This window comes from Orbicella franksi, chromosome 3 (genome assembly GCF_964199315.1).
Source record: "Orbicella franksi chromosome 3, jaOrbFran1.1, whole genome shotgun sequence".
Taxonomy (NCBI): domain Eukaryota; kingdom Metazoa; phylum Cnidaria; class Anthozoa; order Scleractinia; family Merulinidae; genus Orbicella; species Orbicella franksi.
In genome coordinates this window covers 1,711,284-1,769,422 of record NC_138147.1, presented here as the reverse complement: position 1 = coordinate 1,769,422, position 58,139 = coordinate 1,711,284, and the positions used below count along the sequence as shown (strand labels likewise).

Below are 58,139 nucleotides of genomic sequence, written 5' to 3'. Positions count from 1 at the left end.
TCTTGCTATTGTGTATGCGAGTAATGTTTCAACAAATCCAGATAAATCATAGGTCCAGGAGGCAGCGATTGAGACTTCGAATGTGCCTTTTGGTCGATAATACAATACCGGGTCATATATGTCCTGTTAATGTAAAGTAATCCTGCTCTTCGCTAATATGATGTCTTCCCACGACACTAATCGCATCCCCATTGTCGCAACATTTTAAGTAGAAAATATGTATTAAAGAAATCAAAGAAATCCCGGCATACGGAGCTGAACTCTGTCATATCTATAACAATAATAATTAAAAATATTTTATGAGGACGTTCCCATCGCTTAAAAGTGGTTTTCAGGCAACTCTTCAAACCGAATCTATGCGCACTGATGTTGACACGTTTCCAGATCTCGCCGGTAAAACCAACAATAGCATTTGGCTTTTATACAGAGCAGTACTCTTGGAATTCATAACAGGAACCATCAACCGAATGGCGATTTTAATGGAAATGGATAAATTTCAATTTTTATATGTAAACTTGTCAATCTGTTTAATTTGTGAAAGCAAAAGAAAATTTGCAATTAAAGTGCGATGGTCTGGGTACGGGTTAACTGCCAGTGCTTCGCAATACATGTGATAGCGGTCTTTCCTTCATAAGCTGCTGCGTTCGATATTAAGGCAAGGAATATCAGGTAAACGATTATTCTTTTCATTCCTTTATTTCGTCTCATCCTAATTGACCATGTTGTATGCTCCCTGTGATCCGACCTTGAAAAACCACTAACGGCGAGTGAGGTTAGTAAATATTATACTCGGCTTGACTGAGAAGCTGTGGCTAAATGACCGGCAGCCGGTCAAGGTTTTAAAATCACTAAATGACCGGCAGTCTGATATTTTTCTCAAATTTTAAGGAATCGAAGGAACCCATCCAATTCAAATTATCGTATGTCGATTAAGAACTGCCAAGCCATACAGAAGAGCGGTATAGATCGCAAGTCTTACGCTTGGTTTACGCTCGGCTCGGAGAGCGAGACCATGGTTTGTCACACTTAGAATTTCTTTAGGTCGACTGCCGGTCACGGTTTCCAACTCACTAAATGACCGGTAGTCCGATACTTTTCTCAAATTTAAAGAATCAAAGGAACCTATCCCAACCCGAGCGATCCAGAAGAGCTGTATAGATCGCAAGTCTGATAAACATTTGGTTTTAATACGCTCGGCTCAGAGATCGCTCTCTCGGGTCCGCGTGAGCGCGGGCTCATTTCCCGAAAACGCGGCTAGTTATCGAACCTACTCAGAGATCGAGACCATGGTTTGTGACACTTAAATTTTTTTAGGTCGACTGCCGGTCACGGTTTTCAAATGACCGGCAGTCGGAGTTAAGGGAATCGAGCGAACCGATCATGTACAAGCTATCTTGCAATATGTCGACTGAGGAGTTTCAAGCGATCCAAATTTTTTTTTTTCTATATTACAAGTATGAGAATGGATGGGTTCCTTCGATTCCTTAAATATCGTGACCGGCAGTCGACCCAAAAAAATTTTAACTGTCGCAAACCATGGTCTCACTCTCCGAGCCGAGCATAAACCGAGCGTTAGACTGGCGATCTATACAGCTCTTTTGGATCGCTTGGCAGTTCTTAATCGACATATGATAGTTTTCTCTTGAGTGGAAAGTTTAATAGAGTGTTAGGGTTAGCAGTGGCATACGGCTTCCAATTATCCTTGTGTTCTATTTAAGGTAAACAAAGGGCCAGTGTTACGGTTTTTCCTGCATGGCCGCCGCATGGGCGCGTAGCCACAATAAAAACTCTAGGACCTGTAGGTTTCATTCAGTAGGGGTTAAGTAACTATACCGACTCCTTACTAAACGAACTGGCATACTGTATAACGTAGGTGGTCAGCAGCCAAGACATACAATATTGGATTGCTATCAGTAAAAGAAAGAAGAAAGAAAACCTCTGCAGGGACCAGGGCACTTTATAATGGCAGACGTTGAAGATCATATACCCTGTTCTTCACATTCCGCTTGCTGCATAACCAGACGAGTTCAAAAACACGACAGTGGCTGGGCATGGGTGGTCGTCATTTGTGGTAGTCTGTGTAACGCGTTCGTTCTCGGATGTTCCTACAGCTTTGGTGTTATATATCCCTCGCTTTTGGATGAATTTAAAAGAGGCAAAGCACAGACAGGTAAATTTTCCCCAGTAAAACAGCGGTATAGGATGATACACTGTGCCGGCATAATTTCTAGAACGATGATGGAGGTAGAGCATCGAGGATCACCCAGAGATAATAGTACCCTTTTGCCAGCTTAACCTGTGATCAGACGTTCTTTTGGACCCAGTGTGTAACGTGTGTTACTGATTTGTTTCTCTCGCCAGTTGGAGTGTTTTTCTCAATTAGACTGTTCACATCCCTTGATTAGTTTACAACTTGTTTAAGCCTGTCGTGATATCATGAAAATTACGTTCTTTTCGCAGGAGGGAGGGTGGTGGGGAACATTTTTGTTGCATAATGACGGGCATAGTAGTAACAGCTAACTATTTAACTACAGTCGAACCTTCCGTAAGCCACCACCCAACAAGTCAATCCCGGTCGCTTATGAGAGTTTAGATCGTATTGGGTCAACATTTTGCCTCATTAGCATATGGTTACTGCAACTTGCCACATGATTAAATGTTTCAATCATGCGAGAAGTCAATTTCGAGAAAAAATTCGGCACTTCCCATGGAGAAATGGCCGTCTCTTGCACTACCCAGGAATGCGATAATGTTGCAACAACTTATTATCCAATTTTCGCTCTATTATATATAATTATCTGTCAAGTGGTCGCTTACGGAAGGTTAAAAACAAAGGAACATTTCAAACTTTTAGCTCTAAAAGTGGTGGTGGTCACTTACGATAGGTGGTGATTTGACTTGGAAACTTTTTGTATTTTGGAAAACTGGTCGCTGCGAAGAGGAGGTCACCTACGAGAGGTGGTTACAACCGGAGGTTCGACTGTATTTATTTACTTATTTATTTATTTGTTTATTTTTTTTTTTGTTCATTTATTTATTTATTTATTTATTTATTTATTTATTTATTTATTACATTATATAGTAATTATATCATTTTTTCACTTGATTGTTTTCAGCGTGGATTGCCTCTCTCGGTATGTCCTTAACATTCTTTTTTGGTCCTTTGGCGGGAAAACTCTGCGATCGGTTCGGTCCCAGAGTTGTTTCAATCATGGGAGCCTTGGTATCTGTCGTGGGACTTGTGTCAACTTCTCAAGCCCAGAGCTTATACGTCATATACTTTACATATAGCATTTTATTTGCTTTTGGAGGATGTTGCACCTACACTGCTGTCTTTGTTATTGTACCAAAGTACTTCCTTAAACGACGTTCCTTAGCAACCGGAATGATAGCCTCGGGGCCAGGTGCTGGTACCTTTGTGATGAGCCCAATTTTGGCACTCTCCATAGAGGGGCTGGGCTGGAGAGGAGCGTTTATTGTAATGGCCGGTATTGTCGCTTTAATTTGTGTCCTTGGATGTACATTTGATCCGAACACCCCGAAGAACACTTTCGAAGAACATGTTCATATGAGCATATATGCCAAAGAAAGGAGAAGGAAATTGATAAAAAAAATGCTGAATACTTGTTAATAGTGTCTGCTACCACTATTGTTGTCTTAGGGAACTCCGTTCCACAAGTCCACCTGGTAAGTCAATTAAAGCCATTTAGTACAGTGTCATAACAATTTTTAGAGTATAGACAGGACCCTGCGCGCGCTCTGATTGGTCAAAAAGCCGTGTTTTATCAGAGTATAAAACAAAGAAAAGGCGTGTTTTATTGTTTTGCGCGTGTAAAATCTGTATCATAAAGCAAAATAATGAAGAAGCCTAAGTCGTGTATTGCACTGTGATAAAACACTCCGGACATTTCCCTCGTGTTCTCAAATGCCCGTCGTGTTTTATCACAGTCACAAACGGCTTAGGCTTCGTTATTGTTAAATACAGCCTTTTTTACAACTTCTCTGTGGAGAGTTTCTCCTTATGAAACTTCTTCGTACCTCTTATATGTGGTTAGAGTGTTAAACTGCGCACCATCAAAGCTAAACAGTAAGAGCGATATATTTTATAGCAAATCACAATGCAGCCCAACCTCGTCCCTAGCTAGGAGCCCCGTTAATATGGTCACCAATGGGCCATGAAAATTTGGCCGTATCAACGGGGTGGCCGTATTAACAGGGTAGGGTCAAATCTCATGACTGGTCTGAGTTGAGTGACGTCTTCATTGGTCTAGCTGGGGAGAAGTCAGTGTAACATATATATAGAGGAGGAGTTCAGACACGGACAAGAACTTGCACCAATCCTCCTCCATCTGTGCCTGTAGCCTATTCACGATTAGTTTTGGTTTAGCACTTTTTTGAGAAAAAAATAACAAACAGGGAAATAGGTTTTAGGATAATGTCTGGCCTGTACAGGCAACCAAGCCAACCCAAATTAGAGCAAAGACGATTACAGTGGAATCCTGTTAATCCGGTCACCAACGGACCACAACAATTTGGTCGTATTAACGGGGTGACCGTATCAAAATTAACAGATGGTAAACGCCATAGCGTGTACTATTGAGTTATGGATGCACGCGGGAGGTTGCTAAGCACGAAAGAAGCGGTAAGAGTCGCAAGAGACGATAGCCGAGTGCGACTCTAGCTTCTTGAGTGCTTAGCAAACCTCCCAAGTGCATCCATAACTCAATAGTACACGCTATGGCGTTTACCATTTGTTTTATAACATAACATTGAGACATTGAACAACAGAAGTCCTTTTATTGAGCTACATCACAAAAAAATGTTCGTGTAGTCTTACATGACAAGAGAAAACAAGCGCGCGAAAATTCATTCATGACAACCGACTGCACACCAGTAACTCGATAAAGTTTCATCTTCACACAGCTGTGAAGACAGTTTCGCATTTCTGGGAGAAGGACGTCGGCCATTACTTTGGAAACAATGTCTGTCAAAAGATTTGCTTTGTAAACATTAGCACACACGTCAGCAGCGTACACCCATGGGCAAATAGTAGACGCTAAATTAACCAATCAGAGCGCGCGCTTTGCTTTAGTTATGTTATAAGGGTTCTTTAACTATGAAAATGACTGACTGAGCTCAGTTTTGTTCGGACCAGAATAAAGTGGCCGTAGTAACGAGGTGACGGTATCAACGGGGTGGCCGTGCCATGTACTTGTAACCTTTAATCAGAAACTGCCCTTTACTGACCATAAGAATTTCTTTTCTAGGGACGCTACTGTGAGGAGAAAGGCATCAGTTTAAACTTAGTCTCGAAGCTTTATCTAGTACTTGGTCTGTGTTCAGTATTTGCCAGACTCTTGGCCGGTCGCCTGTGTGACTTCACATTCGTCAACCGTCGTTATTTCTACCACGTCTGTCTTTGTGTTACGGGTATTTCAACCTTGTTCTGTCCCTTGGCAACAACTTTTCCAAGTTTGCTGCTCTATTTCATCACGTTTGGTTTCTTCGACGGTGTCAATTCGGCCGTGGCCAATGTACCGGTGTTAAACGCTGTTCGTGAAGAACAGCGGGCTCGCGCGTTTGGAATGTGGCTCTTTTTTATGTCTCTATCCATGGCATCTGGACCACCACTTGCAGGTGAGTGAACCGATTTTTCCTGACCGGAGCACCGACCGATTTTTCCTGAACGAAATCGGTGTCGTAAGCGGAGTCGTAAGCTCGACGGAATCGGAGTCGGAAGAATCAGAATTTTTCCATACCTTTCGATTTCGTTTACAACTCCGTCGCTTATGATCCAGACAAGCGGTAGAACCATAAGCGGAGGAAACAACCAATCTCAAAGCCCGGAATCGAGCATTGTGATTGGTTTATTCTTCCAATTCTGCTTCCAGCTCCGACAATGCAGTTTTCACTAGATCATAAGCAACAGAATCATAAGCAGAATCGGTATTCTGTTTCTCACCTGTTTGATTTTCACAAGAGCCTCTCATTACGACTCCGTATCTAGTGAAAACCAGCCTGTAGGGTTATGCTATTGGTATAACGCGCAGATGATTTCTCGCGCGGTGAAAGAATCGAACTTTAAAACAAGACTTCGAGGAAAAACGGTAAATGATCGGCCGAATTGAATTACCTAGTCGCTGTCGGTGTAAACTTCATAAATTGGAATTTTCGTACCTTCTTGCCGCTTTACTCGTATTTGTCAGGAAATTACTGTGCTGTTTGTTTGGATTTTCGGCTCTTTGGATCTGTACGGGTCCGCAAATGATCCCAGGACCGCAAATGATCCCGGACCGCAGATGATCCCCAAATTGAACCGCAAATGATCCCGGACCGGAAATGATCCCCATATTGGACCGCAAATGATCCCGATCAAAAACTAAGGAGCGGCATGGATTTATATCAGAGGAAGGTGAGAACATGTACAAAAATTATGAACTAAAAAACATGTTTTATCATTTTTGCAAAAAAATATTCCACAGTTGCTGTTTTGTTCTTCGAACGGTACAGATCGTTTTCAATGTCACGCAATAAAAAAAAATAAAAAATAAATCGAAAACCAACCAATGGAAAAAGCTAAGAAATTGTGATGTACGCTATAGAAGATAACTGAATAAGATACTTCTCCAAGTTTTAGGCATGTACGTTTCCCCAAACTTCAGAATCGAAATTCGTCGTAAATGTTTCCCAGAAATTTACAGAGCCCAGTAAGAAAACGCCATGTTGGTATACATCCGTGGTACACCAATATGGCGGCCGGAATGTAGTGTAAACATCTGGAACTTACTTTGGCTTTCTAGGCGACTAATCATCAGTACTAAACAAACAAGCATTTACTTAAGCACTTTTCCTAATGCTCTAAAAAGGCTCAAAATCATGAGATAAGTATATATTTTTCAACAAACTCGATCGTAGCGTTTTGTCACGCAACCTCCATAACCCTGAAATTCAAAATGCTCCGGTTTCCAATCGAAGCACGCTAATTGTAGACAGATATAAATATACCACCTCTTACGCCTGATGAGGATAAAAACACGTCACGTGAATCGAAGACGATCTATTGAATTAGAAGTCTTAGAAAAACACATAGCAACTATTGTTATATACCTCGTTCTTCAAAGCACACCGGCACATGTAAATAAAGTGGCCGGGTATTCTGAAGTTGCTCCCATTCTCGAAATCCCGGCAGCGATAGTATCAAACATCTGTCAAACAGCTAACTTGTCAAAACGAAGCGCAAGCAGGGATGGTACATTTCGCTGACCCCTAGTCCATGGACTACCCCCGATGGACCTGGTCCGTGGACTACTTGAATGGACTACCCACGGACTACCCTAAATGGACCACCCTGAAATCTGTGGCAAACATAAATTTAACAAAGCTAGAACCCGAACAAAAGATGTGATCGATCGACAAACACAATTACGGAACATTTGCGATGGAACAGATTTAATCCCCAACTGGACCTTTGTCACAAAATATTACAACCGAAATAGAGGAAATGAGTTGCTTTTCTCGTTCCCTGTTATGGCGTAAAGAATTGGCTCACAAGTCAGAGATGAATGCGATTATATATGCCAAATTTCCACTTACCATCTAGCGTCCTTTTCATATTGTGATCGACCGTGAGCGACTCGTGAGCGACTACTGCGCCTACTAGCTACACTCATTTGGCCAGGGGGAAGAAATACAAGATGGTGGTATATGGGTGTATGGGGTTATGTGAATGTCGTGTCTTATCATGTAGGTATTAAACAAAAGGAAAACTCGCTCGAATCCAATATCTTGTTACAAAGGTCCAGATGTTAAGGTAGGAAACGTTTGAGGATTAAATCGCAACTGTTCTGATCTGATTTTGTTCGGGATCGTTAAATCTGTTAAATTGCAAGTGTTCCGTAGTGTGTTTGTCGATCAGTCACATCTTTTGTTCGGGTTCTAGCATCGTTAAATTTATGTCCCCAGGTCCATCGGGGTAGTCCATGGACTAGCCGGGTCAGCGAAAACAAAAGATGTGACTGATCGACAAACACACTACGGAACACTTGCAATTTAACAGATTTAACGATCCCGAACAAAATCAGATCAGAACAGTTGCGATTTAATCCTCAAACGTTTCCTACCTTAACATCTGGAACTTCATAACTATAGCTTGGAATTTTGGCTTCTTAGAATACTTAAGTAGTCATTTCCGAGGAATTAAAGCCAAAATACGACCAAGGAAAAATTACAAAATAAATTTGTTCAAATTTCCAGTGCTACACACTAGGTGTTTTACAGGGTGAGGAAGCGTTGTAGGCTTGTGGGTCTACTCAGGTGACAGCGTCTTCCTTAATAGTTGCTTCATGGTTAGATTTTAGTTTAAAACTTTAGACGAGTGGCGTTAATGGCTGATAAAATGTGATTTAACTATAACACTGACATATCAATGTTTAACAAAGGAGGATATGTAGCGTACGTTGCACTGATCATAATTTTACTGAGAATTGCAAAGAAATGCAAGCCAAGTCGTGTTTTGATGATTGAGTGGTGATATTCATAACATCGTAGTTAGCAACAAAATTTAGTCGAAAGTATGAAAAAAAAGCAAGTTGTAAACCCTTATAATTATGAGATGGCTTTAATAAAAACATCGGTATTCACGTACGCCAATTCCCTATCCACACCATCCCACCATCCATGCCATTCGGGATCAATTGCGGTCCCTATCGGGGATCATTTCCGGTCCGGGATCATTTGCGGTCCAATTTGGGGATCATTTGCGCCCGGGATCATTTGCGGTCCTGGGATCATTTGCGAACCCGTACAGATCAGTTTACCCACCCTTTTTCGTAACCCAGGCTTAAAGGTGTCCTCAGCTTGAAAAATTCCTTCTTATTGGATAAAACACAAACACCAAATGCACGTGAACATGAACTCCGAAAAATAAATATTAATATAATAAAAAAAAGACGCTTCCTCACTATTGTGGTTTTCAAATTGTTTCCAGGTTACATAGCGGACTCCACGGGCTCTTATGCGCCCGCGTTCTACGTGGCTGGAAGCTGCATACTGACTGGTGCAAGCCTGTTCTTTATGATATACTTTTTCCACAAACAGGCCGAAAAAGAAACAAAAGCGCAGAGCAGCCTCGTGGTGGTAGAAAAAGTAACTGTTGTTTGATGTGATGTAACATTTACGGTCAACTTGCCGTCGTGGGAAGAGTCTCGCCACCTACGAACTCGCCAAGGCGTCTACACACTGAAGAGCTCTCCCCAAACCCCCCTCAAATTTTCCCGGTCGTTGCAAATCCTTATAGATCTGTATAGTATAGTGCAGTTGCGTATCTTGTGCTTTCGTTGACATGCGGACACCGCTTACGTTCATGGCGCCTTGAAGATGTCACTACAAACCTTGCACCCAGTCTTCAAGCTTCTCGCTCAATGGTGGACCACGGGGTCGAGCACCGAGTAACGAGAAGTGAGCCAGCAAACTATGCGTCTTTCAAGTGCCTTTTACACTTATCAATGGTGAATCGGTCAGTGTAAACCGCAGACCGAGGGTAAAATGCAGACTGGGGTAAAATGCAGACTGCAGAATACAGACGTTTTGGTGTATATCGTGTTATTTCCATTATCGAGTGCTAACCGGAAACACGGTTAATCGGGCTAATCGCAGTGAAAGTCTGCACTCCAGTTAGCTTGGCTAGCCTGAATATCACTCTGGTTAGCCTAAATATCACTCTGTGAAGGTAAATGTGAGGGACTCATGAGATGTGGGCTGTGAAGGTATATGTTGGGAATTAATAAGATGAAAGCTGTGTAGGTATATGTGGGGATTAAGGACATGTAGGCTGTATAGGTATATGTGGGGAATTAATGAGATGTAGGCTGTGTAGGTATATGCAGAGGGATTAATGAGATGTGGGCTGTGTAGGTATACGTGGGGGATTAATGAGATGTAGGCTGTGTAGGTATATGTGGGGAATTAATGAGATGTGGGCTGTGTAGGTATATGTGGGAGATTAATGAGATGTAGGTTGTGTAGGTATACGTGGGGAATCAATGAGATGTAGGCTGTGTAGGTATATGTGGGGGATTAATGAGATGTAGGCTGTGTAGGTATATGCAGGGGATTAATGAGATGTGGGCTGTGTAGGTATATGTGGGGGATTAATGAGATGTAGGCTGTGTAGGTATATGTAGGGAATTAATGAGATGTAGGCTGTATAGGTATATGTGGGGGATTAATGAGATGTAGGCTGTGTAGGTATATGCAGGGGGATTAATGAGATGTGGGCTGTGTAGGTATATGTGGGGGATTAATGAGATGTAGGCTGTGTAGGTATATGTGGGGAATTAATGAGATGTGGGCTGTGTAGGTATATGTGGGGGATTAATGAGATGTGGGCTGTGTAGGTATATTAATGAGATGTAGGCTGTGTAGGTATATGCAGGGGGATTAATGAGATGTAGGCTGTGTAGGTATATGTGGGGGATTAATGAGATGTAGTCTGTGTAGGTATATGTGGGGAATTAATGAGATGTGGGCTGTGTAGGTATATGTGGGGGATTAATGAGATGTAGGCTGTGTAGGTATATGCAGGGGATTAATGAGATGTGGGCTGTGTAGGTATATGTGGGGGATTAATGAGATGTAGGCTGTGTAGGTATATGTAGGGAATTAATGAGATGTAGGCTGTATAGGTATATGTGGGGGATTAATGAGATGTAGGCTGTGTAGGTATATGCAGGGGGATTAATGAGATGTGGGCTGTGTAGGTATATGTGGGGGATTAATGAGATGTAGGCTGTGTAGGTATATGTGGGGAATTAATGAGATGTGGGCTGTGTAGGTATATGTGGGGGATTAATGAGATGTGGGCTGTGTAGGTATATTAATGAGATGTAGGCTGTGTAGGTATATGCAGGGGGATTAATGAGATGTAGGCTGTGTAGGTATATGTGGGGGATTAATGAGATGTAGTCTGTGTAGGTATATGTGGGGAATTAATGAGATGTGGGCTGTGTAGGTATATGTGGGGGATTAATGGAATGTAGGCTGGGTAGGTACATGTGGGGGATTAATGAGATGTGGGCTGTGTAGGTATATGTGAGGTATTAATGAGAAGTGGACCATGAAGATGTATGTAGGGGATAAATACGATGTAGGCTCTGAAGAGATGTGTACATGGCGGTGGAGTTAACTGGCCGCCCAACCATCCGGGTGGTGTCGCACTTATAAAGCGAAAGAACAAAAGGCTTCGCTGTGAGCCAATGAGAAAGCACTGAAGTCACAGCCAAACTGGACAAACGAGTTTCTGACACCGGCTGGATTTGATTATTCAAAATGGCGGACATACCTTAATTTAAGACTCTAATATGCTAAATTGCCAAACATTCTTTACATTCACGCTTATGTTCTGTAACGGCTATGTAATTTATACCATACATACAGTTCTATAATATACGCATTCTTGAGTTACAGTAGCCGGATTAAGGCTTGATTGTTGTCGTTCTTTTAAGGTTCTCTCTGTCATCTAATATTACACGTTGCAGCGAAAAGGTAGTTCAAATTCGTCGTCAACGTTTATCGTCCACGAATGCCTACGAGCGAAAACAACTTCCGGTGCCTTGCCGCCTGAAGCATCACAATTTTCGATGTTATTCCGCCAGATATCATTGTCTCCGCGGCATTTAGGTTTGAGGTCAATTAAGTAGCGAGATCCCCGAGAACTGGAAGCTATGGAAAGAGAAATACTGTAATAATTACCTGGTTTGGATCGGGAAAGCCCCGAGTACTCGGCATGTTCAAGGACGTCATCTTATTGATGACGATGGCCTTTAAGTGTTCAAAGCCTTAAGCTATACTGAAGAAGAAGATGCCAACGATTGCCGTGTAGTAATGGGAAAGATGAAAAGGTATTGCATCGGCGAAGTAACGTAAACGAGATTGTTTGAGCAGGAGGGAAAAACTTCCTACCGAAACGCTCGACAACTTAATCGCTGAGTTAAAAAGAACCTTGGCAAAGAGCCGCAATTTATGTGATTATTTACGGTTTTTACAAGATACTCTCATCTGCGTTCGATTGGTCTTGGGATAAAACATGAGCACATGCCACTTAGGATGACAGACCCCACGTTCAGAACAAGTTGCATCGACTTTCCAGCATCCGAGATGCAAATATAGGAATCTTAGCAATGACGACGGCGACGTCGAGGACAACCTCCTTGTAATATTGAATTTGTCGAGGATGTCATATGGCTCTAGAACCTCACTCAGGCTAAATATGTAATGACAGCTTGCAATTCTAAATGTAAGGAACTGTATTGAGTATTGTATTGCCAGCATAAGTAACCCGTATTGTAAGTAACGTAAGTAAGTATTGTAGAGCTGTGTTTTGTAAATTAAAATTATTAGAAAAAAAAAATGACAGACCCCCACGTTAAACAAGTGTATCGACCTTCCAGCATCCGAATTGCAGATATAGGGATCTTGAAAATGACGACGGCGACGCCGGGGACAACGCCAAAATTAAATTTGTCCAGGATGCCTATGGCTCTAAAACCTCGCTCTGGCTAAATATGTAATGACAGCGTTTAATTCTAAATGGAAATACGAAAAATTAGCAGTTCGACTCATCGTTTCTTGTTCGCAGTCATTTTGCGTTGCTGATTTGTAATGGAAGGACTATGAAATCAGTACAAAGGTTTACTGGACACCCTTGCACAGCCTTTGTTTTGCTCATCAAAACTTTTGTTTGGTGGTACTCATTGACGTCGTGGTTTGCTCCAGACTCCGTCCACACTACGCTGGAGGAATTTAAAAACGCATACGGTTAGGCCCACGGTCCAGAGTAATCCGTCACGAAAACGCTTTTAGAAAACGCTCTTGACTTCAAAACGGAGGAATTAGAAAACGCCGGTTTTGAGGTTTCGTGTGGACCTTTTCGAACACGATAGGATCAGGAGAACCACATGATTTCCCTGGCCGATATTTCCTCAAACAAAAATATAAAACGATCTCTGATTGTTGCGTTTTTAAATTGCTCCGGTGTAGTGTGGACGCTTCCTAGGTTCCTAATGAAGTCAATAATCAGACTGCGTGTTTCAATGAGTCCAAAAAGCAAAAAGTCGAAGGACTGAGGTCCCGCGCAAAGGAGAAATGCACCAAAAATAAACATCGTAAACAAAATAAATATTTAGGAGTGGAACTCTTTAAGGACCTCGATCAAGTTAAATATTTGTAATATGTTACTAGTATTGTCACGAAGCTAACCCGGCAGCTAAATAAAGTTTTACTTTACTTACTTTTACTGTCAGATTTATCAGAAGGAACCTGCATTGTTGCCCCGAACACATTTAAGAAAAACTCTTGTTATTTTTCAGTAATAGACCATCTGTGTGGGATTCACATACCCAAAAGGAAACTCATGACATCCAGATCTAAGGTGCACAACTACAAGCCGCTCGTTTTGTTAAACATTTTTATTATTCCCCTAAAACACAATCGGGAGCCTGTTCACAGGCTAAGTTGGCAGAGATCTTGTATACGAATTGAGAAGACGTCTACGCCACCCTTGCCATGCTTCAATATACAGGCAATATTTGTGTCAAACCTTTACACCTGCAAATCCTTTTCTGACCTTTTCTGTGCGGCAACGTTTTTATGTCTATGAAGGATATAACGTGGCTTTTGAATTCAGTTAGGTCTTTATGACGACCTTCATTAAGTGGCACACAAACGTTTCCCTTGTGTAGTCTCTCGTTACTTACACAACCGTCTTCTCGAGCGGTATAAAATGACACCAAACTCTAACGTGTGCTGTCGTTTCAGCCCTTTTGGACGAAATTCGTTCAGACCTTTTATACGAAAGCCGGATTCGGGATATGGTGTGTCATATTCTCTTGGTCTGCTGCACTGCCAAAAATGATCGGTCGACAAAATGGACAAAAATAACACTGAAGCTCATAGTCCTTGTGCAAAGTTTAACCATGTTCAATTGACTTATTCCTATAATTTGTATCACAATTGTTTGGACCTATAGTGCCATGAGATCCACGAAGATCAAAGATATCAGAGGTCAAGAAAAAGACGAAAAAGACCAGAAAATGGTGTCACGTCTGCCACGATTTGATGATCTTTTTTGTACGACTATATTTACTATTTACTATTTACTTTGAATGAATGCCATCCTTCCAGTTCAAAGAACGTTCACTTATCACGGAAATCTAATTGGTAAATCACGCATCACGTGTATGTAAAATAGCAAATCACGCATCACGTTATGTCCTGTTCCGCGTCACGCGGTTAATGTGGTCTCAATCACACATCACGCTGCTAATTTTAGGGCGATCACACGTCACCAAAACCCTCTGCCACCCTCCGGTTAGCCTGAATATCACTCTGGTTAGCTTGAATATCGCTCCGGTTAACCTGAATATCACTCAAGTTAGCCTAAATAACGCTCCGGTTAGCCTGTTTACTGTTAGCTCTCAAGGGTGGAAATGGTAACACGATTTAGTTGAAGTCTACAGTCTGCAGTCTGCATTTTATCCCCGGTCGACAGTCTTCGTTTTACACTGACCGAATGATGAATGCACTCCAGCATGCAAGTTGCAGGTGCAAGTTGCATAAATAAGCAACACTTCCCTGAGGATGTTTCACGTGAATAATGCACGTGGGATGCACGTGGCAATTCGTTTGCAATTTATTTTAGTACGAGACAAGTTCTACGGAAAAATGTTTCGTTCTGCGGGGCTCGGCTGGGGGTTTGAAACAAAATTAACAAATCGTCTGTTGGACGTTTGAACGATTTATTTTGTATTATTACCTACAGGTAGCAAAAGCGTACTCATAAATTATTGGGTAATGAACTTTAAAACTCCTAAAAAACCGGTTTTTTCGAACAGTTTTCTGTTCTTTTCATATCGTTTCCATACGATCTGGTAATAACTCGATCGCGAGGCGATTTCCTCCACCTTGGTGAGAAAGGAATTTTAGTCACACTACCAAACGAGACAAACGAACTCACTGCAGTTCCTTTCCAAATTTCTTACCATCACCACCTTGTTAATTTCATATGCAAGTTTCCCCGCCCCCCTCCCCCGCTCTCTCCTCCCCCCTCCCCCTCGTGGCATCTCGAGTAAATTACAGGAACCCACTGGGTGTGTAGCATACGTGACAATCGATGAACGCAAGCGATCTCGCGGGAAACAGCCTTTAAAGATAGTTCGCGTTGTAATGAGGTCACATATCGTCTGGTCTCCGACTCTGTAGTATGATGTAACTGACGCCTTGACGCGACACAGCGTTATACTTTGTTAAACTTTCTGCAAACCGCCTCATCTGCTAAACTGTCTGAAATCTCCTTTCTTCTTTTTGCTGAATATCTTGGCTTTCTGTTGTAATTTCGAGCTTTTATATCCTGCACCAAAGCCACCGCCACCGCCTCGTCTTTGAATTCGCTCTCCTTTGCTGCTGTGAACATCTGGGAGAATTCGTTAAGGTATAAAGAGACAAAGGTTGTTTACCATTTACACAAATATTCCAGAAATTTCGGTCAGTATAAATAGTACGTCGTTTAGCCCCCAGTCGATTAGCCCCTAGCCGTTTAGCCCCAAACCAGAAGTCGAAAACACAGTCTGTTTCCCGTTCTCTGAGCGTGAACGGGGACTTCTGGTTGGGGGCTAACCGGTTAGGGGCTAAACGACAGGTAATCAAACATTTAGCTGCAACACTAAATTCACCCAAAGAGAATCAAACGAAACATAAAGAACTCAGTAAGACGACTTTGCACGCTGATCAAAAGGATACTTAAATTAACTCGTGGTGGCACCAGGAATCCAAACGCAGGCGCGACTCTTCGAAGGTCCAAAGCGTTGACATTGAAGATGGTCTTGTGTTGATGTGAAGCGTATGCCTGTAGGTATGATCTGTACGCTTCCCGAGCTGATTTATGAAGGTAATAGTTCTTTTCTATGAGTTTCTCTAGCTGCAAGATACAACGAACCCATACAGTTGCAGCGGTTTTCAATTGAGTGTCGTAAAAGAAAACCACAGTAATCACCCTGGCCAATCACAATACACGCCGACAATCCAATGAACCAATCAAAACTCAAAGTAAATACGTGGAGCTGACGCGAAGCGCGGGAAAACGTGTGCGAGCCAATCACGATTGGTTTTACTTCTGATAGGATGAAAGAGTGGTGCGGGTTTTTTAAGCCAATCGTAAAGCGTAGTAATGCAAAACCAATTACTTTTTGACACTCAAGTAAAAACTGCTCCAACATGAAGAAAGGGGTTTTTTTTGAAAAATTTCGTCTTACTCTGGAAACCCAGGCGGGATATTGAGAGAACACTGCAAGAGTTAAGAGGCCCGTGAATCGCATTTTCTTCTCGCGTTAACCCAAATACGCTCTGTTGCGTAAAGTAAGCTCACCTGTGACTGGATGTTGTATATTTTTGATGCTGAAAAGTCGTATTCGTTGAGAGGAACCTTGAAGAAAAACACAATAAAATTACATAAAAACTTTGTCCTCGCGCTAAACAGTGAAGTGAAAATTCGTTGTAGTAGGTAGGTCTTCGGGTAAGGCTAGTTTGAAAAAGTTCTTACTGGATAAATGAATGAGAGTCTGCAGGTTTTGTGCGCAAACGTCTTCTGTTTTTGCTCCGAGAGCAGAAAAAAGGTAAATTTTCTCAGAATTGAAATCAAACTCGCGGTGTTTGTCATAAGGTTTGCACGCGCTGAATGAACGCGTAAGCTTTCAAGTTCCAGGGATTTGTAAGAAATAGTTAACTCTCGGTAAAATAAGTTTTCTAAACAATGGAATTTGGTTTTAGCTTGTTTTTGAGTTGGAGAGCAAGGGTTTGAAAGAAGAATGTCAGTGCATATGTCGCCTACATGTAGAGCACATACGTTAAACAGTGCGCACGAAAGTCATTTCAATCAACTTTGAAAAAATGATCTTGGAAACCCCTTTTAAAACGGTTACACTTCTTAAACTGACCTTCGCCTGCTTTAGATATCTCAAGAATGCAAGCTCCTCTGGTAACAGCAGTAGCAAGGCATGGCCACGACCATCGCTTCCACGTGCTGTTCTTCCTACACGGTGAATGTACTCCTGTCAGAGACAATGAAAAAGAAGCCATCAATCTGAGATGCTTCAAGTCGCGTGAGTTGTTATACGCGGCATTGTTTGGACTCTGCGATTTTGTGGCGGAAAATTTCAGGTGACACACTGTAACGTTATAAGTCAAAAGCAAAACATTAAGTCTAAGGCGAATCTACGGATGAACCCATGGGACTAGCATATATTCAATGAGATGGGACCTTTTAGAACAGGTCTTCCACCCCTTCTTTCCTTTTGTTTTTTGTTTTTTGTTTTTTGTTTTTTGTTTTTTGTGCGTGCGTGCGTGTGTGTGTGTGTGTGTGTGTGTGTGTGTGTGTGTGTGTGTGTGTCGGGAGGGGGGGGGGGTTAGTTCGGTGGAAGGCGGAGACTTAAGCATATACATGTACGTCTCTCCCAAGCTACATCAGCTAAAAATCCATCCATCCTTAAGTCAAGCAGCCCTTGTCAGGGAGATCCTCAACCATGTTTCATACAAAGCAAAAGATCACAGTGTACGTTGGTGTACACTCTTTTGCCATCATGGTCATTTCCTGGTCTTGATTGTGAGATATCAAGTCATGTTCAAAAAGAGTTCTAACACGCCTAATGTTCCATGATCTTAATCAACGATCTGTTCCTTTTACCTTGGGATCATCAGGAGGGTCAAACTGAACAATCCAATCCACTTCCGGTATATCCAGGCCCCGTGCTGCCACATCAGTGCACAGCAACGTTCCAGAACTGGCATTGCAAAACTCAAAAAAAGTCGATGTACGTTTCTGTTGCTTCTGCTTTCCCTAGAAGAAACAAATATGTTGGTCATTATACCACAGAGCATGGCGAGTGCACCATTACACGTGCATAAAGATGTGCATAAACTGAAGGAAGCCTTATTATATGTATAGTTCCGTGAGCAGGCAAGATGAACCAACTCCTGCACTGTGATTGGTTAATCAAGCGGGCAAGATGGTGCTATCTTGCCTGCTAGGGACTACCCACTGCGTCCAACAAGAAACATTTCCCCGAAAGTCATAAATTAAGTCCTTTATTGACTAAGCTTGTTTGGTTAACATGGTTCGATATCAGCTTTGTTCTTCACGCAGCTGCATCTAAATAATTCGTATAGCGCGAGTAACTTGTAAGAGCAAAATGCTGTTGTTATTCGCGTTTTTGGTTAACATTGATTTAAATGGCGGCCTTTTTTGACAGTTATCAAATTGTCATTAAAAGTGCGCCCCCCCCCCCCCAAAAAAAAACTTTTCAATGTAACACACACTGCACTGCAAAACTGCTGTGTGTTTGTTCTCCTGCCTTCAATGTGTTCCAAGGTGTTGGATGGGCCAACAGGATGGCAAAACATGTGAAACATACACTATACAATTGTCTTGCACTGCCGCATATGAACCTAGTAAATAGCCTATGGAGTCTCTCTGTAGCTCAGTGGTTACTGGCAGCACTCCACTGGCATCTGGGAGGTGGGGTTCTAATCCCGTTGGAGACTGCGATCTTTTCTTTGTCTCACAGCCCTGACATGGTGAACATCTTTCACAACGTTGCAATAATGTTGCATAGAGATGCTGTGTGTGTTTGGCTGGGCCTTTGAATCACTCAGAAGGATAATGTACTTACATGTATGTGAGCCACTGGGAGGTCGATGTAGTTGAGCAGTTCATAGTGATACTTCACAGAGTTGCAAGACGAGAAGAACACCATGACTTTCTTGTTTCTATTCTTCTTAAGGAAGGTGAACAACACAAGAAAACGCTTCTCAGAAGGAACCACAATGTACCCCTGTGTTGCGAAGAATATGGTTTGTTAAAAATATGACTTGGTTTAATTAAGAACAGATTACAGAAGATTGTGGATTAGACGTTAAGACTGTAATTTTTTGGAAAAAAACAGGCTACTGTCATCTGTCATTGCGTTACATGTACATGCCTGCCCACTCATCCATGAGTATTTTTTCCACAAGTGTGTACTTGTACTGCAGTTTGCTGCTCTTTTGGAATTTGTAATGTATTACAATACAGTCATGAAAATTTCTAATAATTGCTATGTTGTCTTGTTTTCTATAACACTGCAACAATTTTTGATACTTATGTTATTTTTAGTGCATCTTTGTCCTTAATTGTGACAATAATAACAGTCACTGTGATTTTTACACAGGTGTACATGTATGTACAAAACAGTAGCTAAGAGTGTCAAAAATAGAACTTAAGATAATTTATTGTTTTCTGCATCAAGTATGGCTGGTCTGAAATACATTGTAAAGCAAACTAGATGTTTTCGAACACAAATTTGAAAAACAATTGCTTTTCAGATATGTGGAGCCAATATGAACTATCATCAATTTCACCTTGTATAAAGCGATTCTCACACCTTAGAAGGAAATCATTCCTAAATGAATTGAATTCAACACTTATTAACCTGCTCAAGACCATCCACTGTTGAAGTCTCTCTGTGATCGTCTACACCAACATAAAGAGGAGATTTCTTGAGGGAAACACGTGCAAGGTCTTCAACATTCCGTGTTTGAGTGGCTGAAAACAAAACCGTCTGCCTGCGAACTAAAGAGTAACTGCAGTATTAAAGCGTTTAACTCCTAACAGTGACAAGCATCTAATTTCTCCTCACAGTACTGGTACATTATCAAGCAAATACATTTTGAGAATAAAGCTACATGTAGTCATCAAGCGTGTGCAGTATTTCACAAATTTTCTGATCAATAAACAGCAACAATTTAATAATAACAATATATGTGTTGCTTTCTGCTGGCTGAGGAATGAAAGAAGCCGAAAACATTATTCTCCCACACATCTGGGAGTGTGGGTGCTAGTGTGTGAGGGGTCAGGTCACATGGTTTGTCGTTGTTTGCCAGTTTTCTTGTTGCCGTTCGCCATTGCCTGACCTCCCACCCACCCACCCTTCTAGCTTGACAGCTTTTTGCTTCTCAAGGTCATTAAGTTCACTCTTTTAGTTCTTGTGATGCCCTTGTTGGGCCATGAGTTTTCATTTTCAGTAGTTATTAGAGTTTTTTGCAGCATGTAATCATAGAAGCATCTTTTCCTGCTGGTCACTTTCTTGTACTATTTTAACGTTTTGCAATATTAAAGGTCAGGCTGAGTGGTTTGGCTTGGCATGGCTCCCTGTTTTGTGTGAGAACTGATATTAATACAATTCTAAACTTTACCTGGAAGAAGTCTGATAATCTGCTTCATTTCCTCTTCAAATCCAATTTCCAAAATTCTGTCAGCTTCATCAATGATAAGACACTGGAGATTCTTGAAAATAAACCCTTGTGTATTCTGCAAAATACATGCAGACATTGGGGAAGAAACAGATAAAAAATTAACTTGTCCATGCTTTAACATGTAAAATTGTACAAAGTCATGTTGTTCACAATCCAGCTAAAGTACTGTCTATTAACTTCCTCCAAGTACAAATTTAAGTTCTCTCACTTTTCTGAAGCAATTACGCTGCATGCTTTAAACTGAACAAATAGTTTCCATGTTGCTGTGCATCTGTTTTGTGTTAGATCACAGAAGACGTCAAAATTTGATAAGAACAAAAAGTGGCACATGTGTGGTTAGGCGAGAGTGTCACTGATGTTCTTACCACATTTTGACATCTTCTGTGATCCGTTACTAAACAGATGCACAGCAACACGGAATCTATCTGTTTTTAATACTAAAAAAAAAAAACAAAAAACAATGTTAATGATGTCATCTATATGCCTGTCCCTCAATACATGTGGATCATAAGTAAGAACCAATCAAAATGTGAGAATAATTTGACCTATTATATAAAGGCATTTACATTCCTCAAATTTTAGACTCACTTGTAGGTGATCCAGTAGTCGTCCAGGCGTAGCTATCACTAAGTTGACTCCTTTCTGCAGACGTTCAGCCTCACCCTTTCTGTTGGCCCCTCCCATTACAATCCCAAATGTGTGACTATGGTACTTGAGCAAGTCTCTTGCCACACCATACGTCTGAAGGGATAACTCTCTTGTGGGAGAGATAATAATCACTCCAGTACCTAGGTATCAATATTAGGTAACGTACATCAGAGAAATCGCCAGTTACATGTAAGTTCCCACCTCTACAAAATCTTTACAAAATACATTAAAGGAGGGTTGGGCAATTTCTGTGGACTTGTCACCCCAAAACAGACAGACAAATTCTCCCATTTATTTACTCAGAAAGATACGCAGGGCAGAGAAAAACTTCCTAATAACCAGAAAAGAATACAATGTACATTCAGTGTTCAGTAATGCTGACTACATGTATGCCACACTGTTTTTGAGGCATAGTGGTTTTAATATTAATCAATATCGGTAAGCTACAAAAAGGTACTGCAAGATCTCCTTTGAAGTGCTCAGTGACATCCAGGGAAGTTGTAAGCTATGATTTGGAGAAGATGGTAACACAACATACATGTAGCACAAATTAAATTTTTCACGATGGTTTTCCCCATGTGGTGGGTGTTGTCCATTGGGTATAGTTGAACACCACTATCTGAAACGCTTAGGGCAAATGAAAAATAGTTTGAGATGTCACCAGGTCAATACTAAGTGACTGAAAAGTCTATCCAAGAGAAAATGATTTGAGTTTCAGACTGTGGAAAGTTCAAGATACTGACGAGTTTGAGATACATGTAGTAAGGTTGTCAAGGTTCTAATAAGTAACTGTTTCTTTTTTCAAATGTTAAGTTGCTAATCACTTTCAGTTGTAGTTGCTGGTCAAATAAATGTAACCATCTGCTATATGTAGCTCTTAATGACAGCCTTGTACATCACTATTAACCCATCATACAATACTTGCCATATAACAACTTTGTTGGAATCTTTTTTCTAGAACAGTATAGGTCTGCAATTTAAGTTAGATTTGAACTCAGAGAGATTTTTTTACTCCTGAAGAAATGAATTATTTGTGAAATAGATGTATGGGTAATTATAAAAAATACTTAAAGGTTAGTTGAGACATCTAAACACTTACCATTTCTTGGCTTAAAGCTAAGTTTGTAAAGCAGTTCCACAGCTGGGATAAGGAATGCTAGTGTTTTTCCACTACCTGTCCTCGCTGCCCCAAGCAAATCCCTGTTACGTGACAATGATAATAATTGCTGTTAAAAACCATTATAATTATTGCTGTTAAAAAGTTATCCTGAAAATCTAAAATTTCTCCTTTACCAGAATTTGAGCTTGACAAAAGTAATTGTTCAAAGAGAATTGTTTCACCAACAGAGCAAAATGTTCATCAAAATGTCAAGTTCTCAGTGCCATAAACTCAAGTATGCGAGTACACGGATACAAGTCAAAATCCTTCAGTTTCCTGTTTAAGTTCCAATAATATCACTGACAGTTGCTCATTAAAGCACTTCATGTATTATTATAGTATATCAAGGTTAGATGCTACTGAGTTAAGTTGCCAAAGAGTTCAAATAATCACAGGTCCACAAGGACAAGTTTGAAATAAACACCCTGACATTTATTTGCGTGACTGTGAAGGTGCAGACGTACCTTCCCTTAAGAAGCGGCACTATGCTTTTGTGTTGAATTTCCATCATATCGGTGAAGCCCATGTCAGCGATTGCATTAAGAGTCTTCTCACTCACAAATTCTTCAAGAGATTTAAACTCTGTGCTATCAGGAACTGCCACATCTACAGAGGAAGAAGTGCCCTAATTAAGCTGTGATTTTAATTTGTTTTTGATTTCAAATTTAAAGTTAAATTTTAATTTTCATTTGTTTTATACCTAGAGAATAACATTATAAATATCAGACCAGGGAAAATAGAAAGGAACCTAATGTAAAAATTTCAAGCCCAAAACAGACTTAATAAACATAAATAATCATAATTGAAAATAATGCATAACTGCAACATATATATCACAGACTAACACTGAGTTCCAGAACTCTGGGGAATTGACAGCTACAACATTAGCAGCTTTCAAAAATTGAAGGGGGCCTTTCTTATTCTTATACTCTCTGACAGAATTTACACTACACATAGGATAGCAACCATCCAGTACTGGATATCTCATTGACTGGAAGCACTGTAATAAGCTTCGTCAGTAAAATGTAGAAACTAAATCTACTTTGTGTAGTAATTACAACTTATAACATCCCGTCTGGGAAAATTGTTATGAAATAGCATGCAAGTTAAGTCATTGTTTGCCGGCAAATGACAAACTGAGCAAAAAGTGTAGAAGGGTTAACTGTAACTGTCAGATAAAGCACTGCATACAATACACCATCACTAACTTAGCACAGCTCTCAGGATCTCCTAACCCCTTCATATGGGCCTACTAAACAAGTTGGTCTGCTCTGAGGTCTCACTCCATTTCTATACACCTATTAAAATGTTGTTACAAGTGTTCATACAACTGCTTGGGAAATTTGACAGGATAGATTACTTCTCCCAGCCAATAAAACAGACAGATAAAACTTTTTCACATGATTACCCAAGAGTGATAAAATTATTTTTATTGTCTCATTTGGGTGCTAAATTAGACCTTCCTTTGCAATGAAGAGATTCGCAATAAGGATTAGAAGTTACCTTCTGGTAAGCTAACACTTTCATATGAACGTTTCTGTTGCTTTGCCACAGCAGGCTCCAAGCAGCCATCACCATCTGATAAAACAGGGGGTTCATTACCTAGAATTTGAAAAAACAAATTTCATGGAAAGTCACAGGTGGCCCAGACATTGAATATGATTAATATGTGACATTGTGCTGTTGGTGATTGTGTTATGATTTCAGCCATGGTGGTCTAAACCATCACAAAGAATAACTCAACTAAATGGCTTTAAACTACCTCCAGAAACACAAAGACATCAAAACAATGCAATACAAACATGAGGAAAGCTACTTTTACTTAGTACATACATGTAATTTTCTATGCAAATCATTTAGAGCAATTTTCAATTCATTCTCATACATTCTTATAAACGGCTGCAATCATAATGCAATCACCAACAGCATAATAGATGTCACGCATTAATTGTATTCAACGTCTAGGCCGCCTTTTGCAAAGTAAGCAACTACTACATGTGACATTTAATTTAGAGTAAGTAACAAACAACAACAAACAACAACCTTTCTTTGAGCTATTGTATTATTTGTATTTGTAAGCACTATTTAGTTTTTCGGTATGCAGGAAATATCTGGGAGGGAAAATGTTTATAAAGTGTTCTAAGCTTACTGGTTTGATAAATCTGAACTCAACACACGTTTGAAGCCGAAAAAGGCTAACAATATACATGACATGTACCCTGGTGATCTTGAACTTTCTCGTCTTCTGCTAAATTTACAACCCCGTGGCTTTTCTTTATCTCCTTACGTTTCTTTGCCTTCGAAGCTGTAAACGATACAATAAGCATTAATTTCAGCTTAAAAAGGCTTTGGCAACAGGGAATTTATGCACAAAACAGCTGAGATTTCAGTTCTAAACGGTGAAACACGAGTCTGAACAATTGCAATCAACATTAGAATGTACCAGTCGATGAGCTCGAACACGGGTTTCGTGTCAATGAACCTTACCTTTATCGATCGCCGAATCCCTGGGTAGTAGTTTTCGCTTTAAATTTTTCTTCTTTTTCTGTTTAATATGCTTATCCATACCCATAAAGAACGATAAATCTTCACATAAATTACCTAAGCAAAACTCAACACTCAAACGCACGTGAATGTTGCCTTAGCAGCCGGGCCTTCCGGTAGTGCTGCTGATCTCCAAGACTCGCAGGCTCGCAAGGGGGTCGCGGTCGCGGTTGGGGTTGAAGGGTTGGTTGGAGGATTTTCGGCTAAAGACAATGACATTTAGCTGATCCCCTTTTAAATGTTATTTTATTGAAGTGACTCCCCCTCATAACTAGTGATAAATTTCGTGATATCCGCCCCCAAGGTCTTCGCACACATACTCACCTTTCGACGCGTATAGTGCTTTTAACATTCATATGCAAGAAATAATTCTAACTATGATGCACTAACAGTATAATGAAGCCGCCATGGTGCAGTCTCTTGATCCACATCTTTTGCTGTAACCGTCCCAAGTGCTTGGAAACTGCACAGTTACTTTCTAGAGTGCCAAGTAGCAGGCTACAAAGCCCGTAAGGGCGTGTGATATTTACCGGGCACCCCCTCAGGGCTCTCAGTTATGACTGACGCCCCTACTCTTATCCTAAAAATCAAATGATCCCCCCCAAAAAATCCTCACACCCCCCCCCCACCCTCCCCCCGCCACAGGCAATAAATAATGGCTGGCCCTTTATAAAAAAATGTTCGGCTGTGAGTGACTACAACAAACTGAACGAGAAGGACTTCAAACGCGATACCGAAAGTGCTCCTTTTCATGTAGCTATGATTTTTGATGATCCGGACGACACGCTACGGATGTGGAACAAATTATTTCTACAAATTGCAAACGATCACGTGCCGATGAAACGGTCAGAGGAAACTATCGTCCTCTCTATTCTTAGCATACCAAGCAAGATTCTGGAATCATGTGTCAACGATACAATTATAGACCACGTGCTGAACTTTAATCGTCTGGCAACAGATAATCAGTGGGCATATCGAAAGGGCTACTCCACCGAGCTCCTCCTTGTCCACCTGACAGAAACTTGGAGAGATGCGATAGACTCAGATCTCGTGGTGGGTGCTGCATTTGTCGACTTTAAGAAAGCCTTTGACTGTGTAGATCATGACGTCCTATTAAACAAGCTTCAATGTCAATTTGGAATACGTGGCCTCTTAATAGATTGGCTGACGAGTTACCTTACATCTAGGCTGCAGTACACGGCCCTAAACGGGCAATGATCCAGATTCTGATCGGTGTCTTCCGGTGTCCCACAAGGAAGTGTCCTGGGTCCCACTCTATTTATTCTCTACACAAGCGATTTCGTGGCGTCAGTTCAGTCTGGGACCGTCCATATGTATGCTGATGATACGACCATCTACTACATAGGGAGGAGCGTAGACGAGGTCGCCGCTGCGCTAAATCAATCCCTAACCGAGTTGTATGCGTGGTGTGTGAGAAATAAGCTGACCCCGCACCCGAAAAAGTCCGAATACACGCTAATCCACAGAGGATCCTTTACAGGCCCCCACCCACCCATATACCTTGGAAATAACATTCTGGAACGGGTCACACAAAATCGACTCTTGAGTGTCGATATTGACGATAAATTGAACTGGTCAGCACATATTAAGGGACTAAAGAAGAGCTTCGTCAACAAATTGAGTCTCATAAAGAAGAGCAGATTTTTACCTAAGCAAGATCTCTTAAACCTATATTTCAAAGTTATAATCTCTGCAGTCACGTACGGTATATCCGTATGGGGAGGCACGAATCGCTCAGATGACTGCGACTCACTCGAAAGACTACACTCCAGAGCAGCAAGGCTTATTTTCAATTTTCCTAAAGACCTACCATCAGTTGAAGCCCTCACCAGGGCCAAATGGGACACTCTAAGAACCTATTATAAGAAATCCATTCTGAAATTAATTTATAAAATGTACTACAATGATTCAACACACTGTATGACTGCACATATTGCAAAATCACAGTCCTCCTATAATCTAAGAAACAGCCTTAAGCTGGAAATCCCTCATTTTAAATCAAATATCAAGAAATCCTCCGTATCTTACAGAGGTACAATTCTGTGGAATTTTCTACCGATTGGATGCCGAATGGCGAACAGTGTAAACAGCTTCTTTAAGACGATCAATAATCTTACTTTGGTCACGGACATTAGCTTTGCGAATATATACTGCAGAAGATGACTCGACTGCCCATTGGTATACGTTTATTAGTCACATAATTTTAATAATTAGGTAATTATTATTAGCTACAAATTTTTATGTAAACTAGATTACACCTTACATTGTAAATTTTTTTTTTTTGTTAATTCTTATTTTGTAATTATTCTTTATTGTTTATTTATACACGACCCCACAAGCTGCAAGCTTAATTACTTATCGTGTTTAATTAAATAAAGGTTACTTTCTTACTTACTTAGTGACCAGTCACTCTCACTTACAACTGACCTACAATTTGTTTTGTGCCCCAAAGACATCTTGATCAGCGAAAATAGCCGTTAAGTAAAACATTCCTTCTCTCTTCCTCAGTGTGCCCGCATTTTGGAGAGATGTCATAAATCTATAACATTAAATCTGTTTACTTTCTGAACGAAATTGTGTCGGGTTTCTTCCTCTTTACTCTTTACTTACTGAAAGCAATATGATATATGGGAGCCAATTTTACCAGTCCATTTCACATCATTGGATTTATTTTGAATCTCGCTTTTATTTTAAACATTAAATTTGGCGACCCCAGCTATTGTTTTAGAAGATATAGCGGTCTTTTCCAATAGGGGTATCGTACGTCTTGCAAAAATTCTTTTTGTCATAAGGTCATAATGTATACATGCATGTGACCGTGTCTATTTGATAAGAGACGCTTGTATTTTTGAGGTCATTAGTTACTCCCAGTATGCATCTGTGTTATGGTCTCTTGTACACTGTTACTCAAAAAGAAACTTACGAGTTATTACGAACGCAATGTACCGGAGGTGTATATAGAGAAAATGACAAACTATACTATATATTTGCATGATCCCTTTCGAGTAGTGATCAGTAGTTAACAGGCGGTTTCCGATTTTCTCTTTGCGTCAAAACAAGTGCTCGGGCAAAACTTTTCACATGAGAGATTAGTTTTAATTACACACGCACGTTCACTTTCTATCACACTCATTTTCTGAATGAAAAGTTTTGTACGAGAAATCGCTATAAAAAAGAGGCAAAAGGTAACTCGGAAATGGCCAGGTGTCATTTGCAACTTTCTTTTTAACCATAACCTTTTTACGGCGCTCTCTAGTAAGATAAGCCTTAAACCAAGGGGGGAAAAAATCCCTGTCCTTGAGCTCCTTAGGAAAGATTGCATTACGAGCTGATAGGACGTCTTCTTACGTCTACACTAGCCTACGAGCAGGCTCATCTTTGAGCGGCACACGCGCGAGCGGCCAAGAGCAAAGCGGTGAAGAGGCGCCAAGAAAGTCACTTTCTCGTCTCGCGGCTTCGCCACTCGATTTTACGCTCGCGGCTAAGCCGGGCACGCTTGTGCTCTAACGTGAGGCTGCACGCAGGCTACGTCTACACAGGAGGACACCCCTACCACACTCCTTTCGTCCTTCTTTTGGAATTCCTCTTGGAAGCCTTTAGCCGCGAGCCGGAGTGTGTTAGCAATATTGTTATAGCATTGTAAACATTTATTCCGCTAGTCTTCACAATTTTTGAGGGATTTTCACTCATTTGTCAGATGTTAAGCTGTCGAATATTACATCAGTGTCAAGAACGCCAGGCGAGGAATGCCTCTTGTTTCTCAAGTACCGACAGCCATGCAACTCTTCTCCCCAGGATAACGTCGGTTTCTTCGGCTCATTATCGTCCGAAGTTCGGTTATGGCCTGACTTCTCGTCACCCACTCGTTTTCCATCGTTGTTAGTCAACTTCTCATGTTTTGGAACTTTCTTAAATTCGCTCTTCCTCTGCCTATCTCCTGGCATATGTCCGATCGGAAGGGTCGAGCTTCGTTGACGCTGTCGTGTCGTCGTTTCCTTTTCATGGTTGCTCTCGCTGGCTCTTCGTACACGAGTCGGAAAGCCGTGTTCCGACAATGGTGGAAGAGGACTCCGACCAAATTTCGAACACCTCTGTTTTGAGATAGCCGTCGATTCTTCGATTATACTTGGTAACTGAAGAAAGCCCTGTTTCTTAGTGCTGTCTACAAGTGCAGCTTGTACCTTTTTCTCTGCATTTTGGTGCTCCTCTTCGGCCCCGACAACAGTACAGAGGGTGGTTTCCTTTGACCTATTTTCTTCATCGCTTTCAGATGACGATTCTTCGCTAGGATGTGTTAAATTGTAATGAATCGTTCTCCAGGTATATCTTTCAGTCAGGATTTTCGAAATGGTGGAATGATGTTCGATATCCAAGCGGCGGAGTTTCTCGTTGAGTTCAGCGTTTGATTTTTGTCTGACTACTTTGTAGGATTTCGAACTTTGTCGCGAAAGCCCTGGATCAGTTCCCGTGCGGTAATATCGAGACATTTCCCCCTTGAATGCTAATCAACACTTTTGTTGAACTATAGATGGTGCAGTGCTTGTAGAGAAGCGACGTAGTGTCCTCGTAAACATGGAATAAAAACTCCGACCCACAACTGCGTTGGTATTGTAAACAAAGAGCTTTGAAGATCAGATTTGACCAGATTTGGCTTCCAAACAAGTTAGATTTCCACGTTCGCAGGGTTTTTCATTGACTATCCAGTCAGCGCCTTTTCGAACAACGATAACTTTGTTTGCAAACATGTGTTGAGCTGCGTAATTCAAGAATGCTCTTCAAGATTGCGCCTCTAAACTTTTGACGCCTTGGACTGCTGAATCAAAACAGACCGCTTTTGACAGATGCGATTGTTTTTCCATCTGGACACATGTCTCGACTCGGCCACAAAAAGTGTTCTCGTTTTGGTTTAGAAAAAAAAGCCGCGAAGTAAAGTTTATACAGTGTTGAATATCCCCGAACTGTCGCTGGGTTTTTTAGCAGTTTGGAACAAATAATGTTTACGTGCTTAGAAACCTGATGACAGATGGTAGCCCAGTGAAACATGAACCTTGTGAAAACACTGAATCATGCTTTGCTTACTGTGGGAACCTTTTGGCCACACAGATGCATGAAGCAGCAGATTTCCCGAGATTTGTTTTGTTGCTCTTTGTGAATTGTCTTACCAATAGACAAAATAAAGAAAGCTACGGTATTATTGAAGGAATGCAATGATTAATTAAATCTAGGAATCACGAGGTTCGCAAGGAGAGTGTCGTAGTACATCTGTGGTTTGTGTACGTGGCTGATGAACACCACGAGTGATCCTGTCTGAGCGTTCAAGGGATTCACACATCCGGGTCTGATTTCTTTCTTTTCGCAAGTTAACCTGTGCATCTAATTCTGGCACACAGCCGTCGTTTCGGATGCACACATAATTGGGATTAAAGTTGTTATCAAAACAACAGCCAAAAGCAACATTTAAAAATAGATTATAGACGACGGGATTATAACGCGATGGCTGAGACCTGTCAGTTCAACAGTTCATCACGCGAAGCTCAGCTTTCGTGGTCTGTGCTCACGCACATGGGGTTTCCAGGCCATCAGTCTCTGAAGCCAAGTATAGAAGTATTCCTAACTGAAATTATTTTAAGGTCGCAAGATTTGAACGAAGAATGTAGATCTCGAAGGAAGAATTACATTGTAAAATAATCTCATAACTAACCTCTGCCCACCCAGCCACAAAACCCCATTCACGCAATGAATAACGGGCGCCGTCAAATGTGATCCGCGGTTCAGTGGTGTTGTTCAATTCACTATGTAGCTGGAGGGCTCACGTTAGAGGATCAGCATCGGACTGGCGGCTGTGCACCATTAAAAAAAAAGAGAGAGAGAACAAAAATCTACACCCCCTCGAAAAAAGAAAAAAAACACTCAGTTGCGTTGCTTGACAATTGCTGAAGAGGAATTGAACGAAGAAAACCGACACTCATTCATCCTCACGACTCGACCAGCCGTGCGGGAAAAGACCACAGACACACGAGGGTGCCGAACTTAGCCTTCGAACGAAGACGGATTTCCGCCTGATTCCAGGATCGCGACCGGACTCGATCGCGAGAACGGAAATCGATGAGCATCGCGTCAATCATTAGCCTGCGCAGCAAGTGTTCCTGTAGGAACGAGGCGCTTTATTTTGCATCCTGCCTGCGCGAAAATTGAGGTGGAGTAAAAAAATCGACGAGGCGGGAAGTAGTGGGGCGAGTTCCCCCGTCTGCCCCACAACTCCCGACGACTCCGTCGATGTTTGCTCTCGCAAAAGTCGGAGTCAAAAAGCAAAGTCTCTTTCTTCAATCTACATCTTTAATTGCTAAAAGAATACACACCTAAAACCGCTTTGATTATATAATACAGTCATAAAATGTGCGACAATAAATAGTGGCCCGTTAGAACGGTACTAAATGAAAATGAGCAAATGCGAAAAGCAATTTTTTAATGACATCTGTGGATGTCACTGCCAGTTAAAATAGGGAGAGGTGGGAAGCGACGAACATAGCATCTTGATTCTTGCCAAGCTGAATCTGACAGAAACACAGCTCCGTTATTAGGCCAATATCCAGCCATCGCGACAGGCTTGATCAGTAACTCATAAGGTCAGTAAGGTGTACATAACGGTTTCTAAAGTTTAACTTTCTTGGCATACTGATCAAAATCTTTCTTGTTTAGTTTGTAAGCCCAGTGTTGAAGAGTTTGTCGAACTACAGGTGACACGGCAAAGTTATCATAAGCACAACCACTTCGAACGATCTTTGAAATGAGGTTGTTTCTCCAGCGTCCCTTGTCTCCAGCACATTTCTTCCATCGATCCACTTGTCGTCTGTCATCTTCTGTCCGGCGACCAAGATAAAATCTGCAATACCTAAACATGAATAACAACACATCATAATTTAAACCTTTGACGCTCGCCCAATGATACTTTCCCTATGGTGACTTATTTCAGATGAGATGGAACTATCCTTGCAAAGCGCCTCCATACGCCCTTACAGGATTAGCCTCTAAGGAGACTCATCTTTGAGTCCCACTGACAAGTAGACAAGATTGAGTTAACCAGCAAAATGAGCTGGTGGAGAGAAGTCTGGTACAGAGGTGCCAAGAATGTGCTCCACAAACTATGCCCGGCATAACACTAAGCCAAACTAGCTGCCTACTTCACTTTTTAAACATAGAAAAAAAAAAAATGACAACTTACCATTGAAACCAGCCATAGGGGTCTTGCTTGTGAATCCAGCCAGATGACTCCCACATTTCCAAGCTCCCTCCACATTTCACTTTATATGTGTTGATCTCATTGTGATATGTAGACGAAGTCACCTGTGTCTTGATATTGAGTCCCTTGAACCAGTCAGAAGGAAATTCCTTGTATACTTCAACAGTGTATTTCTTCCCTGAAAAATAAAATGTTCAAACTGAAGATGCGAAGAAGCAAAGTTTTAAATCTCTAAAGCGCTATTGAACCACTGGGAAACAGTGCTATATAAGTGTCTTATTGTTATAATTTCGTTATTAAATTCCATTTGAGCTACAAGTATGCTAACAGTTCTGTTATTTAATAAACAGACAGTGCCTGCTAACTTACTAGATCTATGTACATGTACTTGTATCATGACAATTATTGAGAATTGGTGAACAGAAAACAAACAACTAACTGAAAAGTGACCCCCTCCCCTCTTCCAACTGGGTGTCAAAGAGTGGTGCTAGGACATCTTTTAACAACTGAGTAGTCTCCTATACAGTCATTTTTGGGCGATTTGGGGACAAACATTGTATGACAACCTCAAAACTAAAAGATGCCAGGAAATGAAGTTGCTTAAGTTTGTATCATACCAGTACAGTTACGTTGACCCTATCATGTGGATTTAACTGATTATTTAAAGTTAGTATGTAAGTTTTTGTCATAATTGGTAAATTAAACTGATGAGTAATCAATGACCAATCAGTAATATCAATGAGCAATTGATGATAGCAAGAGTAATTTATAGGCTGGCGATAATTCAGCGATTACTCATCCAACATCAGCAATAAAATATCAATGAGAAATCAACTGATTATCCTAATGAAGGTGAAAATCTTCTAAAGAACATTAGGGACCCCTGAGGATATCTCTAGCCAACTCAGTACTAGGATCCTATAAGAACCCAGAAGACCCTGAAGATATCTTTTATGATCCTGGTGAAGGTCCTGTTGAATCCTATTCAAGAACCTACATAGGGTCCTATCTAGGACCCTGCAAAGATCTTTAAAATCGCTGTGAAGATGCTGCACAAGATCAAGGAACCTTGAGGATCTTGCAGGAATCTTTCAAAGGGTCTTTGCAGGGTCTTGTGAGGAAAATGAGGTAATTGTAAAGAACAGCTCCCAAAACAACCTGTTGGCTGTCTGTCGGCTGTCTGTCGGCTTTCTGTCGGCTGTCTGTCGGCTGTCTGTCGGCTGTCTGTCGTCTGTCTGTCGGCTGTCTGTCAGCTGACTGTTGGCCAGCTGTTGGCCGTTTGTCAGCCAACAGACAGTCAACTATTGGCCGACAGGTTTTGGCCAAAACACAGACCAGCAGTCAGCCGACAGTCGGCCAACTGTCAGTGATCCGTCTGTACCATGTCGGTAAATTGTCAGTAGCACGGGACAGTTACCTTGATTTTGTTTCTCCATACTGCACCCGAGATATATAATAAATTTAATAGGAAGGTATGTCCTTCTAAATTTGGTGATCACTGTTTAGGACTAGCGCCAGCGCTGCAGAAAATGTATAGCCAACTTTTTGTTTTAGCAAACTGTTGGTAACTTGGCAGTAACCTGTCGGCCGACAGCTTACCGACATTCGGTTTCGGGAGCCATTTTTCACAAATACCGACAATGAAACACTTGGCAAGACCAGAGAGCACTTTGAAAATCTGTATGAAGATCTCCTACAAGAAAGCCAAGGTAACTATTAAAGTTTGTCGATTTTCCTGTCAAGCTTACTTTTAAAGATCTATTTCACAGGCGGCCCAAGCTTGCAATGTTATCCTTTTTTTTCCTTTTTATGCGAACGTTCAGGCTAACGTGACATATGGCATGTACTATTACATAACGACCGAATTTGACCACGCGAAACATGACTCTCGCCTTGCAGCATATGGAGGTGTTGTGTTACAATGGTTTGAATTTATAAAGGTTTGTATGGGAATGCAACGGCTTTGCTTGAAAAGCTAATCATTCTTATATTGTGTGAATAAAATCTACTTACCCTGTTGCTGTGTTGTATTCTTTGTTGTTTGCCAGCTCCTCGGGCCGATCTAACGCGATTTCGGCAAGTTATCGTTCTGTGGGTTTCCACTACTAAAAGAAAGACAAGGCCGGACACTGATTTCCGAATTGCCCACCGCTCAAAGCGAATAAATCCACTGAAAATAACCCTGCCGGCTCAATTCCTCCGTAGAATCGAAGAAGAGATGTTGAAGTTCCATGTCAGTTCACTCGCTACGCGATTCCGTCCACAACGCCTTCGCAACGATACATTTATTTCGAGATTGCTTCACTCGCAGATTCGAAAACAGCCGCATCACAAAAGTTAGGACACTTTCGCGATGTTGGGTAACCATAATTAGACCGATCGGGGGTAGTCAGCAACGATTTGTCAACGGTCAAACCAAAATGCTCCCCGGGTAACCGGACACTCCCTTTATGGGTTTGACAAATAAAGCACGAGAGTACCCAGGGAGCATTTTGGTTTGCCCGTTGACAAATCGTTGATGACTACCCCGGTCAGGCTAATTATGGTTACCCAACACCGCGAAAGTGTCCTAACTTTTGTGACACAGCTGTTTTCGAATCTGCGAGCAAAGCAATCTCGAAATAAAAGTATCGTTGCGAAGGGGTTGTGGACGGAATCGCGTAGCGAGTGAACTGACATGGAACTTCAACATCTCTTCTTCGATTCTACGGAGGAATTGAGCCGGCAGGGTTATTTTCAGTGGATTTATTCGCTTCGAGCGGTGGGCAATTTGGAAATCAGTGTCCGGCCTTGTCTTTCTTTTAGTAGTGGAAACCCACAGAACGATAACTCGCCGAAATCGCGTTAGATCGGCCCGAGGAGCTGGCCAACAACAAAGAATACAACACAGCAACAGGGTAAGTAGATTTTATTCACAAAATATAAGAATAATTGGCTTTTCAAGCAAAGCCGTTGCATTCCCATACAAACCTTTATAAATTCAAACCGTTGTAACACAACACCTCCATATGCTGAAAGGCGAGAGTCATGTTTTGCGTGGTCAAATTCGGTCGTTATGTAATAGTACATGCCATATGTCACGTTAGCCTGAACGTTCACATAAAAAGGAAAAAAAAAAAGGATAACATTGAGAGGTTGGGCCGCCTGTGTCTATGTAAACTTATCTAAGCATTAAATAAGTCTGGGTTTATACCTGTTACGCTTGAATAAATCGGTCGAAAGTACGTTCCTCCAAAACTTCCAGCTTGAAGAACTTCTTTCGGTGTCATAGTCGGCTTGAAATCTGGAAAATCGGCGAATACCAACTTGCCATGTTTGTCACGTTTTGGCACCGAACTGTTTGTTGAAGATGTCGTTTCATCTTCGGAAGTCTCCTGTGACTTATTGTTGGTTGCAGTTTTTCGTCTTTTACCCGGCTTTTCTTTCACGTGCATAGCAGATAATGCTCGTTTTGGTGCCATAGAGAACTGAAACGGGGATCCAAGAGCAAAATGGAGCAGAAAAGATAGTTTGGCTCTCGACTAACAACAAACCGAGCGAACCACACACATTACATAACTTGCTTTGTAGCCAAGCCGAAAAAGCTGCCTGGTGTAAGCTTGGGAACAAGCTACTAGCTTCCCACTAACCTTGAGAAGTAAACTGATTGAAATTGTTTAGTTTCACCTGCACGCCGACAGGAGATGAGTTCCTGACACCGACCATACCTAACTCTTATTTATTTATTCATTCATTTATTTGTTTCTGTTTTGTTTTGTTTTTGTTTTGTTTTTTTGCAATCAGGAGCTCCTGTTACAATTCATGGCAATTTACAAACAAACAGAAAAAAAAAAAAGACGTGAGAAAAAGTACTCTTTTTTCCGCGCTTACGCAGTGAAATATAATCCTAATCCAGTCTTTATCGAAATTCTTTGGGACGACCGTGTTCACGGATTTGGCCTCCCCACAGCAAGGGCAAATTACATTATGAGAGCATGCACACAGTCATGTGTTCGATAGATTGTAGTCTTCGACAACAAGTAGTACCTGCAAGTATCAAAGCCTGCGTCTTCAGGAATGAATATGTCAGTTTTGTAGCTCGGCGATGGCAAATGGCTATGATTTGGGTTCAGAAAATAAATTCACGGAGTTGTGTCGCTCATTTTTAACATGGTTTGGCCATGTATTTTCTGCGGGACAGTTTTTGTCTGTCTGCAGTCTCCTTATCGCGACAACGACATGATAGAGATGATACTCTGGATTTTTGCCTATTGTCCGTTGTCACCCGTTTTGCATGTGACCTTTCTACATTTCATAGCCGTCCTCTGCAAAACAACAACGCAAAATGACCGCTAACGCGAACGATGAGTCGAACTGCTAATTTTTCGTTTTTCCATTTAGAATTGCAAGCTGTCATTACATATTTAGCCTAAGTGAGGTTCTAGAGCCATATGACATCCTCGACAAATTCAATATTACAAGGAGGTTATCCTCGGCGTCGCCGTCGTCATTGCTAAGATTCCTATATTTGCATCTCGGATGCTGGAAAGTCGATGCACTTGTTCTGAACGTGCATGGGTCTGTCATCTAAGTGGCTGCTTTGTGCTTTGCTCGGTTTTATCCCAAGACCAGTCGAACGCAGATGAGAGTATCGTGTAAAAACCGTAAAAAAATCACATAAATTGCAGCTCTTTGTCAAGGTTCTTTTTAATTCAGCGATTAATTTGGCGAGCGTTTCGGTAGGAAGTTTTTCCCTCATGCTGAAACAGTCTCGTTTGCGTTCCTTCGCCGATGCAGTACTTTTTCATCTTCCCCGTTACTTCACGGCAATCATTTGCATCTTCTTCTTCAGTATAGCGTAAGGATTTGAACACTTAAAGGCCATCGTCATCGATAATGTCCTTGAACATGGCGAGTTGATACTCGGGGGTTTCCCGCTCCAAACCAAGTAATTATTACAGTATGTCTCTTTCCATAACTTCCAATTCTCGGGGATCTCGCTACTTAATTAACCTCAAATCTAAACGTCGCGGAGGCAATGATATCTGGTGGAATAACATTGAAAATTGTGATGCTTTAGGCGGCGAGGCATCGGAAGTTGTTTTCGCTCGTAGGCATTCGTAGACGGTGGACATTGTCGACGAATTTGAACTACCCTTTCGCTGCAACGTGTAATAGCGGAGCTCCGGCGGCCCGAAGGGCCGCCAAGCGGAGCCCCATACTCATATAGGAAAGAAAAGGAAACCCATGAGTTGATTTTCTCATGGTTATCATGACTAGCGGTATTGCTCGTGGGCGCGTACGCACGACGGCGACGACGACGGAGTCGCGCAACATGGCGGCCATACTCCAAATAATAGGTTGACAGAGACATGCAGCCTTGGTTTACTGTGTACTTCTTTGATATGGGACATCTATGCTATGATCAATTGACACCTGTCAAAACAAGGTATCTGCTGACCTGTATCACGTGACCATATCGCGGGCTCAAGTTTACAGTTCATCGAGGCCATGTGTTTTTTTGAAGTTGACCGCTGACCAAGTGCTGGTTTTCGGTTGGATCGCGGGCGCATGTCAGTTTAACTTGCTGAAAACAGGGCAGGATTGTTTGGAAGCCAATTAACGCTAACCCAGGATTAAAAGCTAACCAAATTATAACTTCTTCTTTTGTACAAATATTTTTTGCTGCTTTGTTTCGTGTATATGGTGATTATTAAAATTCAAAACAGAGGGCCAAACAATATACAGAAAACCTCACCGCAAAGTTACAAAACTCAAATCAAAATTAATTCTACCTTTTCTTGGGTTAGCTTAGTCGGGCTCTGAACAACCCCGCCCAGGAGCTACGCTTTTAGGCTGGCCTAAATCTATATATTATTAGATGGCAGAGAGAACCTTAAACGAACGTCATCAATCAAGGCTTAATCTGGATACTCTAACTCAAGATACATAAGGTGAACGCGTATTTTAATATATAACTGTATGTATAGCATAAATTACGAAGCCGTTACAGAACATAAGCGCGTATATAAAGAATGTTTGGCAAATTAGCATATTATAACCTTAAATTAAGGTATGTCCGCCATTTTGAATAATCAAATCCAGCCGGTGTCAGAAACTCGTTTGTCCAGTTTGGCTATGACGTCAGTACTTTCTCATTGGCTCACAGCGAAGCCTTTTGTTCTTTCGCTTTATAAGTGCGACACCACCCGGATGGTTGGGCGGCCAGTTAACTCCACCGCAGTATACTCATCTCTCAATACCTCCTGGATATATAATCAAGTACTCTTCCTCAACCATCTCCCTAGATATCCCCCCAATATCCCATCACATCCTGCATTTCATTAATCCCCTGCACCTACCTACATAGCAGTACATTTCATCAATCCCGTACTTAAACCTACACAGCATTCATCGTATTAATCCCCCACATATACCTACACAGCCTCCATCTCATTAATCCCCCCATATACCCTCACAGTAATATATCTCCATAATCCCTACAGATACCTACACAGCGTACATCTCATTTATCCCCTACATATACCTAAACAGCTTTCATCGTATTAATTCCCAACATATACCTACACAGCCCACATCTCATGAATCCTTCACGTTTACCTTCACAGTTTGCATTTCATTAAATACACATACATACATACATGCATAAACTTTATTTAAGCTCGAATTTCAGAGTAGCTTGACCAGCTAATATTTCCGAGCAACAAAAGATTTGACAACGAAAAATTAAAATAGAATTAAATCGTTCCTAGTGTCATTACTCATTATATCCAGTGGTTATCAACTCGTGTAAAACCAAGTGGTGTTAAGGTATCTTGGAACAAGTAAATTGGCTATCGCTTTTTAAATTATCCGTTCACTTGTAGCCTGCGAACAGGCTCCCGGTTGGGTTACTGGGTTTAGTGCGAGCTAGCCAAGTGTGGTCTAGGACGAGCGGGGAGAGCCGAGAGCGGAATGGTGACGAAGAGGAGCTCAATTCGCGAAATTCTTTTTTTCACGCTTAACGGCTCGCTTAGCTCGCTGATTCCCCACCCCCTCCCCAATCCCCCGCCGGATTTTTTTTTGCGTCCTCGCTGGGAGCCTGTTCGCAGGCTAGTTCTCTTGCCGTGGGTTCAGCCGTTTGAACGGGTATCGTAAGGAACGTCTTCACGTGCGAGTTCATATATTTACCGATGCATTTTTGTGGTTGAATCGCCAAAGTTCTTCCTTTAACGACGCTTTTAGGGTCGAGAAAGTAAAATTGGCGATGTACGTACTTCTTTTTACGTGACGCGTGATTGGTGAAAAAAATTCTCCGTGATGCGTGATTTAAAAGAAAAATTCAGCGTAATGCGTAATTGGTAGCCCCATCTTTGCCACCCCCCGCCCAGTTTGCCATGGCCAGCCCCCCATGGTCCAGACCCCCAGGTGTGCGAAGTGGCGAAGTCTGACACAAATTATGTGAGTTATTTACATGACGCATCTAGCGCAAAAGCATCCGCTGATTGGTGGTAAAATGGCGGGCTCAATTATCTAAAATACGACATGGCGTCCGGTGTACGGTGTGGCGCAAGGTTGTTCTTAACAGTATCATCGTCTTCATGCTGCCTTTCAAGAACTAGCAGGCTTACGACTAACACCTCGAGATACCTGTGGAGGTGTCGGCCAGCTAGTGCCGTTAATGCGGTAGGGATCGTTTTTGCAGAATCATAGAAGTAACTTACATAAGCTTAACTTTTAGCTTTAATTAAAACAGCTTTGAAGTTTGCATCAGAGAAGTTCAAAATTTTCTCGGTCCCTGTGAAAAAATTTTCCGACAGGCGCTGTGCCAGAGGTTGCGTTCCATAGAAGGGGGGTGGGGGGTTGCGGTGCAGATAAAAAATGGAATGTCCCAATCGATCCTTCGAATTTTGAATTTCCTCAAATGTAGTTGGTTCTGCTATCTGCAAGTACATGTGGCCCACGATAAACTATTTATTTAGTTAGAGACTCATTTCTTCAAAGGTTTCGCCTAAACGGTTTTATGCAGATGAAAAAAGTTCACGTTTTTCAGAGGCATTCTCCTTTTCGAGGATAAACGAGGTAAGCTAAGTTAATTCTTTTTCCTAGCTGTAGATATACCTGTAAGACATGTAAACGTCTGTCGTATGCCCGAGAATTGTTTTATTTGTGTTGTTGGACATACATTTGCCATCTGTTAGGTACTAGAATTCATGCAAGGTACATGTACACAAAAGTATACATATACACAAAATTTAATCTCAGGGCAATGACTCGATATCATCACAGGATACCAGGACAGTTAATGGCATTTCTGATTTTTGCCAATTTGGGAACAATAAGTGACTGAGAAGGATAACCAAGGGAAAAATTATTTGAGTTCAAGGTAGCTGGGAGTTTGAGATAACTGATTTTGACGTAGAGAGATGCAATTGTGCGTGATACGTTAAGTTTGTTTTTAGAGTTTAAAGCCAGAAAATTCAGTGAATGCTGAAGCAAATACAGACTCCACAAGTTCTGATAGCTTGGAAGAAGGTCAAGATGATGATGGTTTGTTTGATTATTATTGTATATCAGATATAGAGTTTTGTTGTATAGTATTATACAAATCATGTATATTTACCAATATTTAGATTTTCTTGGTTTTTACATAACATTATGTACCCCCCTCCCTATCCTCACCCATTCAGCGGATGCAGAGAGGTAGGATTTTTTTCAAATGGAAATGACATTATTCTCTTTTTAATGATATTCCCTGCCATAATCCATTGCAAGCTAGTTTTATTCCAATACCGAGAATACCATTGTGGCCTTAACTGCGAATCTTTTAAAGTATCAAATCGCTGATATCTCTGCATCTGTACTTCCAGATCCATTAGCACAGCAAGTGCTTCACTACAAAAAACATTGTGACTGGTTGGCAAAAATAATGGGGAAGGATCCTGAATCATTTAGCAGTGAAGAATTGCAGGTAATGAAATTGTGTGCAAAGCTAGATTGTAGTCAGGTACATGTCACCATCAAAATAATGGACTAGACTGTTGTGTCTTGTCCAGAGCAAGTATTTGTACATGTACACTGTAGCCAGGCATTTAGGTATTATATGAATATTATTATAATACTACAGTTTAAAAATTTGAAAATTTTGAATTATTCCTATGAAAAAGAGTTGCAAAAAGGGATAACTTTTAGTTTAGAGATGGCTTATGGCTTATTTGATAAGCTAAAAAAGAGCTTATCACTTGGGGTAAGTGCACAGGCCTGAAAATACAGCTGAGATTGTTAGTGTTTTTCTTAGAGTTGTACATCCCTGAAACTTGCAACCCACATGTTACTCTTTTTCCATGCAAATCTTCTCAAAGTTTAAAATCTTCAAACTAGAATAAAAAATTTCCATCTTGTAGATCATCAATATTTCCCTTCCTGTCATCTTCTTGATGTACACATATCGCATCAACCAATTTTTTATGACTGATAGGGTAACATGACCTCCTATAGCCATTAGAGCAAGATAACTGTACATGTAGATACACCTGTAGATATAACGAAAATATCTTAATTGACCACTCCCCCAATTGGGCTTTTCGGGGCCAATGAAACCAAGTGATGAAACAAATAGTGCAAATGAACATAACAAGATTAAAAATCCCAACTGGCAGGAGGCAGACCAGTTGGCTATTTCTAAGTGTGGCCAAGGAGTTGAACTACAGTCTACCAAGAAACAACTCCAGCTTAATGGTCAGAGTGGGACTTGAACCCGCCACCTCCAGACTTCAAGTCCAGCACCCTAACCACTCGGCCACACTGCCTCATTAATAAATTGTTTATTTGTTCAGTCTAGAAACCACAGTGTCAAATGTCCACCACCTTTTTTTTTTGGTTGACCGTCAATTCTACTGTCTAAATCTATTTTCAGGAAGCTATTGAATACTTGATGCCTTCTGGACTGTATGCTAAGGATTGTCGCCCTCTTTTAGAGGTAACTAATTAAATCACTTTGGCATTCAATATTTAGCTACTTGAAAAAATGGCAAATATGACTACATACATGTATATTAGGTTGACATTTCTGAGTGAATAGCGAACAGGTTTGGCACATTCTGAGCATATGCAGGATTCTAGAGGTGGTTTATACCTCTTTCAAGAAACTCTTTTTAATAGTAAAACCTCTTTGGCTTAAGTAATACAGGTTTAACAATTGCATTGGGTGTCTATAACTATTATGTTGGAACTCGGAACTTTGCATTTGAACACTTTGAGGAGGATGTGGACAAAACGTGGGGTAGGTCATGGTGTAGACCATGATGCCTACCCTACGGCCTACCAGTGGTCAGATTTTTAAAAATATAAGCAAAACATCAGTAAGAGTCGAATGAGTAAGGTGGCATAAAATTATATCCCTTGTGGTTTCTTGTATCCCTCTAATAGGGGTATACTGAAAAAGTCACAAACACTAACACTAACGCTAACAGTTACTAACGCCGTTCATTGCATGTTTACACTAGCACTCCCCTATATGTTACAAAAACATCAAAATCATCATTGATTTTCTCATCTTTAAAACATACAAGTCAAGTACTTGTGATGATACAAAAAGTTTCATTTCGAATCACCAAGTGACCATGACTACATCGCGTTTACTTAACCTCGTACAAAGTCTGTTGTTGATAGGTTGTAAGTGTATATAGTTATGAACATGTACATGAGTTTGCTGTTGTTCAACATTTGATTTACCACTTGTTTGGTCATCTCCTCTACCTTTCAGGACCCTAGGAAGATTTATAGACAGACAGTAGGTAGGTAATCCACCTCACACAAAGTAACAATTAGGGCCCAGTTGTTGTTGCAGCGGATAAACACTATCCACCTTGTAAATCACTATCCAGTGGATGGCATAGTACATTTATGTGTTTAGTAAATCTTTTAATATCCATTGGATAGCAATTTATCCAGTAGAACATCGAAACAACTGGGGCCTAGCCTGTGTAGCAAGCAAACCTGTTCAAGTGGAATGTGAAAAAGCTCTTTTGCGTGGCGCAACTTCATTCAGCTTGTATGGGAACGTTTGCTATGCAGGCTAACTGGGGCTTTATGTACATAATTACACTTGTTCAATTTGTGTACGAGCAGTCCAAAGAATTGTTCTTACTGATTTAGTTTTTCACCAACCAATAACTTCTGATCTTTACACACTTTGTTGTCAGTACTTCCATGAGTTTCATCCTAGGTATATACAATGGTACCCCTACCTGCGGAATTAAACATCAAAGGGAGCCTTGAAAATGAGAGAGTGCATCTGAGACTTGGTCCTTCTGGGAGAGCACCCAGTCAATATCTAAAAAGTTTTCAATTACTGTCTTTCTGTCGTGGTAGTGCTACATCAGGGGTTTCTTGAATGGGTTAGGCACTGGTTTAGTTGCCGACCTAGCTTAGTTGCCAACCTGGCTTGGCCATCTTTAGGAAATATTTTCTTACACCATCACCTTTCTCAAAGCAGACACCTCTGTATGGTGGATGTGGCTGCCTCATTGATCAACTAAATTTCTCTTGTTTCTCTATGACGTGACTCTGTTCAGCAGAGCCACTTCTGAGGGAGTCCACCTGGCAAAGAATTCACTGTAAAGAAGTTTAGTTCAAAAAGATTTTCTTGCCTGTTAAAAGCAATGTTGCTTTACTGTTGGAGAATTTAATGAAACCCTTGGTTACGTGAAGTTTAACTTTGCCTGAGAATCTGTTATTCAGTGGATTTCTGCACTTTGTACTTTGTACTTTGTACATATAGGTTATGCTAAAGCTATGGATAAGAATGGGTGTCCACTAGCCTCAGCTTTCTACTCAGGCCAAGTTGGATTCCACGACACATTGTTTGTAAGTATCTACAGTACTTTTATTCTGTAATTTTTTCATTTCCAAGGATGGCAAAGTTCAGGATTTGAAAAATATCATAAATTTCTATGTAAAATGTTATCCAAAATTAACGGTGCCAGTGACACGTAACTGAGAACTATTCAGTATGACAGATTATAATTTTATCCTTAGGATATTGGTTGTTTGTGCAGTTTACATGTTTGTCCTTAAACAGCATAATAAATAGTGCGACATCATGAAAGTACTGCTACTGATCTATAGCTTTCCTTTATGATGGTCACACAAAAAGATCTATCTAAAGTCGTAAAAGTCATGTCCGAGTTAATGCATGCATTGGCTTTTGACAGTGCGAGTAAAATACTTCTTAGTTCATTTCTACAAAGCACAGACCAGACGCACTGAATCACACGCACAGTCACTCCTTCACTTTGTTGATAATTCATCCATCCATCCAGTCAGTTTGGTATTTAGTCACTTGATAATGCATTCATTATGAACTTTCAAAACTCATGCACAATTTAAATTTTAAGCTCCACTCTTTCTCTTCGTATATTTATTTCTACAAACAGTGTATGCAATAAGCATTTATCAAATACGTTTGACAGGAAATTTATGAACAAGCTGCAAAGTTAGATGCCAGTGATGGAGACAGATTCCTTGAAGCAGTTCAGACAAGTAAGAGTGAAACAGGTGGAGAGGAACTGGACATAGACGACAGTGAAAGGTAAGATACACACAAATCTGTCCTCTCCATTTCTGACTTTTAGCATTTTTATGTTCATTTTGTTGTTGGTTCTTATCCTTGCTCCAAGAGTTTATCTCTGGGTTCTCCTACTTTCCTCCCTTTGCAAACACCGGCAAGCCAAATTCTAATAATAACACTTGTATTTCATTAATGTATTTTCAGTAATTTATTTTCAGTAATGTATTTTTGTTCTCCGCATCTACTTTGACATGGTGGTAACCAGCTCGAAAGCTAATGGTTGCTCTGGTTACCATGTATATATCTTTTTTATTGTCTCCATAGCCATATGTAACAATTATTTCTTTTCCCATCTGATGCAAATGTTAAAATTCTGTAAATACATGTAGTACACTAAAAAAATTGATTGATTGATTAACGAGTTCATCAGAGCTCTTTCATGTTTCCTGTGTAAATAAAACTACACCTTCACCTTCACCTTCACCTTCACCTTCACCTTCACCTTCACCTTCACCTTCACCTTCACCTTCACCTTCACCTTCACCTTCACCTTCACCTTCACCTTCACCTTCACCTTACTCCTTGCGCCGGAGTGGCGCACAAGGCCTCAAATAAAAATTACAGCTACATTTAAATAAAATATCCAATCTTGTCATCGCTTTTCATGGAGGTGTCAGAAATCTCTATAACTGTTGGTATGAGTAATATTTCTAATCAGGTGTTTCAAAAGTGTTTCAAGTGAAAGGTTCAACGAACATGTAGTATGTACCATTAATAACAAAACAAAGTTTTGTACTTGAAGTTCGTTGAACTTGTTTTCATGTGCTGTAAAGCTGAGTCTAGTAACACTGGGTCTGTGTTATTTTTTTCTGTTTGATATTTTTAGCGTCGAAGTGAAGAGTCAGCCAAAGATGAGGTGGATTACAAAAGAAGAGCTTGAAAGAGATTTGAACGAATTGTTGCCAGACAAAGATGTATGTGGTCCTATTATGCTCCATATTCCCAGAAAAATCTATTTCGTTCGTTCATTCTCTCGTTCGGTTGTCTGTTTACTCGTTCACTTGTTCCCTCGTTCGTTCGTTCGTTCGTCCGTCCGTCCGTCCGTCCGTCCGTCTATTGTATAAACCCGTTCATCTGTTTTTCGTTGTTTTCTACGTGCTTTTCTTCTTGCTCGTCTGCGTGCGACCGTTCTTCGTCTCATTGTTAGACAGCCCATTCGCCACTTTCAACTTATATGAACAGGTATAAGAGCGAATGTTTACCAAGGGTTTTTCAAGTCTAAATATATCCACCCTAAATGGCAATGTCCTGGTGTGCAAAGTAGTTCTTGGGTTTTGACTTTTGGAAGTCATGTTCATGATAGTTCACTTATGAAAAGCTCTCCCTCCTAAGTTTTCTCTGTGTCCAATGTTGCCTCATGCAGTGTGGAATACAGACTTCTCGTTTCCAGCCGTCACGCTACTAATGGTACTCTGAATTATCTTATTACAGTATGAAGTCATTGTTCATCGGCTGAAGAAACTAGCCAAACACCGAAATGCGCTTCTAGCTACTCCTTTTTTGCTTCGATTCTTACGTGAAATTCCATTACCAGGAATGGAAGATGTAGAAAAGAAGGTAGGTTCACATTATAGGAAATAAGCACGCATCTATGTGTTCTGGTTATTATATGGTTTTCTTATTGAATAATGGAAATCACTTTAGTCGTTTTTGGCGTAAACCATCGTCTTTCAAACATGAACTAACTTTAGCGTTTTTATGAATCCAGCTCTTATATTCCTGATCGGAAGATTTTGCAAGATTGTTTGAAGTGATGTAAAAGTCTCTGGTGATCTTGTGGTACGATGTTGTGCAAGTCTGATCGATGCGTGCTCTATGTTCTTGTGTTTCTCGTGTAATCGTCGTTTCGTCATTTTTTAACAGCTAAATGAGAAAGGAGAGGCTTTCGGAGAGGGTAAGTCAAGCTATTTAACTTCTGTCTTTTATTTTTGAGCGCATCACTTGGCTCACAAACTCAACCAATTCAATCGCCGATGTGACAATTACGTGCAAAACAAAAGCCAATCGAGATTGTACTGACGCAACTTTCCCGCACTTGTCAGCCATTGGCTGTAAGTTTTCCCGCGGCAAGTTTATTTGTTTTCCCTTGTTTTCCCGTGCTTTACATCGGTTGGTTTATTTGTTTTCCCGCGCTTTTCATCGGTTGGTTTATTTATTTTCCTGCACTTGTCAGTGGTTACATGTTTTTCCGCCCTTATTTGTTACTTACTTACTATCTAGACAAAATTTCTTGCGTCGTCCTTGGCGTCACCCTATTCTCTTCGCCCTATTCTCCCTATTCTTGGCGTCGTCCCTATTCTCTTTGTGGCCGCACTTGTAGTTATTACTTCTTAAAGTCCGTAATGTTTTTTTTCTGTATACTTTAGGCGAACGTAAAAGGGCCATCGCGAAAGTTACGGTCAAGAGAGGGTCAGGAAACGTAACCGTAAACGATGTTCCCTTCACTAAGTATTTCGGCAGAATGGAAGATAGGTATGGTATGAATCTCTAACAATTCTACGCTCTGGTCTGAAAACTCCCAATTCCCTGCTCCGTATGAGATTTGACCCCAAAAATTCCATTGTGGTAACGCACTCTAGAGAGATTACTTTAGTATCTCTGATTGGTATTTCTTTCGGCCAGTCACTATACGGATCTCTTTAGCGCTACGTCATCGGTGGTCAAATACCAGTCCGACCTAGACTCCTCTCCAGTGTAGAAAGAATTCAGCACGTGAAGAGGGAGAAGTGTGTTTGCGTTTAGACTCCAGTTTGTGACAGATGGTCCTCTTTGTTGGTTTTAAAAATATCAAGGTTGTATTTTTGATTTTTTTCGTCTACTTTTACCAGCTTACAAAGATGCAAGTGTTGTTCTTTTCGTACCAGTAAGGCATTTTATTGTTTGCCTCTTCCCTTGTCACGATTGGAATTTTTTATATATAGGAGTCGATGACTTGGAACTTGTCTGATTTCATTAATTTCCTGTTTCGTTAATGTTCTAGGAAGCAAATCATGTGTCCATTCCTCACTGTTGGTGCAGTTGGTGAATATGATGTGAAAAGTGAGGTTATTGGTGGAGGACATTCAGGTAGGAGGCTCTCATTCTAGAAAGACAATGCCACAATATCCATGCGTTAGAGTTTCCTGCGGAGTTCATGGCTGTTTCATCGTAATTGACCCGGAGATGCCCACGAAATTGCTTTCCTCTAGCTTTCCTCTAGGGCTCACTCTAGCCAGCCAGCGGTTCATGTTTGGGTCACATGCACGCTACAAAGCCTCGAGTATGAGGGAAGACTTGAGTACGAGAGATCGAATGACACGAGTCGGCAGTCGTCGGCAGGGCGATCCTAGCTCGTTAACGTGACCCAACGTGAGCCTGCACGCAGGCTGGCTTGTGAAGCGATTGAATGGAGCAAGTACATTGGGTAACTAGAAACGACTGTGGTAAAATCCTCTTTGTTGTGCCTGTATTCCAAGAGTTTTCAGTCGTTAGCGGGACTGCAATAACCTGGGACAACTCCGAAAGCGAGTTGATCAGCTTGTGAACATGAATATGAACATGAACATTTGTGCGTTGTACTGAAAAGCAAGAAATTCTGATTCTAATACTGAACGGTCCGAGAGAAGTGGCCTCCTCCTCTGTAACCGTCGTTAGATTAAGGAATGAACCAAATAACCTTAGTTGTTGGCGTGATTGTGAAAACCGATTGGTTCGACAATACGAAATTCTACAACTATTACAAAAATCGAAACGAAGACGAAGCGACTAAACGTACTATTTTTAGTCCAAACTCTGCGACTGCTGAACGACAACTAGCTAACCAACACGACCGATTCGAATATTAATTAGTTAAGACTTAAATTCAAGCATGCAGTGTTTTGTTAACCCGTCCCAACGGACGGCGTTAGTGTTAATGAACAAGCGTTAGCCGGAACACCGATATTAGTTACACGTGATTTATTGATTTACTTAAATGCATCACATGTGTAATGCGTTATTTGCGGTTTTTTACTGGTCTTAGGTCAGGCTGGTGCTATTAGGCTTGCTATCAGTCGTGCGTTGCTAAATTTTGAGGACAGCTACTTGGAACCTCTTCAAAAAGGTTTGACAGAGTATTGATGTAGAAGCTTTGTAGATAACGATCTTTGACACATAATCGATACGAGCTGCGAAAGCTAGCGTTAGTGGCTCAGTTTGCTATCTCTCTAAACAAATAGAAATCAATGTCTATAACACAAAGGCGAGCAGTTGTAAGTTCCTGTCAGAAACAAATAATTCAGCGTAAACACAACAAGGTTGTTAACCCGGAAGTAAGCCAGTTGGCTATTTACAAGCGTGGCCGAGAGTTGGACTCGAGTCTATCGTCAAACATCTCCAGCTTAGTGGTCAGAGTGGGACTTAACCCGCAACTTCCGGACTTTAAGTCCAGCGCTCTAACCACTTGGCCACGCTGCCTTCTCGCTTCCGCTACTACGCGTGAGTTTTTGGAATTTTACCATCACGCGACTGCGCAGTATTAGCCTGTTTGTGACTGACGTTAAACGATATTTGTTAGATTCGTTTTCCTCTTGTTTTTCAGCTCGGTTGTTAATACGAGATTACCGAGTCAGGGAGAGAAAGAAGCCTGGGCAGAAGAGAGCCAGAAAGAAGTTTGCCTGGTAACACACCAATTTTTTATTGCCACTCACACTACTTAGAAATACAATGCAGTTACTCACACTACTTGCAATTCTTCTTATATAATACGATTTCTTACGCCACTTATCATACTAAGCCTCCCTACTTACATTACTTACAAAACAATACAATTACTTACGCTACTTACAATATTAATACTTATACTCACTCACACACTCACTCATCCTCATCGGGCTTATGAGGACTCTTGAGGCCGGAAATACTTATACTGCTTACAATATAATTTTATTGATTCACATTACTTCCAATTTACTAATACTCACGGCACTACTTACAATACGATTACGTACGCCACACATTTAAAGATAGAAAAATGATAAAAAAAGAAACGTTACGAAAACTTGGCGATGAATTTCGAGACACTTTGGCGGTAAAAAAAAAAGCAGCTTCAAATTTTAGCGTAGAGTCTCATTCAGGGCCTGGCATCAGGCAAGTTGACCAGCTGTCAGGATGATTTTGCCCATCTGGTTTGACCATCTAGAGGAAAGTTTTTCTTATAAAGAAGTTCAGCTAAAAAAGTTTTGTCCTCCTGAGGGCCGGGTTGTTCAGAGCTCGGTTAAGCTAACCCAGGGCCAGGATTAGCAAGAATTTTGATATCAGTTTTGTAACTTTTCGGTGAGGTTTTCTGTTGATGTTGTTTGTCCTCTCGTTTTGAGCTTGTGCAAGCCCAAACTACACACAGCATTAGCAGTAAAAAACATTGTTATACAAGAAAATTAATACTTCGGTTAACTTTTAATTCTGGGTTAGCGTTGACCGGCTCTCGAACAACCCAGCCCAGCTCAAACGTTATTGAAACCCCTGAATCATTACGGCCAATCACAGTGCACGTGGTAACTGAGAGATATAACAAACTGTAAGATTGCGAAGGCTAAGGACAATTGCGAATAATTATTATCAGCTATAAGCCATGTTTAATGACATTTTGCCGTGTTTCAACTTTCAGGGTTAGACGATGAAGAGCTTTGCTTTGTGACGTGAAGAGTACTGTTCGGGCACCCTCTCCACACCAATTAATGAGTGAAAAATGAAACAAAGCAGAGACATGCGTGAAGAAATATACCCTCAAGCCTCGCCGGCCAGCAATGTCTCGCAAAATCCGATTTTACGTCCCACATGCTGTAAAGCTGTAAACTTGCAAGGAAGCCGGCCCCGTTTTGAAACTGAGGCAAATGTCCAATTGATCATAACTGTAAATACTAGGTTTTATTTTGAAGATATTTTGCAAAGTTAGGGTACATATTTAAATAAATCGTTAAAGAATTCATAGATTGTTCCACTTTATTTCACCATAACTGCCTGTGAGTGACCGTAGTTGTCATCATAGGAGTTTCCGGAACTCCCAATGGTTTTCGGCGTTTCCAAGCAACTGTCGATCAGCTTGGTTCCCAGGCGATCTCTTCCCTCCCAGAAGAGCGTGAATTACTCGTAAAGGCACTGGAACTCGGCTTCGAATTATCCTATTTCAGAGGTCGGTTCAGGTTTCAGTGTTTAAGATTTTTAAACAGGAGCCTTTAAAATTAATAAATGACGTGTAAAGACTAAGAAATTGAATTGAATGAATAGGCGTATCCCTCAACCAAATCCCATGACCTCTTATCACTGATCAGAATGAAAATGACGACTGAAATTGCCGTCAAGTCGTGTGTGTGGACAATGTCTGAATAGTTGAATTATTTGAGTATCCCACGGTTCTGGTAATAACTGGCAATTAGCTGTAAATGTATAATATTTTTCGGTACAAAATACGGTCATAGGACTCAAAACGAAGTGGGTCATCCCAAAATTTCACCAGCTACCAAACCATATATAATTATAATGACAATAATTAACATAAATAATTATAATGACAATAATACTCTTCCCTTTCCCATCCGTCCCACAGAAAAAACAACAACAACAACAACCAAAAACTGAAAAAAATATTTGCATTTTCTTGTTTGACTTTCACGCCAACGAAACTTTTTATTTCAGGCAGTTGACGCTGCCATAATAGTTCTGAATTTCATTTATCAGTGATCTTCAATAAAAGTGCGAAGATCTAGATCTGCCTAGAGCGTTGTCAGAGGAACAAATCGTTCGTCTACTCCTCTTTGCTGCTACATCTGTCATTTGCTATCTGTCAAATCACGTTCCAATGTCGCTTTTCCCTTCAAATGTGGGATGGGCGGTGTTGAAGTCCCGCTTCCGCCTCCGCCTCCGCATCCGCCCTCGCCCTCCCAACATTTGAAGAGGAGAGAGAGCCTGGGGGCGAGGCTGCATTTGAAGGCCGGGAAGAGGAGGCAGTCTTGTAATTCCAGGCGCGTCCGGTTACAGTGGGGCACGGCGGATAAAAAAATAGCCTTTTTTCTAGTCACAGTATTTTTTCCTGTTCTTCACATCCACAGACGTTGCACCTCACATCACATGTAGAACTATGTAGTCTCGACTCTGCTTCTGTGGCAAGATTGTATGACAAGCAAAATTTGTACGTACGAGATTTGGTAACGATGTTCTCCAGCTGTTCTACTCTCTTTCATTTCTAGACTCCTACCTGACTAGAGATGGATACATCGGCGTGAAAACGTAAGAGGTTTGATCAAGGGAGTAAGCTGCAAAATGAATGGAAAATCAGAATAGAGACAAAAGTGTAAAGGTATTTTGGGAATGAGGAAGACTTCCTTCCTTTCGTCTCCACCTGTCCTCCGGAACACGGAAACTGGCAGAAGTCCAGGTGCGCTTCAAAAAACACAGTAATAAGACATCGTCGAACTATTATTTTTGGGCTCGTCCCCTAAAACTTGTTGGTCACGTGTCTTGTTGTGATGCTTGATCACGTGGTCAGATTAAAGGCGGCCATCTTGATTTTCCGTGTTGGCGAAAGAGGCATTTCGAACCCCTTGTTTACTTTAATTTTCCATTACTTATCAAGGGTTTTTGGCCTCTTATTTGCAAAAATGTCTGTAGTTGATAAGTTGGACGCCGCAAGACACTCAATAACGGGCTCTTATGTGGCCAAAGTGGTTTGCAAAGCTTCTAGTCGCGAAGTTATGGGACCAAAAAGGAAGCACTTAGATTGTAAGTTAACTGACTGGAAAGAAAAGCCTCTGACATATTGTTTGGCGGAGTTAATGATCCTCTCGTCGATTTATTTTGCTCTCCAGATCTCACATCGTGCACACACCATGACAATGTGTCTATACCGAACTTGGCGGATTTAATTTTCGAGCGGTGTACAAATTCAAGCTGGGTTGTAGTTTTCAAAGCTGAGAGCACTTTCCATCACTTGATGTCTTACGGAAATGAGGTGAGTGTTGTCATGTTCGTGGCTGGATATTTTCACTGTTCTAGTGGCCCTACAACTGTAATTAGCCACCTGCCTGGGGATGTACCAGTTTTGTAAGGGATCGAGTGAAATTTGTGTTTGTACCAGTATCCAATGTCACCTTCTAAAACAGACTGGCTTGGGTGTTGTTATCTTGTATAAACATGTCAGCATTATAATTTGTCAAGAGTTCGATAAATAACGTAAAATTGAATTTTTTAGCCATTGATATGCCGATTTTTTTTGTCGAGTCAAGCTTGTAACTTTAGTTTACAAGATGTATTTAAGCGAGATGACGACTTCATCGAGAAAATTAAATGATAGGTGTCCGTATGATTTCGCTTTTCGGTAGTTGAAGTTTTAGCTTGTCATACGAAATATCTTATAGCGTTAAATAGCCTGTTTGCGATATATTGTCAGTTTTAGGTACGATCATTGTTTTAAATAGGCAGGAAAGAAGTTGACTTTATTTGTCATACGCTCAGTAAGATGGGAGAGTTTGTATGTGTTTCCATCTTCTAAAATACGTGCACAGCACAATAGCAATTACGGTCAGTTGTCGATGATCGTTTCGCAAATGTTACAAGTTTATCGATCATCCACTTCGTTGCTTTCAAACCAACTTTTAAGTCAGTTTGACCTTGTGTTGGTTTTCTTGGATCATGATCAGTGTATATCATCCTTTTGACGAAAGTTTATCGCCTTCTTTCCATGAAAAATTCCGAAATACGCACCTGTATTGGTATCACCTCCCGTACATAATTAACATACATCTCACTGCATGGACGTCCGGCCTCTATTAATGACATTAATTCAACACCTAAAGTTGTCGTAAAACCCATGTTATGATGTATGTAGTGGATATTTTCTGAATAAGAAACATTTTGGATTTTTTTTTTAAATGTATGTGACAGGTTTTTTTGCCTCATGGAATCTACATGAGATCCTGATATGGAAATCAAAAATAGAAATTGGCCATCACTTTATCTTCACATTTCAGCTGTCTGAAACAGAACATTCAATTTCAGTTAAGTCAGAAAATGGGTGAGGTGGAGACCTGGGACTAGCAGGCTGTGACGATAGGTCAGCATATCTTTTGGGAATTGCCGCAATTTTAAAGGAGCAGATCACTCCAAAAAATGAATATTTTTTGTCAACACTAATAAAAACCTTGCACTAAGTTTAGCCACTCACCGAAGTGTCAGCCTCTAAAGTGCAGGTTTTCCTTATGAAATTCGTCTCAAAGGAAGCCCAAAATTCGAACATCATTGTTGCCATTTTAAACAGTACTCAGCAACCAGGCCGTGTTTTGTGACGTCATTCTGTCTGAGAGATTTTGTCCAAATGGATTCCGAAAAGCCTTTTAACTACCACTCTGGGTTATGGCTGCTCTTGAGCCATATTATTTTGAGCCAAACATGCTCCAAACTCCGAAAGGATAGCATTGAAGATAGTTAAGTGAATAATCGTGGGGAAAAATAGATTTTGCTGACCTTGTGAGGGATGCCAAGTCAGTGGGCAGGTTTTTCTCCTTCCTGCCAATTTTGAGTGAGACGGAATGATGCCATGTAAACATGGCCTGGCTACCAAGACAGTTTAAAAATGGCGGCCTCTGAAGTTGCTTCTTCCGAGACAAATTTCTTCAAGATAGCGAACACTTCAGAGGCTGAAACTCAGGTGAGCGGAAAAGCTGAATGTTTACTTGCTATAGGCAAAGACAAAAAAAGTAAGCTTTTTGGAGTGACCTTCTCCTTAAACCAAAATTGAACTAAGCGAGTGTGTCTAATTTCTGTTATATTTTTCTTACATTTTTTGTTTTTGTTTGATTCAAAAGATACATTGATATTGTGAATCGTTCTTGAAAAGTTCTTGAATAGTCCTTGAGAAAAAGGTCTTATGTCTTCATGAACCATGCTGTAGTGACTCAAGATAGCCTAATATTATTGACTTAAATTCTTTTAAAAAGGCTTTCTCACCACCACCTACACATACATGTTAACCACTTGTAATCACAATGCTCTCTCTAGTAACACAGATCACAGTTGGACTGTAACGGGAAATAATACAACCAAGTTAAGCTTGTATCATCTGCATTGTACATGTATGTTACCAGACAGGTTGGTTAAGTGAAGCACATTTAACATCACAGTGAGTTTTTTTAAAGCTGACATTTTAAGTGGTATTGTTTCTTCGGCTATTGTTGTTGAAATTTCAGCTCTCTATGACAGTTACAGTACTTTATGTTTATCAACATCAACTGATACATGTAACGTAAATTAGCTGTAAGCATAACAGCACTGAAGACTTTCTATTCTGCTGTGTTGTGTAGAGATTTATACAGTACATGGCATCAAGAACATCAAACTTCAGTCTTGGCAACTTTCTCGACAAAAGTGGTGTTCAAGGTATGTACATGTACATGAGATCTATAGACCTCTGGGCTAATCCATTAACACTGACCAGCTGTTATTGGAAACCCCTTAAAATATGTTTAAAGAACATTAGGTTTAGGTATTGCTTCATCTGTTTTCACTCTGTTATTGTTTGGATCATTGCCTGTGTTCAAAGTTTTACTGTTGTTTCAAGGTTATGACATGTCAACATTTGTGAGGAGATATGGAAAATATTTGAATGAGAAGGCTTCCTCGTACACAGAAATGGGATATGACTTCTGCCGACTCAAAAGAGGGTAAGCTACATTTGTTTACAACATGGCCATCTTTATGTAAATCCATTTTCAGAAGCAGTAGTCAAGTTTTCAAGTACAACGCGTTGCTGATTTTGCCATCTTTTTCTAAAGAATCAGATGAATAACATAGAGAGTAGTCGGCTGAGACCATCAAGTACTGAATAGATGGTGATTTCTGCCAGCAGCTGGCTGCTTGGTGAACATATAATTATGTGCAAGTGTGGCAGACTGTTCTTGACAATCAACTTTAGTAAGCTTCAAATACTGCCTCCCTGGCTCAAACAAATTTCCATAGCAGTATATTGTTGTTTATTTTTGTACTTCCAGGAAGGAGGAGGGTGTTTTAAGAACCATGGATGCTCCTAAAGTGAGTTCCTTTTAAAGCAGTTCTGTAAACAGAGTCACTGGTAATACCTGTACACTGTTACAGCTATATCAACAACAACAACAACTTTGTTGATTATTTAACTCTAAGATATTAGCTTTATGTACATGAAGCTACTCTTAAATTTGAGTTTTAAATAAAGTTTATGGATGTAGGTAACACCATCTCAGTACAAACTGTCATGGCAGTTATAGTATATTTAAGTTCAGGACAGGTTGTCAATTAAACAGTAAGGTAACTCTTGCAATAATTTGTTTTTAATAAGACTGGAGGTTAAATGGACTGTCAGATTTTTGAGTTAGCTTCCAGTCTTGTTATGTCTAATTGTAGGGCAGGAGAGGTGAAGGAAGAATTTACAAAATCATGTGAATATAAATCCTCAAAAAATGACAAGAATTCATACTCTAGCTGTTGTGTTTTGCATTCATCCATTTGATTCATCAAAATTCAAATCTGCTGTAATTTTTGTGATGTATATATGATAATTTTTGCTGCATCTCAATGATACATGTGCATGTATGTGGCCATGTCAAAATCAATTTTTATTACTTTAAATAGTCTCTAACAAATTTGTTTGATCCAGCACTCCATCAGTGTAACTTTTGTTCCTCTTTCTGTTTTTAAACAGCTCCTCAAAGCTCTCCCAGTCCTTCAGCAACAGATTGATGCCTTGCTTGAAGTGGATGTATGTGATCTCTTTAATGGTGTTTGACATTCTTCCATGAGTTGTCTCTTTCTCAAGTACTGCTGCTTGACATTGTCTTGTTCCTTGTGGACCATTTCTTGACAAGGAAATTTGGTCTATACTCAATCTTTTTAAAGAACTAGGAATAGTATATTTTTTGCTAGGCTTACATGTACAACAATGGAAAGAAAGAAGAAATAAATAAAATGACCATTAAGTTCCTGGGAAAGCCTAGCTACAGAGTAAAAGCCACCACATTAGTAATATCAGGACTGTGCTCTTGAAGCGCCTGGGTGCCACAGGTGTCTAGCTTTGACTTTGGGCGACTGGAAAAACTCATTTTTTCATATAAGCTTACGTGCTGGGCACCCAGAATTTTGTGGTTCGGAACCTTTGGGCTCCTCAAAATTTTTCTTAGACCGCAGTCTTGAATATACAAATGGTGTGTGAAATTATCCACAATAAAAATGGGCAGTGCAGATCTGTAGACTTCCATCTACATTATAATTGCCATCTTTGATCTGTATCAATTCTGTAACATGAAGGTATTTAAAATTCTTCTTAAAAACTTGAGTGGCTTTTTTAAGACTCATCTGCATTATATTTTCAGATTAAATCAAGCGAATTGACTAATGGTGTGATAAACAGTGTATTTGTACTCTTATTCAAGGTATTTAATACATACATGTTATAATATTTACCAAATCTTGAATATCCTGTGGGTTGAGAAAATATCATAATGTGTCAGTGGTGAACAGATCAATTATTTGCCAAACCCAAGGGCTGCGGCAAATATCTAACAAGACGCTGACATATCGCAATATTTTATGATAACCGAGTTCAATAAGCGACTAGTTTGTTTTCTAAATTTAAATCACTCTCTGACAGCACAGGGAAGCCAACTGCCATTTTTAACACAAAAGTATGAGCAGAATATTATATGTGGCAATACATTTGAGCAGATCATTATTTGTAGGCAGTTGTTACTGTATTTGCAGGTCACATGGTGGGCTCTTGGCCAATGAAAATGAAGAAAAAATACATCAAATGATAACTGTTATTTTAAGAGCATTTTATTTTTCCAACGTCGTTTTTGATAGTTTTATTTCCACAGAAAATATTACTAGTTATAATCTATCAAATATTTTCGCGCACGCACGAGTGGTCTAAACGCGTCACGTGACCAGATATTCCCCAATTTTCAAAACTGTGCGTGTTGCGAAAAATATTTGAAGGATAATAAACACAATAGCCGCCATTTACTAAATAAACAATAGCCTCCATTTGACTTTGAAAATGTGCTTGGATATTTGTCCTTGGACATTATCTGTTCCATGAAGCTAACAGTTTCCCGCGAGCTACGCTCTCAGAAAACTGTTTGCTTCTTGGAACAGATAGTGGCCGCTGACAAATATCCTAGCATATTTTCGCATCAAATGGAGGCTATTGTTTATTTAGTACATGTTTTTGCTGTCTATAATTACATGTAAATTACTAATTGTTTTCATTGTTCTTTCACCCCTTTTAGGACTTAATCAGATTATTTGCCTGCTATAATGATGGAATAATAAATTTGCTTGGTGAGTAGTCTCTTCCTGTTTTTAAAATAAAATTAATGTACAGTACAGGATCCGTGGGTATCCCATGAATAATACAGATTACTTGAAATAAAAAATACCTCTTTTTACTGCATTGGACTTGGAGCAAAAGCTGGTGGGGTCCTTCTCAATACTCTGCTTGTTACAAGGGCATCCTGCTACATGTACAAAGTAATTTTTGTTTTGTTTTGTTTTGTTTTGTTCTGTTCTGTTTTTTTGCAACAGAGAAATACTTTGACATG

General features: G+C 40.6%; 6 protein-coding genes and 1 pseudogene across 7 annotated transcripts in view; 4 read left to right on the top strand and 3 right to left on the bottom strand.

Moving 5' to 3' along the window:
- The first annotated feature begins 814 nt into the window (after positions 1-814).
- Positions 815-10,403, top strand: LOC145480591 (monocarboxylate transporter 10-like; annotated as a pseudogene).
- A 4,676-nt stretch (positions 10,404-15,079) lies between these two features.
- LOC145480584 (uncharacterized) lies at positions 15,080-25,307 on the bottom strand. Its single transcript, XM_081458851.1, has 14 exons — positions 24,632-25,307; positions 24,363-24,449; positions 23,648-23,746; positions 22,609-22,750; positions 22,085-22,185; positions 20,926-21,125; positions 20,278-20,392; positions 19,515-19,654; positions 18,717-18,878; positions 17,732-17,884; positions 16,986-17,099; positions 16,418-16,474; positions 15,793-15,970; positions 15,080-15,466 (listed from the first exon to the last, which is right to left on the bottom strand). Exons 1-14 carry the CDS (start codon positions 24,714-24,716, stop codon positions 15,321-15,323), a joined length of 1,779 nt encoding a protein of 592 aa, XP_081314977.1. The 5' UTR covers positions 24,717-25,307; the 3' UTR covers positions 15,080-15,320.
- A 140-nt stretch (positions 25,308-25,447) lies between these two features.
- LOC145480508 (uncharacterized) lies at positions 25,448-25,906 on the top strand. Its single transcript, XM_081458751.1, has one exon. It carries the CDS (start codon positions 25,448-25,450, stop codon positions 25,904-25,906), a length of 459 nt encoding a protein of 152 aa, XP_081314877.1.
- Positions 25,907-26,865: 959 nt separating this feature from the next.
- Positions 26,866-29,493, bottom strand: LOC145480588 (uncharacterized). Its single transcript, XM_081458858.1, has one exon. The coding sequence runs from the start codon at positions 29,194-29,196 to the stop codon at positions 28,396-28,398; it is 801 nt and encodes a 266-aa protein (XP_081314984.1). The 5' UTR covers positions 29,197-29,493; the 3' UTR covers positions 26,866-28,395.
- Positions 29,494-31,010: 1,517 nt separating this feature from the next.
- On the bottom strand, positions 31,011-37,099 carry LOC145480589 (uncharacterized). The gene is made up of 3 exons (XM_081458859.1): positions 35,143-37,099; positions 31,932-32,127; positions 31,011-31,601 (listed from the first exon to the last, which is right to left on the bottom strand). The coding sequence occupies exons 1-3, from the start codon at positions 35,408-35,410 to the stop codon at positions 31,361-31,363; spliced, it is 705 nt and encodes a 234-aa protein (XP_081314985.1). The 5' UTR covers positions 35,411-37,099; the 3' UTR covers positions 31,011-31,360.
- Positions 37,100-39,360: 2,261 nt separating this feature from the next.
- LOC145480586 (small ribosomal subunit protein uS9m-like) lies at positions 39,361-50,501 on the top strand. The gene is made up of 16 exons (XM_081458854.1): positions 39,361-39,614; positions 39,933-40,010; positions 40,391-40,478; positions 40,799-40,899; positions 41,845-41,907; positions 42,694-42,724; positions 43,711-43,796; positions 44,402-44,520; positions 45,386-45,473; positions 45,991-46,116; positions 46,423-46,453; positions 46,926-47,031; positions 47,540-47,625; positions 48,560-48,640; positions 49,118-49,196; positions 50,183-50,501. Exons 1-16 carry the CDS (start codon positions 39,474-39,476, stop codon positions 50,193-50,195), a joined length of 1,317 nt encoding a protein of 438 aa, XP_081314980.1. The 5' UTR covers positions 39,361-39,473; the 3' UTR covers positions 50,196-50,501.
- Positions 50,502-52,047: 1,546 nt separating this feature from the next.
- Positions 52,048-58,139, top strand: part of LOC145480582 (phosphatidylinositol-binding clathrin assembly protein LAP-like) — a 19,713-nt gene continuing 13,621 nt past the window's right edge. Inside the window, exons 1-9 of one of the 2 annotated variants that reach the window (XM_081458848.1) lie at positions 52,048-52,293; positions 52,380-52,522; positions 54,870-54,945; positions 55,127-55,229; positions 55,557-55,596; positions 56,243-56,299; positions 56,910-56,969; positions 57,828-57,879; positions 58,123-58,139. The exon at positions 58,123-58,139 is cut by the window's right edge and continues 132 nt beyond it. In XM_081458848.1, the coding sequence (XP_081314974.1) occupies positions 52,173-52,293; positions 52,380-52,522; positions 54,870-54,945; positions 55,127-55,229; positions 55,557-55,596; positions 56,243-56,299; positions 56,910-56,969; positions 57,828-57,879; positions 58,123-58,139 (669 nt within the window). In that variant the 5' untranslated portion in view covers positions 52,048-52,172. The remainder of the gene's footprint in view (positions 52,294-52,379; positions 52,523-54,869; positions 54,946-55,126; positions 55,230-55,556; positions 55,597-56,242; positions 56,300-56,909; positions 56,970-57,827; positions 57,880-58,122) is intronic. The other variant, XM_081458849.1, reaches the window with a different exon arrangement.

Coding starts and splice junctions, on each gene's coding strand:
- LOC145480589 (XM_081458859.1), bottom strand. CDS start 35,410: ATGGCACCAAAACGAGCATTATCTGCTATGCACGTGAAAGAAAAGCCG. Junction 32,128..35,142: donor GATTTATTCAAGCGTAACAG/GTATAAACCCAG, acceptor TTTATTTTTCAG/GGAAGAAATACACTGTTGAA. Junction 31,602..31,931: donor CCCTATGGCTGGTTTCAATG/GTAAGTTGTCAT, acceptor ATTCATGTTTAG/GTATTGCAGATTTTATCTTG.
- LOC145480584 (XM_081458851.1), bottom strand. CDS start 24,716: ATGGGTATGGATAAGCATATTAAACAGAAAAAGAAGAAAAATTTAAAG. Junction 21,126..22,084: donor TAGCTTTAAGCCAAGAAATG/GTAAGTGTTTAG, acceptor ATTGATACCTAG/GTACTGGAGTGATTATTATC. Junction 19,655..20,277: donor GATTATCAGACTTCTTCCAG/GTAAAGTTTAGA, acceptor GTTACTCTTTAG/TTCGCAGGCAGACGGTTTTG.
- LOC145480588 (XM_081458858.1), bottom strand. CDS start 29,196: ATGTCTCGATATTACCGCACGGGAACTGATCCAGGGCTTTCGCGACAA.
- LOC145480508 (XM_081458751.1), top strand. CDS start 25,448: ATGATTTTTGATGATCCGGACGACACGCTACGGATGTGGAACAAATTA.
- LOC145480586 (XM_081458854.1), top strand. CDS start 39,474: ATGGCGTCCGGTGTACGGTGTGGCGCAAGGTTGTTCTTAACAGTATCA. Junction 42,725..43,710: donor GATTTATAGACAGACAGTAG/GTAGGTAATCCA, acceptor TTGTACATATAG/GTTATGCTAAAGCTATGGAT. Junction 46,454..46,925: donor AGGAGAGGCTTTCGGAGAGG/GTAAGTCAAGCT, acceptor TGTATACTTTAG/GCGAACGTAAAAGGGCCATC.